At 44.8% G+C, this 72,089-nt stretch overlaps 1 protein-coding gene across 1 annotated transcript; it reads left to right on the plus strand.

Moving 5' to 3' along the window:
• Nucleotides 1-1,270: 1,270 nt before the first annotated feature.
• Nucleotides 1,271-28,765, plus strand: IBA57 (iron-sulfur cluster assembly factor IBA57). The gene is made up of 3 exons (XM_082257716.1): nucleotides 1,271-1,552; nucleotides 16,608-16,948; nucleotides 28,182-28,765. The coding sequence occupies exons 1-3, from the start codon at nucleotides 1,320-1,322 to the stop codon at nucleotides 28,571-28,573; spliced, it is 966 nt and encodes a 321-aa protein (XP_082113842.1). The 5' UTR covers nucleotides 1,271-1,319; the 3' UTR covers nucleotides 28,574-28,765.
• Nucleotides 28,766-72,089: the final 43,324 nt, after the last annotated feature.

Below are 72,089 nucleotides of genomic sequence, written 5' to 3' on the forward strand. Positions count from 1 at the left end.
TTCTCATCCGATCCGATCTGCTGGACGGATGGAAAATAGGGTTTCCATCCGTCCAGATTTGACGGATCGGATGTCAGAGGACATGTCTCCGCTGACATCCGATGCCCCATAGGGATGCATGGGGGGACCGCTCAGATCCGCCAAAAAAATGGACAGGTGGATCTGAACGGTCCGCCTGTGTGAAAGGGGCCTGAGAGGTTGTAAAGATGGTCAGCCTTGGATTGATTAGTAAGCTGAGTGTAATAACCTCTACTCAGGTATTTGATTTATATTGGGGTTGTGAGGAAATGGGGGAGAGTGGGGATAGCATAATCTGACTTTGGAGAATATAGATAGAATGTCATACCTGCCAATTGTCCCGTTTTTTCCGGGACAATACCGGCAAATAGGAGCCTGTCCCGGGTAATTTACATTGTCCCTGTTAATCAGGGAGAATGTAAATCATTAAAAAAAAAAAAAATGTATTTTGTTCCACACAGTGTCGCTCTCACCCCAGCTATGTGTTGTAGTTCTGGCAGCAGGTTGTCTCTCTCTCGGTGCCCACTCACTCTTCCCGCCTGTCGCAAATTTAACGTGTCACCGGAGGCAGGGTGTCAGCATGGTGCACTTTCCGAAATCCGCCAGCAGGGGGAGGCAGAGCACCTTCCGGCAAGCTGACACTTTAGAATTGCAGGGAATTGTGATGAGAATTTTAAACTTTAGGCAGAAGTAGTGCAGCTGAATGGGGGAATTTTTTCCAACTCTGCTACTTTGGCCTCAAGTTTTCAATTCCCTTTTCAAATTCCTGTAATTCTCTCTTTATTGAGTAGACCCTATAATCTGATAAGTAGGCGGAGATTAATTATGCAGAGTGGGCGGAGCTTTGGGGAAGTGGGTGTGGTAAGTAATTGATAGCTGTGCTGTAAAGTGTCCCTGGAAATTTTTTTCAAATGTTGGCAACTATGGAATGTGAGTGTAGAGAAGGGGGGGGGGGTTGGGGTATTTTTTACAAATAAATTGCATTTGAAAAACTGCTGCACGACATAAAAAATTGCAACAATCGTCCTTTTATTACCTGCTAAAAATATATACATTTGGTGGTTATAAGTAATTTTATAGTATAAAGTACTGATTTAAACTTGTAAGCAACAAATGCCAGACAAAGCCCGCTCAGTAATTGGATAACTTCGTTGCAAACTTTTGATCCTGCAGGAGTTGGACACATTGTAACTCTCAGCAGCATGCAGTACCGACTGTCTGCCGGCAGAGGGCGCGCAGCTGCTAAAAGGCCGCATCACGTGATAAGGACGTCCACGTGACTGACGGAGCTCCGTCGAGTCATGGCGCGGCCGCGGTTTCTCTCGGTCCTGAGTCGTCCCTGGCTCCGCCGGCTGAGCGGCAGCTGCTGCCCGCTGAGGGAGCACCGGGGGCTGCTGCGGCTCCGAGGCCCGAACACTCCGGCCTTCCTGCAGGGACTCGTCACCAACGACACGGAGCGCCTAAGGGAGGGCGCCGTGTACGCTCACCTGCTCAACGTGCAGGGGCGGAGCTTGTTTGATGTCATCCTGTACAGGTAACGTAAAGCGTAAGCGCGCAGAGCCGGGCAGCCATCTTTAATCCTGGCAATGCTATCAATTTGTATCAAACTTTGTTGGTGTTATTGTGGGAGGCTGTGGTGGTGACAGAATGAGTTCTGGTGATAAAATCTACACATTTACCTTCACTTGTCTCCATTTATATTGGGGGATGTAGAATGTATGACTGTAGGTTGTCAGATGTATAAACGTGTGTGGCGGTATCTGGCTGTGGCGGTGCTGCCTAGGCAATGGTAACATCATGATCTTTTCATCCAGATCCCAGGAAAGCTGAGGTACCTGGTAAGGTGCAGGGGTCAGGAGTGCGTGTGTACAGACTGCAGGGGCCAGGAGTGCGTGTATACAGAGTGCAGGGGCCAGGAGTGCGTGTATACAGAGTGCAGGGGTCAGGAGTGCGTGTATACAGAGTGCAGGGGCCAGGAGTGCGTGTATACAGAGTGCAGGGGCCAGGAGTGCGTGTATACAGAGTGCAGGGGTCAGGAGTGCGTGTGTACAGAGTGCAGGGGTCAGGAGTGTGTATGTACAGAGTGCAGGGGCCAGGAGTGTGTATGTACAGAGTGCAGGGGTCAGGAGTGTGTATGTACAGAGTGCAGGGGTCAGGAGTGTGTATGTACAGAGTGCAGGGGTCAGGAGTGTGTATGTACAGAGTGCAGGGGTCAGGAGTGTGTATGTACAGAGTGCAGGGGTCAGGAGTGTGTATGTACAGAGTGCAGGGGTCAGGAGTGTGTATGTACAGAGTGCAGGGGCCAGGAGTGTGTATGTACAGAGTGCAGGGGTCAGGAGTGTGTATGTACAGAGTGCAGGGGTCAGGAGTGTGTATATACAGAGTGCAGGGGTCAGGAGTGTGTATATACAGAGTGCAGGGGTCAGGTGTGTGTGTGTGTGTGTGTATGTGTATGTATGTGTGTGTGTGTGTGTATATATATATATATATATATATATATATATATATATACACACACACACACACACAGTGCAGGGGTCAGGAGTGTGTATGTACAGAGTGCAGGAGTCAGCAGTGTGTAATGTACAGAGTGCAGGAGTCAGCAGTGTGTAATGTACAGAGTGCAGGGGTCAGGAGTGTGTATGTGCAGAGTGCAGGGGTCAGGAGTGTGTGTATATACAGAGTGCAGGGGTCAGGAGTGTGTGTATATACAGAGTGCAGGGGTCAGGAGTGTGTGTATATACAGAGTGCAGGGGTCAGGAGTGTGTGTATATACAGAGTGCAGGGGTCAGGAGTGTGTGTATATACAGAGTGCAGGGGTCAGGAGTGTGTATGTACAGAGTGCAGGGGTCAGGAGTGTGTATGTACAGAGTGCAGGGGTCAGGAGTGTGTATGTACAGAGTGCAGGGGTCAGGAGTGTGTATGTACAGAGTGCAGGGGTCAGGAGTGCGTAATGTACAGAGTGCAGGGGTCAGGAGTGCGTAATGTACAGAGTGCAGGGGTCAGGAGTGCGTAATGTACAGAGTGCAGGGGTCAGGAGTGTGTATGTACAGAGTGTAGGGGTCAGGTGTGTGTATGTACAGAGTGCAGGAGTCAGCAGTGTGTAATGTACAGAGTGCAGGAGTCAGCAGTGTGTAATGTACAGAGTACAGGGGTCAGGAGTGTGTATGTGCAGAGTGCAGAGGTCAGGTGTGTGTCATGTGTAGAGTGCAGGGGGTCAGCAGTATGTAATACGTCACATCACCAGGCAAGAGATGCCTGAAGCCGTTTTAGAGGTTTTCTTTTTTTTCGAGCCTCTCATAGAGTTTTGCAGGCAGCGGGGTGGACGGTACTCCTGTGTCTTCCATGTAAACCCCGGAGTCTCGTTCCTCGGGGGCAAGCGCTCAGCGTGCATAAGGCCTATCAATGTACATGACCTCTATGGGCTTTAATCTGCTCACCTTTACCAACAAATTAGAAGTCCTCATGCAATGACATTGTAGAGATTGGGGAGATCTCTTATATGGAAGACAATCACCTTTCCTTGTCATACATAGAGATCGTGGTTGGAACACACAGAGAAGGAAGGCCCAGAAAAGGGCTGATGTGACATTTCTCCTCCATGGAGATATCGGGGTGTCAGAAGACGCCAGCCCAGGATTTATCAGCGATAAGCAGCGGTGCTCTGTGCTGGTTAGATAAAGTATGTGCACCCCACCCACCGCCTGCTGAAGTAAAGATGTCACCTCCAGCTCGGGTCTCCTATGTACGAGAGGAAGTCGAACCTTTTTTTTTGTCTTGGATGGAGTCGGGAATACTTGGAACCCCTCTATTTTTTGGGGTCTGTGTCCCAGTGGAAGACTTCTTCAGTGACAATCCCCTCACTTGTGGACGTCACCTCACTTTTCCACCCCAGGGATGATGGTCCCCAGGACAAGTAGAGTCCCAGGAGGGACGGAGTCAGCGATAGGAAACCCAACAAGAGATTTTACCCCCACATCATCCAAAACTATAGTAAAATAATTAAAAAAAATTATTATATAAAATGAAAAAAAAAAAAAAAGGACCTTTTAAACCGGTTGCTAGGCAACAACATTTTCCGTAGCTCCGGTCCTCCAAGACCATAGAGTCAAGTGAGGGCAAGCTTGCCCTCACTCGACATCCTGTCTGTGAGGATCTGGGACCGGATCGTTTTCCCCGCTGCCGGCGGGTCCGGTAAGCGGGGAAAAGGACCGGAACGTGGCGGGAGAGGGGGGGGGCCTCTTCCGCCATCCCGGAAGGGTGATCCCACGGCGAATCCGCCGCTGGGACCACCCTTATCGGAAAGCCAACCGTCCACCGTTTAAAAAAATACCAGGGTTATGGCAGCTATCTGCTGCCATAACACCGGTATTTAGGTTTAAACGGAGGACGTATATAAACCTTTTTTGACTTGGACATGGTGGCTGTATGAAGGGTGATGGGTACTCGGGTACTTTGTTGGGCAGGTGACAGGTACTCTGGTACTGATGAGCAAGTGGCAGGTACTCGGGTACTCCGATAGGCAGGTGACAGGTACTCGGGTACTCTGATGGGCAGGTGACAGGCAGGTGATAAGTACTGATGAGTAGTATTGATACTGATAGGTGATACTGTACCGATGGGTACTGATGATCAGTACTGATACGTGATAGGTACTGATGAGTAGTGATGGGTACTGATGAGCAGGCGGCAAGTACTCGGGTACTTCAGGCGTCAGGTACTCTGATGAGCAGGTGGAAGGTACTCGGGTACTCTGATGGGTAGGTGACAGGTACTCGGGTACTCTGATGGGTAGGTGACAGGTACTCAGGTACTCTGATGACGGGTACTCTGTTGACAGGTACTCAAAGTACCCGAGTACCTGTCATCAGAGTACCCGAGTACCTGTCATCAGAGTACCCGAGTACCTGTCATCAGAGTACCCGAGTACCCGTCATCAGAGTACCCGTCATCAGAGTACCCGAGTACCCGTCATCAGAGTACCCGAGTACCCGTCATCAGAGTACCCGAGTACCCGTCATCAGAGTACCCGACATCAGAGTACCCGAGTACCCGTCATCAGAGTACCTGTCATCAGAGTACCCGAGTACCTGTCATCAGAGTACCCGAGTACCTGTCATCAGAGTACCCGTCATCAGAGTACCCGAGTACCTGTCATCAGAGTACCCGAGTACCTGTCATCAGAGTACCCGAGTACCTGTCATCAGAGTACCCGAGTACCCGTCAGAGTACCTGTCATCAGAGTACCCGAGTACCTGTCATCAGAGTACCCGAGTACCTGTCATCAGAGTACCCGAGTACCTGTCATCAGAGTACCCGAGTACCTGTCATCAGAGTACCCGAGTACCTGTCATCAGAGTACCCGAGTACCCGTCAGAGTACCTGTCATCAGAGTACCCGAGTACCTGTCATCAGAGTACCCGAGTACCTGTCATCAGAGTACCCGAGTACCTGTCATCAGAGTACCCGAGTACCCGTCATCAGAGTACCTGTCATCAGAGTTCCCGAGTACCTGTCATCAGAGTTCCCGAGTACCTGTCATCAGAGTACCCGAGTACCCGTCATCAGAGTACCTGTCATCAGAGTACCCGAGTACCTGTCATCAGAGTACCCGAGTACCTGTCATCAGAGTACCCGAGTACCTGTCATCAGAGTACCCGAGTACCTGTCATCAGAGTACCCGAGTACCTGTCATCAGAGTACCCGAGTACCCGTCATCAGAGTACCTGTCATCAGAGTACCCAAGTACCTGTCATCAGAGTACCCGAGTACCTGTCATCAGAGTACCCGAGTACCTGTCATCAGAGTACCCGAGTACCCGTCATCAGAGTACCTGTCATCAGAGTACCCGAGTACCTGTCATCAGAGTACCCGAGTACCTGTCATCAGAGTACCCGAGTACCTGTCATCAGAGTACCCGAGTACCCGTCATCAGAGTACCTGTCATCAGAGTACCCGAGTACCTGTCACCAGCCCATCAGAGTACCCGAGTACCTGTCACCAGCCCATCAGAGTACCCAAGTACCTGTCACCAGCCCATCAGAGTACCCGAGTACCTGTCACCAGCCCATCAGAGTACCCGAGTACCTGTCATCTGAGTACCTGATGGGCTGGTGACAGGTACTCGGGTACTTTGATGGGCTAGTGACAGGTGCTCTTTATTGGGGGGGGGGCAAAAAGTGTGTTTGGGGTGCACTGTAGTTGGTAACTAGCTGTTACCACAATCTCCTCCTCACACAGGATCAGTGTGTGAGGAGGAGAACACGGTGACAGCTAGTTACCGTGTTCTCTGTTGACATTTGTGACCGGCTGTGATTGGACACAACCGGTCACGTGGTAAAGAGCCAATTTCATTGGCTCTTTACCTAGATCGGGGATCGACTCTGTCCGAGGGACGAGCCTCGTCCCCGATCGCTGCTCTGCACGCCCCCGGGGGCGCGCATTGCAGAGAGGACGAGCGGCTCGTGCTGGAGCCGCTCATGTGATCAGCTGTGATTGACACAGCCGATCACGTGGTAAACAGCCAATTTCTATTGGCTGTTTACCTTGATCAGGGATGGGCTATGTCCGAGGGACGAGCCTCACCCCCGATCGCCGCGCTGCGCGCCCCCGGGGGCGCGCAGTAGAGGGGAGATCCGGGCGACGTCATATGACGGCGGCCCGGATCCTCACAACCACTTTGCCGACGTCATTTTACATGACGCGGTATGGAAGTGGTTAAAGAATAAATATACTCTCCTTCCTTCCTCTTCCTCCCTCTGTGGCCGCGGCCCGCACCGTCACTTCCCGCTTGCATTGACTCCTTGGAGATGAGCGTCATCATTCCCAGGAATCAATGCGCCTGCACCGGCCCCGCTCATCACTTCCGGTGCAGGCGCGTCATTCCCTGCTAAACAGCTTCTGGGCATGCCCAGAAGCAGTGCAGGGATGACGCGCCTACACCGGAAGTGACGAGCGGTGCAGGGCATTCTGGGACTCCGACATCACAGAAGAGGACACTCCGGCTTCAGCTGCCCACACCTGAGATGGCAGCGCTGGACAAGACATTTTTAAGGCAAGTATTTCTTCCTACATTCTTTCCCTTTCCATGCTGGCCGGGGAAAGTGAGAGGGGGACCTGGAAATTATAATATATATGTGGATTCCGGGCCAGCAACAAGAAGGGGAGGAGAGTGGACACATGTCAGCTCAGCTTCCTCCTCCGCTATGCCGGTCCCACAGATGGAGCCTGGGATACATGGCGGGGGTGCCCGTTACTGGGCGGTGTGGAAGCAATGCGGCGCTGGCAGAGGAGGTGGCTTTCATGTGACAGCTAGCCACTAATAGTGCGTGTAAACCCCCCCCCGCTGTCAGGTCCATATGACATACAGATCTGGCAGTGAAAGGGTTAATGGGTGGCAGGGGGGACATCAGGGGTCCAAAAAACTCCTGATGTCTCAATAAAGAGAATCTATCATAGCAAAATAATATCACATATAGGGGTTTTTGTCTCCCTATGTAATAAAAAGTAAAGTTTAGTAGAAAAAAAGTGTACAAATTAAAGTTACACCCAAGCACCTAACCTCAAACCCCGCCCCCAAGCAACGGGTAAGTGACACATAACCACCCGGCCATCCACATGATGCGAAAGAAACCGTCATTCATCAGACCAGGCCACCTTCTTCCATTGCTCTGTGCTCCAGTTCTGATGCTCACATGCTCATTGTTGTAGGCGCTTTTGGTTGTGGACACGGGTCAGCATGGACGCCCTGACCGGTCTGCGGCTACATAGCCCCCATACACAGCCCCCATACACCACAAACTGCGATGAAAATTTTGCTGCTTTCAGCACATCAACCCTTTCTCAGCCGATGTCATGAGTACAGTGACAGCGCACTGGTCCCCAAAAAGTGTCAGCTAGTGTCCGATTTGTCCGCAAAATCGCAGTCCCGCTATAAGTTGCTAACCGCAATCATTACTAGAAAAAAAATTATATATACAGTGCCTTGCGAAAGTATTCGGCCCCCTTGAACTTTGCGACCTTTTGCCACATTTCAGACTTTAAACATAAAGATATAAAACTGTAATTTTTTGTGAAGAATCAACAAGAGGGACACAATCATGAAGTGGAATGAAATTTATTGGATATTTCAAACTTTTTTAACAAATAAAAAACTGAAAAATTGGGTGTGCAAAATTATTCAGCCCCCTTAAGTTAATACTTTGTAGCGCCACCTTTTGCTGCGATTACAGCTGTAAGTCGCTTGGGGTATGTCTCTATCAGTTTTGCACATCGAGAGACTGAAATTTGTGCCCATTCCTCCTTGCAAAACAGCTCGAGCTCAGTGAGGTTGGATGGAGAGCGTTTGTGAACAGCAGTTTTCAGTTCTTTCCACAGATTCTCGATTGGATTCAAGTCTGGACTTTGACTTGGCCATTCTAACACCTGGATATGTTTATTTGTGAACCATTCCATTGTAGATTTTGCTTTATGTTTTGGATCATTGTCTTGTTGGAAGACAAATCTCCGTCCCAGTCTCAGGTCTTTTGCAGACTCCATCAGGTTTTCTTCCAGAATGGTCCTGTATTTGGCTCCATCCATCTTCCCATCAATTTTAACCATCTTCCCTGTCCCTGCTGAAGAAAAGCAGGCCCAAACCATGATGCTGCCACCACCATGTTTGACAGTGGGGATGGTGTGTTCAGGGTGATGAGCTGTGTTGCTTTTACGCCAAACATAATGTTTTCCATTGTTGCCAAAAAGTTTGATTTTGGTTTCATCTGACCAGAGCCCCTTCTTCCACATGTTTGGTGTCTCCCAGGTGGCTTGTGGCAAACTTTAAACGACACTTTTTATGGATATCTGTAAGAAATGGCTTTCTTCTTGCCACTCTTCCATAAAGGCCAGATTTGTGCAGTATACGACTGATTGTTGTCCTATGGACAGAGTCTCCCACCTCAGCTGTAGATCTCTGCAGTTCATCCAGAGTGATCATGGGCCTCTTGGCTGCATCTCTGATCAGTCTTCTCCTTGTATGAGCTGAAAGTTTAGAGGGACGGCCAGGTCTTCGTAGATTTGCAGTGGTCTGATACTCCTTCCATTTCAATATTATCGCTTGCACAGTGCTCCTTGGGATGTTTAAAGCTTGGGAAATCTTTTTGTATCCAAATCCGGCTTTAAACTTCTCCACAACAGTATCTCGGACCTGCCTGGTGTGTTCCTTGTTCTTCATGATGCTCCCGGCGCTTTAAACGGACCTCTGAGACTATCACAGTGCAGGTGCATTTATACGGAGACTTGATTACACACAGGTGGATTCTATTTATCATCATTAGTCATTTAGGTCAACATTGGATCATTCAGAGATCCTCACTGAACTTCTGGAGAGAGTTTGCTGCACTGAAAGTAAAGGTGCTGAATAATTTTGCACGCCCAATTTTTCAGTTTTACCAGACCACAGGCTAACACTAACTGGGATCAGCTGGCACCCCAAGGCCCAGTAGTGGTAGCCAATACAGTTGGAATTGGTCAGCAACAATATCAGAAGCTCGATATGTTTCGCGATATTTCGCTTCTTCAGGAGCCCATTTAATATTCTATAGGGATAGAAAAAACAACCATAAGTACATTTTTTAACAGATTAACCACTTAAGCCCCAGAAGATTTTACCTCCTTCCTGACCAGGGCCTATTTTGCGATTCGGCACTGCGTGAATTTAATGGACAATTGCGCGGCCGTGCGACGCTGTACCTAAACGAATTTGACGTCCTTTTTATCCCACAAACAAAGCTTTCTTTTGGTGGTATTTGATCACCTGTGCGATTTTTTTTTTTTTTTTTTTTTTTTTTTTTTTTTTTTTTTTTTTTTTTTGATCATGCGCTATAAACAAAACAAAAAAAAAAAAAGCGTAAATTTAGCAAAAATAACTATTTTTCACTTTTTTTTATATGAAATTCCCCCCCAAAAAAATGTAAAAATCCAAATTTTTTAACATTTTAGGCCAATTTGTTTTATGCTACATATTTTTGGTAAAACAAAAAAGAAAAATCGCAAAAAGCGTATTTTGATTGGTTTGCGCAAAGGTTATTACATTTACTAACTAAGGGAAAGATTTTTGTCATTTTGTGACATTACTACAGTAATCAGTGCTATACATATGCACTGTTACTGTAAAAATGACACTGGCAGGGAAGGGGTTAACTTTATTGGAGATGCAGGGGTTAAATGTGTCCCTAGGGGCGTGCTTCTAACTGTAAAGGGGTGTGGCTTTTCATGTAACCACAGAGACATACGATCCTACATAGCAGGATCGTATGATCTCTGCAGTTACACCAGGGAGAATGACAGATGGCTTTGTTTACATCAGCCGCCTGCCTTTCTCCCTCTCCAGCGGAAGATCGCGAGTGACCGGCGGACATCGGTGCCACCGGTCACTCGCGCTGGAATGTCCGTGAGTGAGCGGGGGCAGGAGCGTGCCTCCGGCGGTGCGCGCTTTCCCCTAGAGGCTCGCAGGCGAGCGACGTAGTACTACGTCACTTTGCCTGTACGGGGCTGACTGCCGCAGTAAATAGTCGTGCGGCAGTCGGCAAGAGGTTAAAAGAACGCCTTATCACAAAAAATGGCCTAGTCATGAAGGGGGGGGGGGGGGAATGTTAATTGAAGTTTACACCAGCATGGGGTGGTACCTGGGTGAAGAAATAGATGGTATTATGTGCCACATCCTATTACCTAGTCCTAGACTGTATAGGTGCACTGCAAACAAACATGGACTTTTTAGGCACTCATATATAAAAAAAAAAAAACAGAAAAGTTTATTCAAAAACCTGACAAAATACATTTCATATAAAAACACAAAAAAACAACCTGGTGTGATTGAATAGCTTACCAGACCACAGGCTAACACTAACTGGGATCAGCTGGCACCCCAAGGCCCAGTAGTGGTAGCCAATACAATTGGAATTGGTCAGCATCAATATCAGAAGCTCGACATGTTTCGCAATATTTTGCTTCTTCAGGAGCCCATTTAATATTCTATAAGAATAGAAAAAACAACCATAAGTAAATTTTTTAACAGATTAACACAATTTTTGCTGATGGGTAAACCAAAAAAGAAAAATTCCAATTTTATATTGGCACATAGAATGCTTTCAAAAATGTATAAAAGAAAATATATGACCTGTGGGCCTTAGAGATCAAAATATTTCCATCCTTTTAAACTCAGGGGTATCATTTTTAAACACGTTGGGAACAAGTAGTGACCAAATGTAGTATGGAATTGAGTAATCTATTGGTTTCCCAGTACAAAATAGATATGCAATCTTTAGATCAAGAACGTATAGCATTACAAACCAAACATGAAACTATCAAAAATCATGTCCATTATGAGAAGAAATGGCAGGAAGTTAAGGACTATCTGCTGCCATAACCCCGGTATTTAGCGCCAAAGGACCGACGCAAATCGATGGCGGGCAGTCGGTAAGTGGTTAATTTGTAGGCTCAAATATCCATACGTATTATTTGGTTACTTTCATGTAGACATATGCCGGTTTTCGGTAATTCGATATATCGCGGTATTGCATAGCCACAGTATTGTTATTGTGGCATTTTTGAAATACCGAGTTCCTCTGCTCCTGGGTCTGACATGTGAATTGATACATTTCAGTGAGCTGGATGACTCATTCACTCACATAGCTAACGCCTTAGCCCCCGTTCACACTGGGGCGACCTGGTCGCCTCACAGGTCGCCGCAGGTCGCCTCCCATAGGGAAGCTGCGGACCCGTTCTGATAGGAGCGACACAAGTCGCTCCGACTCAGAAAAAGGGTCCGGAGCTTCTTTGGGGCGACCAGGAGGCGACCGCCATAGACTTCAATGTTACGAAGTCCGTGGCGGCCGCTCCAAGGTAGCGGCGCGCTGCTCGCACCGCGACCTCGGAGGTCGCGGTGCGAAGTAGCGTCGCCCCAGTGTGAATGGGGGCTAACTATAAACAAAAATGATTACATTGTATCTTTTCCTTCCCTCTGCCAGGGAGAAAGGAAGTTTAACCTCTTAAAGACTGGATCTTTTTCTGACACTTGTTGCTTGCAAGTTAAAATCAGTTTTTTTTTTTGCTAGAAAAGTACTTAGAACCCCCAAACATTTTATATATTTTTTTAGCAGAGACCCTACAGAAAAAAATGGCGATTGTTGTAATATTTTATGTCACACTGTATTTGCGCAGCAGTCTTTCAAACGCAATTAATAGACTTTAATGAATAAAAAAAAAAAAAAAAACGTAACAGTAAAGTTATCCCAATTTTTTTTTTTTTTGTTACACAGAGAATCGTGATCTTTATTCCAAGCTAAAAAATCGTGATTCTCATTTTGGCCAGAATCGTGCAGCTCTAATATATATATATATATATACACATATACACACACACGCATAGCAGCCCACATTACATTATTATATAGCCATCAAGCAGTGTCTGGCCTACCTGGTGATGACTGGTCCTGGCGCTCTGATCCGATGGCCTGGTCTTTAAAGGGGCAAATCCTTGCGATCCAGAAGTGGTTAAACCTGCAGGAGGACCGGTGTTTTTATCTATTAATGACTTTACTATTGCTTTAGGCCTGGTTCACATGTATGCGGGTTGGTGGTTCACATGTATGCGGGTTGGTGGTTCACATGTATGCGGGTTGGTGGTTCACATGTATGCGGGTTGGTGGTTCACATGTATGCGGGTTGGTGGTTCACATGTATGCGGGTTGGGGCACCACATTTGCACAGGCATAGCAGCCCATTGATGTGAATGGGCTTGAGCTGCTATGCCTGCATTTTCAGCTGAAAAAAGGTGCATAATTTAAAAAAATGCAGTGGCCATGAAATCCATCCTTCTTTTGCACCATGCGACTTACCTGCCGTTGCTGCACACGCAAACTGTTTTTAAATGCCGTGCCCACGTATACAAAAAATGCAGAAAGCTTGCCAGAGCAGGAACTGCAGGTTAGTCGCATGGTGCAAAAGCAGGATGGATTTCAAGGCCACTGAATTTAAAAAAAATGCTGCATGCACCTTTTTTCTGCGGAAAATGAGGGCATAGCAGCCCGTTCAAATCAATGGGCTGCTATGCCTGTGCAAATGTGGGCCGCCAACCCGCATACATGTGAACCGCCAACCCGCATACATGTGAACCACCAACCCGCATACATGTGAACCAGGCCTAAAGCAATAGTAAAGTCATTAATAGATAAAAACACCTGTCCTCCTGCAGGTTTAACCACTTCTTGACCACAAGGATTTGCACTCTTAATGACCAGGCCATCGGATCGGAGCCGAGCGCCAGGACCAGTTATCACCAGTTAGGCCAGACACTGCTTGATGACCTATTTTAGGCCTGGTTCACAGAGTCTGTACTGACTGACTATATAATAATGTGCATAAGTGAACCAAAGCCCCTAAATTCAGCAATGAAATTCAAGTGAGGTAGAAATTTAATAATTTAAATTTAATAATAGAATACCGTGATAATACCGTATACCGTGGCAAAACCTTAATCAATTAATCGCAGCATGAAAATCTGATACCGTCACAAGTCTACTTTCATGTAATATACGATAATTGATTTTTGCATGATGACTATTTTATGAGAGTTGTCTTTTTTATAGAACGTTAGTTGTATTATTCTTTTTCCTTTTTTTTTTTTTTTTTATATTTTTCATTATTAATATGGTCTCACTTATTGATTTTTGTTTACATAGCTGTGCTGGAGGTTCTATGATCCGTGAGGTACCGTACATGCTTAGCCTTGTCGGGCATATGTGTGGCCGGAAAGCCGCAGCCCTGTTGCCCAATTTCCCCTTTTGGATTGGGGATGAGGGTTGTGGCACGTGGAGGTAACCCCAGGGGGAGCTGATGCCCCCTTCTGAGTGAGCTGTTCCATCTCAGCCGGCTTTATGGGCGAGCGGTCATCGATTGTTCCTGCATGCGCACTGTGTGACTCGAGCATGCGCACATCAGACTGGCCGGGTCTCCTAAGTTGATTGTTTACAGTTAGACATACCTCCTATTATTTTAGTTTTTTTTCATACATATTGTACATACTACTTTTAGGTGATACAATATTATTATAATGCAAGTTGATCTGCTTGAGTTGTTCCACATGCGTTGGTGTCATTGCGAGGAGGTCCTTGTCATGCCTCTCTTTATGCCCCATTAGTGGAGGCATGTTGGGTATGTGTCTCTATAGATTATTTACCTTGCTTTGTTTTTAGGAGGTGGTGTGTCTCGCTTTCTCTACTTCTTGGTTACAGTTCCATCTTCTGCTATAGAAGGGACATTTTTTGTTATGGTGTTGGTACTGTGTGCGTCCCCACATTTGTCCTTGATTTCCACCCTTGGACCTGGAGTACAGTTTATCTATTTATTTTTTCTTTTTTGGTTTACCTATCAGCAAAAACTGTGTGAATCTGTTATAAAATGTACTTATGGTTGTTTTTTTCTATCCATCTATGATATTTAATGAGCACCTGAAGAAGCGAAATATCGCGAAACATGTCGAGCTTCTGATATTGACACTGACCAATTCCAATTGTATTGGCTACCACTACTGGGCCTTGGGGTGCCAGCTGATCCCAGTTAGTGTAAAACCCCGTACACACGTACCGATTGTTGGCCGTAAATTTTCGGCCAATGTCCGATTTTCGGCTTGTTAGTATGATGCTTCCGACAACCGACTGCGACTTTTCGGCCGAACAAAATCTGGTGTGCAGGCTATAAAATTTTTGTTGGCCGTCAACACAACGGCCGATTGTTCGTCAGTCAGTACAGATTTCGGCCGACAAAAATCAGATGAGCAAGACTGGGCATGCTCAGAGAAGAAAAAACACACGGAAAGTAAACCAACACATGACATCACTTCTGAAGTTGGTTGTTGTTGGCCGACAAAATTTGTGTGCAGTCTAGGCACATTCCAACCAACACAACAACACTGGACAAAAGATGGCCGATCGGTCGGCCAACAATCGGTGCGTGTGTACGAGGCTTTAGCCTGTGGTCCAGTCAGCTATTCAATCACACTAGGTTGTTTTTATATGATATGTATTTTGTCATGTTTTTTTGAATAAACCTTTTTTTATTTATTTTTTTTTTATTTTTATATATGCATGCCTAAAAAGTCCATGTTTATTAGCGCCTATATATGATAGAGGGGAAATCTTCTGGAGGGAAAGTGGTTAATAATAATTTTATTATTATTTTTATTGTTTAAATTATGGTGATTATTATTTTTCTAATACAGTAAAACCTTTGATTGTGAGCATAATTCATTCTGAAAAGTGTATTTACTTTTTATCATTATTTTTATAATATTTATGTTATTATTTTTCTTTTATTTTTATATATATATATATATATATATATATATATATATTTATTATAATAATTTCTTTTTTATAATGTTAATATTATAAATTATTAATTTTTTACAATATGTAGATGATGATGATGATGATGATGATTTTTTTTTTTTAATTTTTAATATATTTCTATTTTTATAATATGCATATTTATTATTACAGTATAATATATATATAGGCCTCGACAAAACCCAGGCACCAGGTCGCATTTGTGACTAGAATTAGCGACCTGGCGCCTGGGGTGCCCTGCAGAAGGTGTCCTGTCCCTTTTGCACGGACTTCCGCGCACGGACTTCCGGGCCGTCCGCAAATTGAGGCCCCGGGTTTTCGGGCTACTTGAGATGAGAGGCTTCCAATGGGGAACTGGCGCCCTCTTGTGGTGGCCGGGAGTAATGACTGTTGTAATTACGGTTTCTACTGCCTGATTGTACACAATGCATTACCATCTCCCTGTCCAGTTAGTTACCTTTGACAGGGAGTGTGGTTATTTATTATTTTAATTTATTTTTTAAATGTAAAAACTAAATAATATTTTTTTTCTTTTTAATTATTAAAAAAAATATATATTTTTTTTTCCAATTATTATTATTATTAAAAAAAAAAAAATAATATAAATATATATAATATATATATATCTTTTTTTTTTTTTTCCTCATCGCCATGCCACAGCCGAAGGCCCCTTTCACATGGGCTGTCTGATCAGGTCCGCCTGTCAGTTTTTCAGGCAGACCTGATCGGACCCTTCATTCTCCTCTATGGAGCAGTAATCTGCCGCCATCTGATCCTGTCCTCCAAAAACAGACGGATGGTGGTTCTATTTTCTATCCATCCCGTGGATCGGATCAGATGGCATCGGATGGAAAGAGACAGACAGTCTGTTTTCATCCAATTGCGCTAGAGGAGAGTGGGGTTCTAGTCATATTTATGTGTAAATTTAGTATCCGTTTTATTAAATAAAGCTTGGTTGTTAGTTTAAAAAAAAAAAAACTGGCTCCTAACTTTTTTAGCTGGCTCCTAGATTTCAGGAAAATTTGTCAAGCCCTGCAGTATATATTATTTTTATAATATTTATATTATTATTTTCTAAAATTTTATATTTTTTAAATAATTTTTTTGTTATTATTATTTATTATTATTATATTTTTTTTATAATATTTATACTATTATTACACTATATATTATGTATGTATTACTTACAATTGATTCCTCTTCCAGGCTCTCCTCGGAAGCAGTTGGACAGTCTGATATACTACTGGAGTGTGACACACAGGCGATGGGGCCCATCCAGAAACATCTGCAGGTCTTCAACTTCCGGAAGAAGGTGGAGGTGGTGCCCTGTCCAGAGTTGTCGGTGTGGGCGGTGCTTCCAGGTCAGAAACTGCAGGATCCTCCAGGGGAGAGGCCACTGAGCCCAGTGGTGGTGTGCAGCCCTGACCCCCGAGTGCCGGTTATGGGATGGAGAATTGTGGCGGGGACAGAGGAGAATATCACCAACCTGCTGCCTGAAGCTCAGCCGGGAAGCTACGAGGAGTACTGCAAGCACCGATATGAACATGGTAGGTATGGAGATGGAGAACTTGGTGATGGCCACAACCAAAGTTATACCCTCCGTCTTGTTTAGTAGACAGTACTGCTGCTGAACATGACCCATTCAAGTAAAAGGTGCTGCACCACAGCACTGCTGGTGTAAGGCAGTGTCCCAGGAGTAACAGGATAGGGTCCCACCACCAGGCATCACCTTTAAGAGTGGACCTATAGAATGTATATCACATACTCAGGATCTTTAGCTCATGGATCACTGATGGCATATAATGCACTCTGAATACACTCCAGAGTCATATGTTGCACAGGGCCCTTTTAGGGATCCTGTTACTCGTCATGCAAAGGTAACACTAAGAAAGATAAAAAGGATCGGCAATAATGCAAAATTGGTTACCCAATACTTTATTGAAAAAATAATATCACATGTACTAAGTGGAGTGCAAATAAGCATATCTAGAGTTAGCATATATTATGCCTCCGGTACAGTTTCACTCTGTATCGGGAGTGACATCACCCTGCTCCGCCCAAACGCGTTACGTCCTAGAATTATATTACTTATTCAGGGCTGACAAGTAAAGATCAAGAGACTGTAATCAGCGGCACCTCCACTGATTTCTCATTGTTGATGCTTACTTGTAGGCTCTGAGAAGCAACTGCGGCTAAAAGGGTTAATACAGTAGTTGCATGTACACAATGTGCAAACAGTGTTTTATTCAGAATCTAGGTAAAGTTGTGCACCCCGCCCCCTGTGCATGGGCCCTTATATTGTGTTCAGCACCTGGATCCAGATCCTGTCTTGTTATTGGAAGCTATACAGTGTAACACCCTCATGTAGGAGAAAAGGTGGAAGGGGGGGGGGGGGGGGTGCAGTAAGGCCGGGCAGGGCAGTAGAAACAGGGGAGTAAAGTAAGGGCCATAACTCTAATATCGGGTTTCATGCCGCCTGTTCATTCTGTATTTTTTTCTCTTGATCCTTTTGCTTCAGAAACACAATGTACAGTGGGGAAAAAAAATTATTTGATCCCCTGCAGATTTTGTAAGTTTTCCCACTTACAAAGAAATTAAGGGCCTATAATTTTTTTATCATAGGTGTATTTTAAAAGATAGAGACAGAATATCAACCAAAAATCCAGAAAAAAAAAAACACATAACAATGCAGTAAATTAAGTTGCAGTTCAGTAAGTAAAATAAGTATTTGATCCCCCAAGCAATACATGACTTAGTAGTTGGTGGAGGAATCCTTGTTGGCAAGCATAAAGATAAGACATTTCTTGTGGTTGGTGGCCAGGTTTGCACACATCTCAGGAGGGATTTTGGTCCACTCTTCTTTACAGATCTTCTCTAAATCCTTAGGGTTTCTTGGCTGTTGCTTGACAACTCGAAGTTTCAGGCGCAATGAGAAGTTGGTATGTGGCGCTACCCCACAGACGTCCCCTTGCAACAGGGGTGCTAGCTGTGTGTGCAAAGTTATGGGTGTGCTTGCTTCCACGAGGTCCTGGATGTCCGGACTATCTGTGGCTGCTGCGTCTGCGAGTCCCCTTCTGAAAATCCACTGGGTCTGGCAGACTTCTCTGCTGCCAGTTCCAGCGATGTCTCCTACTTCCGCTCACTTTACCCGGAACTTCCTGTGACATCACTTCCTGTCTTGATGTCACAGGAAGTTCCGGGTTAAAGGTGACTTGAGAGGAAGTAGGAGACATCGCTGGAACTGGCAGCAGAGGAGTCTGCCAGACCCAGTGGATTTTCAGAAGGGGAGCCGCAGCAGCCACAGATAGTCTGGACATCCAGGACCCCGTGGAAGCAAGCACACCCATAACTTTGCACACACAGCTAGTACCCCTGTTGCAAGGGGAGGTCTGTAAAGGTAGCGCCACATACCAACTTCTCATTGCACCTGTTTGCCGTGCCCCGGGTCTCTGGGGGTGGGTTGGTGGCTCCTGCACCTGGGCTCCCCATGGCGATGGTCATGTCTGGTTATTACAACTCGAAGTTTCAGCTCCCTCCATAAATTTTCTATAGGATTAAGGTCTGGTGACTGACTAGGCCACTCCATGACCTTAATGTAGTTCTTCTTGAGCTACTCTTTTGTTGCCTTGGCCGTGTGTTTTGGGTCATTGTCATGCTGGAAGACCCATCTTCAGTGTTCTGGCTGAGGGAAGAAGATTCGTATCCAAGATTTTACAATACATGGCCCCGTCCATTGCCCCTCAATGCAGAAAAGTTGGCCTGAACCTTTATCAGAGAAACAGCCCCAAAGCTCCATGTTTCCACCTTCGTGCTTAACTGTAGGGATGGTGTTCTTAGGGTCATAGTCAGCATTTTTCTTCCTCCAAACACAGCGAGTTGAGTTAATGCCAAAGAGCTCAATTTTGGTCTCATCTGACCACAGCACTTTCTCCAAATCTGAACGGGATGCACCAGACCTCCTGCTGCGAGCCGCTCAGCAATCCAGTGTGAACCCAGCCGTAGATGTTCATCGGCATGACTGTACATGTATATGACTTCTTGAGAAGGAGAGGAACTTGCTGTGTTTGAAGGAAAAAAAAAAATGCTGACTATGACCTATGAACACCATCCCTACAGTCAAGCATGGAGGTGGAAACATAATGCTCTGCTAAAGGTACAGGCTGACTTTACTGCACTGAGGAGCCAATAGACGGGGCCATGTATTGTAAAATCTTGGATGAGAACCTTCTTCCCTCAGACAGAACACTGAAGATGGGTCATGGATGGGTCTTCCAGCATGACAATGACCCAAAACATACCGCCAAAGCAACAAAGGAGTGGCTCATGAAGAAGCACATTAAGGGTCACGGAGTGGCTTAGCCAGTCTCCAGACCTTAATCCTATATAAAATTTATGGAGGAAGTTGCCAAGCGACAGCCAGGAAACCTTAAAGAATTCGAGAAGATCTAATAAAGAGGGGACCAAAATCCCTCCTGAGGCAAACCTGGTCACCAACTAAAAGAAATGTCTGACCTCTGTGATTGCCAACAAGGGTTTCTCCACCAACTACTAAGTCATGTTTTGCTTGAGGATCAAATACTTATTTTACTCACTGAACTGCAACTCCATTTATAATATTTGAAAAGCTCATATAAAGAAAACAAAAAACTTTTTTGTTTTCTTTATATGAGCTTTTCAGCTATATACCGTAATTGTATACTGATTTCAGCGCTGCACTTTTTGGTTTTTATTGTATTTTTTGAATCACTGTTAGTTGATTTTGTGCCAGCTGCTCACTATTGTTCTCAATCATTTGGTTTTCTGTCACATCTAGCGCGGAAATTTCTCTTCTATTTATATTACATTTATAATATTTGTATCATGTGTTTTTTCTCTGGATTTTTGGTTGATATTCTGTCTCTATCATATAAAATACATCTATGATAAAAATTATAGACCCTTCATTTCTTTGTAAGTGGGCAAACTTACAAAATCTGCAGGGGATCAAATAATAATTTTCTCCACTCTGTAATGCTATAAAGAAAAGCGAATAAAAAAAAAAAAAGTTTTTAGCTGGGTCTCCCACGTACTCTTAGATAGGATTAAAATTGTGTATGCAGCCTGGCATGACCTCTATAGTGGCCAATCCCACTGAAAACCGATGTCCTTTTTTGGGTGGAGACCAGCTGGATGAGTCAACTTTCTTTTCTTAAATAAGAATCTTGTAGCAAATTCTTTTTGCAAAAGTTCTTGTTTATGCCCCCCCCCCCCCCAACAATCCTTCACCCCCGCTCATTGCACGTGTCACTCTCCCCACCGGATTTCCATTGTATTTGTTTATTGGACGTTATATGGCCGCCAGCTGGTTTTGTAGAGCTTCGTGGCCGGTAGAGTTTATCTTAGGGATTCCCAAGATATTTATAAAGCTGCTGGATGAATGCCCCCCACTCCACCCTGAATCCCCCATCGACTTTAAACTGAGATCAGTTTTGGCTGTACAGTAGCTGCTTTCTAAAAACATAGGATAGATAGATAGAGAGATAGATAGACTGTGAGTCCTAACCTGGAATAAGCATGCAGCCATTGAAGTCAGAAATATATACTATCTTCCCACACCTCTCAAAAGGGTGAATGGGCCTCTTACCAAAAGCTGGGAATTCTTAAGCATATGATAATTCTCTTATTGATATTTCTTCCTCCCGTCACTCCTGATCCCCTCTTGGGTAAATATGCTGAGAATCTCCTGTGGTCTCACACTCCATTCGGTCCCAAAATACTCGCTCTGAGTCCGATGCTGGTCCTGTTGAGGGGATTGGGCCTGCTGCTGAGCAGCCCTTGATGCTTGAGGAGAAGCTTGAACAACTTGGCCCTGCTTTGGGGCAACTGAAGGAGTCACAGAATCCGAGGACTCGGGGTAGGACCAGCCTCCTCTGCATAGTGCAAACACTATGCAGAGGAGGCTGGTCCTACCCAGAGTCCTCAGATTCTGTGACTCCTTCAGTGCAAACACTATGCTGAGGAGGTTGGTCCTACCCCGAGTCCTCGGATTCTGTGACTCCTTCAGTGCAAACACTATGCTGAGGAGGTTGGTCCTACCCCGAGTCCTCGGATTCTGTGACTCCTTCAGTGCAAACACTATGCAGAGGAGGCTGGTCCTACCCCGAGTCCTCGGATTCTGTCACTCCTTCAGTGCAAACACTATGCTGAGGAGGCTGGTCCTACCCCGAGTCCTCGGATTCTGTGACTCCTTCAGTGCAAACACTTTGCAGAGGAGGCTGGTCCTACCCCGAGTCCTCGGATTCTGTGACTCCTTCAGTGCAAACACTTTGCAGAGGAGGCTGGTCCTACCCCGAGTCCTCGGATTCTGTGACTCCTTCAGTGCAAACACTATGCAGAGGAGGCTGGTCCTAATCCAAGTCCTCGGATTCTGTGACTCCTTCAGTGCAAACACTATGCAGAGGAGGCTGGTCCTACCCCGAGTCCTCGGATTCTGTCACTCCTTCAGTGCAAACACTATGCAGAGGAGGCTGGTCCTACCCCGAGTCCTCGGATTCTGTGACTCCTTCAGTGCAAACACTTTGCAGAGGAGGCTGGTCCTACCCCGAGTCCTCGGATTCTGTGACTCCTTCAGTGCAAACACTTTGCAGAGGAGGCTGGTCCTACCCCGAGTCCTCGGATTCTGTCACTCCTTCAGTGCAAACACTATGCAGAGGAGGCTGGTCCTACCCCGAGTCCTCGGATTCTGTGACTCCTTCAGTGCAAACACTTTGCAGAGGAGGCTGGTCCTACCCCGAGTCCTCGGATTCTGTGACTCCTTCAGTGCAAACACTATGCAGAGGAGGCTGGTCCTACCCCGAGTCCTCGGATTCTGTAACTCCTTCAGTGCAAACACTATGCTGAGGAGGCTGGTCCTACCCCGAGTCCTCGGATTCTGTGACTCCTTCAGTGAAATCAGGGGAATCTGCACAATATATTGTGTGGAACACATATTAATGAATTAATTTTTTTCACTTTGGATTATTTGATAGATAATTTAGTACATTGTCATCTTATTTTATTTTGTCACTAAGTTATTTCACTTGAGAATGACACTTTAGAATTTAGCGCACCAGACTTATTTTCAGGATTTATTTATTCCAGTACATTTGGATCTTTGGTTGCAGCTTATTTATTTATCAGCGCACCTTTACACATTTATGCATTGAAGTCAGACCTTGATTGATGTAGACTCTGAAAGTCATGCAGGACAGAATTTAAAGCGGAGTTCCGGCCACAGAAAAAAAATTTCAATGAATATACCCCCGGGACAGTCAGGGCTAGTACATTCCACAATGGATAGCCTCTGATCTGTCCCGGTTCGCACTTACCTTTTAGAAGAAATACTCACTTTTAAAATTTCTTCTCCAGCGTTGCCATCTCTGTTGTGGGCAGCTGAAGCCGGCGCGATCCTCTTCTGCGTCCTCTTCCATGTCTTCTTCTCCCAGAATGCGCCTGCATCGGCCCCTCTCGTCACTTCCGGTGCAGCGACGCACCGGAAGTGACGAGCGGGGCCGGTGCTGTCGCATTGATTCCTGGGAGCGATGGCGTTCAACTCCCAGGAATCAATGCAAAGTGGAAGTGACGGCGTGGGCCGCGCGGCCGAGGAAGGAAGTGGAAAAAAGGTGAGTATTTTCTTTCTGCAATTACAAGGTAAAAAAAAATAAAAATCGTAACTTCCCATTTTCTTTCTCAGGTGACAACTAGGAAGCGGATGGCCCAAAATCGACTATGTCGATTTTGTGGCCGGAACTCCGCTTTAAGTCTCAGGGAGATGCAATGCAGCCCCACCTATTTCTGTCAGCACTAGTTTCCTTTAAAATGTGCTTTGTGGAATTGTGTGCAACTAACTTCAGCCTTCCCTTCAGTCTTGCACCGTTATATCCAGGGATCGACCGATTATTGGCAATGCCGATATATCTGGGGCCGATCTGCACTTTCCCCGATATATCGGAATCGGCCCCTGAGGTTGCCGATATTTGGGGAAAGTGCTGTACCGGAGTGATGGCTGCAGCTAGAGGCATCACCCCAGTACCGGCGTCCAAAGCTGACCGTCGGCTGTCATGTAATGACAACCGATGCGGCTGAGAAGCCGCTCGGCTGTCATTAAAAGGAGCAGGAGGGGACGTCCCCCCCCCCCCCCCTCCCACCACCTTCCGCAGCTCGCCCGGGTCTCCCGTCCCAGCAGGAGACCCGGGCATCCTACCTGCACGGCCGCCAAAGAGAAGACCTGATCAAAGCTGCATTCGGCTCTGATCGGGTCTCCTTGTATAAAACCCGGAAGTGATCTCATAACATCACTTCCGGGTGCCCCGTGCCAAATTCAAAAAAATGACAGCATTCAAAACAGCCAAACTTGGCATTTTGAATGCTTTAACCACTTAAGCCCCAGCCCTATTTCGGACACTTTTTGTTCACGCGTTAAAACCAGTATTTTTTCCTAGAAAACTACTTAAAACCCCCAAACATTATATATATTTTTTTAGCAAAGACTCTGGAGAATAAAATGTCGGTCATTGCAATATTTTTTATCATGCGGTATTTGCGCAGCGGTCTTTAAAGCGCCATTTTTTTGGAAAAATTTTGAAAAATCACATTTCACTAATTTTAAAAAATACTAAACAGTAAAGTTAGCCCATTTTTTTTGTATATTGTGAAAGAACATGTCACGCCGAGTAAATAGATACCCAACATGTTACGGTTTAAAATTGCGCCCCCCCCCCGTGGGATCGTGACAAACTACGGTCAATAGAGATCTCAATCTGCGACGCTTTAAATTTATTTAACGGTTACCAGTTTAGAGTTAGAGTGTAGCTCTTTTTTTTTAATTATTGCTCACGCTCTGGCGATCGCGGCGATACCTCACATGTGTGGTTTGAACAGCAATTTCATTCGCGGCTCAACTTGCGTATACGTTTTGTTTTGTGCGCGAGCTAACGGTGACGGGGGCGGCTAAATTTTTTATTTTTTTTTCCCCCCTTTATTTTATTTATTTATTTAACTTTATTAAAGTTTTTTAAAAAAAAAAAAATCTGATCACTTTTATTGCTGTAACAAGCAATGTAAACATCCCTTGTGACACCAATATGCAGTGACAGGTACTCTTTATGGAGGGATCGGGGGTCTAAAAGACCCCAAACCCCTCCACTGCACTTCCCTGTATGCAAAACGCCGAAAACTGCATTTTTGCATACAGCCGTTTTTCAAATTTGCCGCCTTTTGCAGCACAGTAACCCGGACGTGACGTCATGGACGCCGCCTCCGGGTTACGTCATCGGAGACGCGATCGAAGCTGTTTCCGGCATTCATCGGGACTCCATCCAGCCGGCGGACGTGCCGGCTGGGTGCTCGGGGCTCCCGGTGGGATGGGAGCCCCAAGCAAAGCCACGGAAGGCGGCGGGAGGGGGGGGGACGTCCCTTCCCGCCCCCCCCCCCCCCCGGGTACGGGAAGCCGCATCGGTCGGTACCGACGGAAAGCCAACCGTCGGCTCTAAACCACGGTACCGGGATGATGCCTCTAGCTAGAGGCATCATCCCGGTACACTACCGCAAAGTTTACTGACGTAGATCTACGTTGGTATGCGGTAAGTGGTTAAGTGCAGAGGAGGGGTTTGGGGTCTTTTAGACCCCCAGATCCCTCCACAAGAGTACCTGTAAAAAAAAATAAAAAGTTTTTAAATGTCAGAAAATATCGGCAGATATCAGCCGATACCGATATGCGATGACCAGAATATCGGTATCAGCAATAAAAAAACAATATCGGTCGATCACTAGTTATATCGGCTCCTCTCCTGGACTGAAACAGCTTCCTCTGTGCTTCTCACAATGTGCATTAGAAGCTGCAGCAAGTCAGATAGAGCCCCACCTCATTCCCTGGCTGCAGGATGTCCAGCATCATCTAGCCCATGGGTTCCCAACGCACATTCGGCACGGCCACTTTTTTTTTTTATTTCCTATTTATTTTCTCCCACGTTTGTCACTCTTTCACTTTTGTGTGTGTTTTTCTTACAGATGAAAGGTGTGAGTCCTCGGCTTGCCCTGATGTCTAGGTGGAGGATGTGTGGCCCTCTGGTTCCTTCCTCCCCTGCCTCTGGGGGGGGGGGGTCTCTTCAGGAGAGCCCTTCAACCAAGTATTCGGAGTCAGCTTCACCTGGCCTAGAAGAACGGGGTCTGCCAGGCCTTCTGGCTAGGCAGATCATGTAAACCCTTTGTCCCTGTCAGGAGCCTCGCGCCCCGGGGGATCAGGGTAGAGGTCCAACCCCTTCGGGGGATGGACTAAAAGCACACCCTTAGGTGCACTTTTTAGTGTGTGGTCACATGCATGATTTTTGTACACTTACGGGTTTGTTTTTGTTCTAGGTTTTTGCACCACCACAGACTTAAAAAATAAAAAATGGGTGCTCAACCTGTGGCCCTCCAGCTGTTGCAGAACTACAAGTCCCATCATGCCTCTGCCATTGGGAGTCATGCTTGTAACTGTCAGCCTTGCAGTGCCGAACGGGACTTGTAGTGCCACAACAGCTGGAGGGCCATATGTTGAGCACCTATGATTTAGCCCAGTTATGGTGAACCTTGGCACCCCAGATGTTTTGGAACTATATTTCCCATGATGTTCATGCACTCTGCAGTGTAGTTGATCATCATGGGAATTGTAGTTCCAAAACATCTGGGGTGCCAAGGTTCGCCATCACTGATCTACCCCTTTCCTCCCCAGCCTGGCTGTCACTTGCCCAACATTTTAATTCAGGTCTTTCAATTCTGGTAGGCTCAGCATCACACTTGGATGTTACCTGGGGTGGTCTGTCTGCCTAGAAACACCCACTATTCCAGACTGACACCTACCCGCCCATCAAGACATTTGTATAACCCCTCTGCTTGCATCAGGACTGAGAGCTCTTGAGAGGAGTACTGAGTCAGGGTGCTGTGATGTTTTCAGGAAGCAATGTACATCCCCCCTGTGCGGTGGGTAATCTGACACTAACTGACACTGGGTGGGAACAAACTGCCACTAACCTCACCAGTGACCCTAATACAGTGATCAGTGATAATATCATACACTGTCACTCTACTAATGACACTGGCTGGGAAGGGGTTAACATCTGGGGTAATCAAGGGGTGTAATGTGTGCCTAACTATACTCTATTGTCTAAAGTATTGGGACGCCGGCCTTTACACGCACATGAACTTTAATGGCATCCCAGTCTTAGTCCGTAGGGTTCAATATTGAGTTGGCTCCGCCCTTTGCAGCTTTAACAGCTTCAACTCTTCTGGGAAGGCTGTCCACAAGGTTTAGGAGTGTGTCTATGGGAATGTTTGACCATTCTTCCAGAAGAGCATTTGTGAGATCAGGCACTGATGTTGGGGGAGAAGGCCTGGTTCACAGTCTCCGCTCTAATTCACTTCATCCCAAAGGTGTTCTATTGGGTTGAGGTCAGGACTCTGTGCAGGCAAGTCAAGTTCCTCCACCCCAAACTCGCTCATTCATTTTTTTATGGTCCTTGCTTTGTGCACTGGTGCGCAGTTATGTTGGAACAGAAAGGGGCCATCCCCAAACTGTTCATACAAAGTTGGGTGCATGAAATTGTCCAAAATGTCTTGGTATGCTGACACCTTAAGAGTTCCCTTCACTGGAACTAAGGGGCCAAGCCCAACCCATAAAAAACAACCCCACACCATAATCCCCCCTCCACCAAATGATTTGGACCAGTGCACAAAGCAAGGTCCATAAAGACATGGATGAGCGAGTTTGGGGTGGAGGAACTTGACTGGCCTGCACAGAGCCCTGACCTCAACCTGATAGAACACCTTTGGGATAAATTATAGCGGAGACTGCGAGCCAGGTCTTCTCGTGCCTGACCTCACAAATGTGATTCTGGAAGGATCGCCAAACTTTCTCATAGACCCACTGCTAAACCTTGTGGACAGCCTTCCCAGAAGAGCTGAAGCTGTTATAGCTGCAAAGGCTGGCCCAACTCAATATTGAACCCTATGGACTAAGACTGGGATGCCATTAAATTGAATGTGCGTGTAAAGGCCGGCATCCCAATACTTGCATGTGTAATGTATATTATGTGCTGCTTTTTACTAAAGAGCTCTTGGTTTCTTATGGTCCAAGAACAGGATAAGGTGTGAAAGTTGTGAAGCCCCCCCGTGTTCTCTAGTCACATAATCCTGTCCATGGTTTCAGGAAGTCTGCATAGGTGTTAATTCTTTGATTTACATGGTTAAAGGTGTGAATTATTGTTGTGATTGTCAAGGTTAGAGATGTTAAAACAACATTATAAGTGGAAGACCGATGTGTTCAAAGTCTTCCTTTCCTGAAGATGGGTGAAAGAGGTCGTCTACGTCAAAATGGTACAACCATCCCTGAACTGGAGTGAGGGCCTTCAACACCATTTGTCTTCCACATTACAGAACAAGTCCAGTAGAATGTGACTAACTACAGCCATTGTTTTCATACACCAGTATGGGCATTCCTTCTTTTTTCTGTGTTGGTCTAGAACTCTAGACGATGCATTGGTGGTGGTGGTCAGCAAGCTAGGCTTAGATAACACACCAATCTGGCTGTTGGAAGTCCTACCATCTTCAGAAACAAAGGGTCAACCTTGATAGTGGATTGCATCTTAAAATCCCAAACCGCTCCATTTCAAACTATGAAAAAATTGTTTTAAACCAACATTTTCGTTCTCCTTCGAGCTTCTTGGGAGAACTTCCATACTTGTATAAATGTAAGTAAAATAATCAGCCTTGTGCTTCTTTTTCTAGGTGTTCCAGAGGGGGTGAAGGACCTTCCTCCAGGGGTGGCTCTTCCGCTGGAATCGAACTTGGTTTACATGAATGGAATCAGTTTTTCCAAAGGATGTTACTTGGGCCAAGAGCTAACCGCCCGGACTCACCACACCGGAGTAATCCGCAAGCGGCTGGTGCCCGTGTGCCTCTCGTCCCCATTACCGGCTGAGTGTGAGGAATCGGAGATAGTCACGCTCTCAGGGAAAGCAGCCGGGAAATACAGAGCCGGAATTGGCGACTTAGGTCTTGCTCTGTTAAGGCTGGAACACCTTGGAGTAGAACTTCAGATAAAACTAGGAGGCCGGGAGCCAGTCAATGTGAACGCCTCCATGCCAGATTGGTGGCCAAAGCCTGGAAATACTACATGAACAGGCTACATCGATGAATGTTAAGAGACATCACTGTGACCGAATGAGTGTTGAATAGTATTGTATTTTTTATAGACTACAGGACATGGTTGTGCCTTCTTTCCCATTATCTATTACATTTATTGCGCTTTTATGTGGTCATATGTGGGAATTGCATTATTTAATTTCTTTAGTCTAAGTTATACAAGCTTAATAAATAAAGTAGCACAAAACGCATTCAGAATGGGCCAACCAATGCATCAACCAGTTCATGCGTCAATGAGTCAACCAATCGCATACACCATTCTTTCTGAACTAGGGTTCCTCCTGAGATTACTAGAGCAAGAAGCAGCAAATATCATACACCAGCCTTTCTCAACTAGGGTTTCCCCTGAGATTACTAGAGCAAGGAGCAGCCAATCAAATACAGTCTCTCTCAACTAAGGTTTCTCCTGAGCTTACTACAGCAATGAACAAGTGATCTCCTACACCAGTCTTTCTGAACTAGGGTTCCTCCTGAGGCCACTAGAGCAAGGAGCAACCGATCACATATACCAGTCTTTTTCAACTAGGGTTCCTCCTGAGATTACTGGAGCAACCAATCTCATACACCAGACTTTCTCAACTAAGGTTTCTCCTGAGGTTACTAGAACAAGGAGCAACCAATCCCAAACACCAGTCTTTCTGAACAAGGGTTCCTCCTGGGGTTACTAGTGCAAAAAGCAACCAATATCATACACCAGTCTTTCTGAACTAGGGTTCCTCCTGTAGATACTAGAGGAAGAAGCAAAAAATATCACACACCAGTCTTTGTCAACTAGAGTTCCTCCTGAGGTTACTAGAGCAAGGATCAACCAATCTCCTACACCAGCCTTTGTCAACTAGGGTTCCTCCGGAGGTTACTAGAGCAAGGAGCAACCAATCTCGTACATCAGTTTTTCCCAACTTGGGTTCCTCCTGAGGTTACTAGAGCAAGGAGCAACCAATCTCGTACATCAGTTTTTCTCAACTAGGGTTCCTCCTGAGGTTACTAGAGCAAAGAGTAACCAATCTCATATTCCAGTTTTTCCCAACTTGGGTTCCTCCTGAGGTTACTGGAGCAAGGAGCATCCGATCTCATACACCAGTCTTTCTCAACAAGAATTCCTCCTGGGGTTACTAGTGCAAGAAGCAACCAATATCATACACCAGTCTTTTTGAACTAGGGTTCCTCCTGTACAAAAAAATTGAACCGAGGTTCAGAGGATGGGACTTTATATGAGGCTCTACCTAATGGGGGCTAGATACCTCCATCCCTATTCATGTTGAATATGAGGGGAATATCGTAACAAATCAATAAACAAAATACATCAGGCAGTGGGCTTGTATGAAGATAATAACATAGAAGCATAGTAATATAGCAGTAATTATTATACATCAGTACATTGGAGCCCACTACCTACAAAAAGGTACTAAACTGGGGGGACGGTTAAAAAAGGGGGGAATTGGGACTTTAACCACTTTAGAACTGCTCACAGTAATACTACTGCGGCAGAGTGGTTCGTTATCGTCCAGCGACGTAGTATTAACGTCGTTGGACACTCCCCCTTCTGGGCGGCGCTTGCGCGCCGCCGGAGGCTCGCTCCCGCTGTTTTCATTCACAGCGGGAGTCGGGCCAGGGGAGGAGCAGCGGCGATCGCCGCTGCTCTTACCCGATCGTCGGGGATCGAGTCTGGAGATCCGCCCGCTGTGTGTAAACACAGCGGGCGGATCTCCATAGTGACAGGGAGTGACAGATCGGACTGTTCAGCATAGCTGGACATCCGATCTGTCCATGACTCACTCAGTCACCTCCCCCCCTACACGTCAGTAAGCACCAGGCATACATTAACCCCTCCCTCTCCAATAAAATTAACCCCTTCCCTGCCAGTGTCATTTTTACAGTAACAGTGCATATGTATAGCACTGATTACTGTAGTAATGTCACTGGTACCCCCAAAAGTGTCAAAAATGTCAGTCAAGGGTCCGATCTGTCCGCCGCAATGTCGCAGTCCCGCAAAAAAAATCGCAGATCGCCGCCATTACGCGTTAAAAAAAAAACACCAAAAATGACAGAAATCTTTCCCTTTGTTAGTAAACGCAATAACTTTTGCGCAAACCAATCAAAATACGCTTATTGCGATTTTTTTTACCAAACATAGGTAGCAGAAAACAAATTGGCCAAAATTTTTTAAAAAAATTGGTTTTTACATCTTTTTTGGGGGGAATTTCATATAAAAAAATGTTAAAAATATTGTTATTTTTTCAAAATAAACGCTCTTTTTTTGTTTATAGCGCAAAAAACTGAATTTTTGTAAAATCTTACCTGTAAAATTCCTTTCTCTGAGTCCTCCGACAGTCGCCGCCTCTTCATATTCGTCACATATGGGTATTAGACTTTGCTCCGAAGGAGTAGCTAGGCAACAGAATATGTTAACATTAAAGCTTTTAACATATCCCACCCTCAAGGGGTGGTCCCCTCAGTCAATACCCTCCTACTTCCTGCAACCATATCTCAGTTTTAGTGGAATAGCAGTAGAGTATACAACCAAACCCCAAAAGAGGGGCGGGGGCGGCGACTGTCGGAGGACTCAGAGAAAGGAATTTTACAGGTAAGATTTTACAAAAATTCCGTTTTCTCTTACGTCCTCCGACAGTCGCCGCCTCTTCATATTCGTCACATATGGGGACGTCCCAAAGCAGTGCAAACATGAGGGGTGGGAAACGCATCCGCGCCGAAAGGCAACGCAGTCTCCGCATCAAAGAAAGGAACCTTACCAAAGGAAGGAACCCAGCTGGGCAACAGGAAAAAACAGGTGCTCAACAGGAGCAACAACCCAGGAAAAGACAAATAACCAAGGGATAAAAAACTTATCCCAACAGCCAGTGGTCCCCAACAAGGGACCCTAGGGAACCGCCGCACTAAGAACCTTGCGGCCAAAGGAAGCATCCGCCGATGCCTGAACATCTATCCTGACAAGCTAGACATTAAAACTGAGATATGGTTGCAGGAAGTAGGAGGGTATTGACTGAGGGGACCACCCCTTGAGGGTGGGATATGTTAAAAGCTTTAATGTTAACATATTCTGTTGCCTAGCTACTCCTTCGGAGCAAAGTCTAATACCCATATGTGACGAATATGAAGAGGCGGCGACTGTCGGAGGACGTAAGAGAAAGTAAAAATCGCACAGGTGATCAAATACCACCAAAAGAAAGCTCTGTTTGTGGGAAAAAAAGGACGTAAATTTCGTTTGGGTACGGCGTCGCACGACCGCGCAATTGTCAGTTAAAGTCGCACAGCGCCGAATCGCAAAAAGTGGCCTGGACGGAAGACAGCAAAATCCTCCGGTGGTAAAGTGGTTAAATGAAGTGTGAGGACATGCGGTTGGTAATAATTTGTTTAGAGAACATTGGTAAAAAACATTGGGTTCCTCCTGTAGTTACTAGAGCAAGAAGCAACAAATATACATCAGTCTTTCTCAACTAGGGTTTCCCCTGAGATTACTAGAGAAAGGAGCAACCAATCAAATACACCAGCCTTTCTCAACTTGGTTTCCTTCAGAGGTTACTAGAGCAAGAAGCAACCAATCTCATACACCAGTCTTTCCCAACTAGGATTCCTCCAGAAGTTATTAGAGCAAGGAGCAACCAATCTCATAATCCAGTCTTTCTCAACTAGGGTTCCTCATGATATTTCTAGAGCAAGGAGCAATAGTGAAATGATCTCCCACCTACCCTGACCAGCAATATAATTTCCTGTTTGTGTAATTAGCTTACTGATTTTCCCAGCAGTCTGCACTAAGATACAAGACCGATTTTGGGCATCCCCTGCAACAAAAATGTTATTTTTATTGTGATACTCAAAGGGAGATCACATCTAAAGCGATACAGACCCTGACACTTTCCTCATTAGAGCCCTGCAAGTGCAGTAGCTGATTGATAATGATAAAATCACTCCCATTCTCATTCACATTGCACATGGACACAGACAAATAAACAGCTATTTCTTCAGAACAACAAAAGGTAGAAATCTGCAACAAATTTTGTTAAAATTTCTGCCATGTACATAGGTCACTCAGAGCCTTGCCAAGTGGCCTTACCAGCAGCTTATGTTTTTTTTTTGTCTTTTGCCCCTCCCTGGCTTGCTTGGACAGCTGGAAGAGAAAAGGCCTGAGAACTGTCTCTGTTTCATGTGATGGCTTTGGATGCTGAGCGGCCACTCACCAAGCATCAGCACGATGGTGTAAGAGAAAGGCAATTTGCAGAAAATGAAATTGTATCTAAACACAAAAATATAATATATTGCAGTTTATCAGCCCTTAGATATGGTGGCTGCTTTAGTTTTCAGACTTGACACTGAAATTATGGCATAATCAACAGGTATTTTTCTGCACTTGCAGAAAATGTTCTTAGCCTAAAAAAAAAGAAAGAATGCAGCCACTTCTAAGGACTGCTACGCTGCGATAAATAGCAGTCCACTCTCTCTCTCGCAGGCTCAGGCTTCTGCAAGGGTGAAAGAGAGCAGACTGCACATGTATGGGTTGGGAATAAAGCCAGTGCTCATTTGTGAGTTTCCAGGGGCGCACATCCAGTGCCTGCTTTGTGCTGCCATCTGCAGGATGGAGAGGGGAGAACAATAATATGAGCTTGAATAGAGCACAGCATTTTAATGCATTAAGGACACCTTTGAGAAACGTAAAGTAAATAAAGGTAAACTAGCCTAAGACCCCTGAAACTCGTTGGTATTTGGTACATCAGAATAGAAACCTATTTATCAGTTAGGATTAGGGTGACCATGTGTCCCGGATTGCCCGGGACAGTCCTGCATCTTGCAGGTGTGTCCCGAGTTCCGGGCACCTTTTTTCCAGGAAAATACAATGAAACTGACACAGCCCCCCCTTGGGCCGTTCTGATGCCCCCAAAAAAGGCCGCTGATATACTTACTGACTACTTGTCCTGGCCGGCCAAGACCAGTTTTACCTTGCTTTACCGCTGGCTCTACACTGCCCAAACTGGTTACTAGGACCCTTTGGCGTTTCGCAACTAGTGATGTCACTACAGAGCGAGGTTGAGGCCCCAGCATTCAGAGCGGAGGAGGATTTACCTTCCTCCTCCTCTGCGCCTAGTGCTTTAGCTCCACCCACCTCCTCAATCTTCTCCGGCGGCATGCTCAGAGGAAAGGGAACTGCCAGGATTTGAGAGTAACTCTCAATGCTCAGAGGTGAGGCCGGGCGCCCAGGATGGATGGAGCACCATAAGGCACTGGCGGCAGAGAGGGCCACACATGAGCTGGCAGCAGAGGACAGATGACACCCTCAGAGGGATGGGAGGAGGTCACACCCTTAGATCTCAGGGTTCATGCTGGGACTCGTAGTCCTTCACTTTTGAGGGATGTGACCATGCCAAAAGTGAAGGACTACAGGTCCCAGCATGAACTCCTCAGAGCTGAAGATGTAACACCCCCTGCCCCCCTAACTAGTGAAGAACTACAGGTCCCAGCATGACCGTAAAATCTTTGAGGTCACACCCTTAGATCTCAGGGGTTCATGCTGGCACTTGTAGTCCTTCAATTTGGGGGGGGGGTCACATCCTTAGATCTCAGGGGTTCATGCTGGGACTTGTAGTCCTTTAATTGTTGGGGGGGGGTCACATCCTTAGACCTCAGGGAATCATGTTTGGACTTGTAGTCCTTCAATTTTGGGGGGGGGGGTCACATCCTTAGATCTTAGGGGTTCATTCTGGGACTTTTAGTCCATTACTTTGGGGGGTACATCTTTAGATATCAGGGGTTCATGCTGGGACTTGTAGTCCATCACTTTTGGGAGGGGAGTCCCATCCCCAAACCTCAGGGGTTCTTGCTGGGACTTGTAGTCTATCACTTTTTTGGGCGGGTCACATCGGTAAATCTCAGGGGTTCATGCTGGGACTTGTAGTTCATCACTTCTAAAGAGGAGTCACATCGTTAGATCCCAGGGGTTCAAGCTAGGACTTGTAGTCCATCACCTTTGCGGGGGGGAGTCACATCCTAAGATATCAGGGGTTCATGCTGGGACTTGTAATCCATCACTTTTGGGGGGGGGGGGTCACATTCCTAAATCTCAGGGGTTCATGCTGGGACTTGTAGTCCATCACTTTTGGGGAATGTGACCCTCCCAAAAGTTAATGTGTCAAATTTTTGTAAATATTTTATTCTATCTTTTCATGTGACAACACTGAAGAAATGACACTTTGCTACAATGTAAAGTAGTGAGTGTACAGCTTGTATAACAGTGTAAATTTGCTGTCCCCTCAAAATAACTCAACACACAGCCATTAATGTCTAAACCGCTGGCAACAAAAGTGAGTACACCCCTAAGTGAAAATGTTCACATTGGGCAAAATTAGCCATTTTCCCTCCCCGGTGTCATGTGACTCGTTAGTGTTACAAGGTCTCAGGTGTGAATGGGGAGCAGGTGTGTTAAATTTGGTGTTATCGCTCTCACTCTCTCATACTCTCAAGACCCTGAAACATAGCTGCAGCACGGTGGCCAAGACCATACAATGGTTTAACAGGACAGGTTCCACTCAGAACAGGCCTCGCCATGGTTGACCAAAGAAGTTGAGTGCACGTGCTCAGCGTCATATCCAGAGGTTGTCTTTGGGAAATAGACGTATGAGTGCTGCCAGCATTGCTGCAGAGGTTGAAGGGGTGGGGGGTCAGCCTGTCAGTGCTCAGACCATACGCCGCACACTGCATCAAATTGGTCTGCATGGCTGTCATCCCAGAAGGAAGCCTCTTCTAAAGATGATGCACAAGAAAGCCTGCAAACAGTTTGCTGAAGACAAGCAGACTAAGGACATGGATTACTGGAACCATCTCCTGTGGTCTGATGAGACCAAGATAAACTTATTTGATTTAGATGGTGTCAAGCGTGTGTGGCGGCAACCAGGTGAGGAGTACAAAGACAAGTGTGTCTTCCTACAGTCAAGCATGGTGATGGCAGCGAAATGGCCTGGGGCTGCATGAGTGCTGCCAGCACTGGGGAGCTAAAGTTCATTGAGGGAACCATGAATGCCAACATGTACTGTGACATACTGAAGCAGAGCATGATCCCCTCCCTTCAGAGACTGGGCTGCAGGGCAGTATTCCAACATGATAAGGACCCCAAACACCTCCAAGATGACCACTGCCTTGCTAAAGAAGCTGAGGGTAAAGGTGATGGACTGGCCAAGCATTTCTCCAGACCTAAACCCTATTGAGCATCTGAGGGGCATCCTCAAATTGAAGGTGGAAGAGCGCAAGGTCTCTAACATCCACCAGCTCTGTGATGTCATCATGGAGGAGTGGAAGAGGACTCCAGTGGTAACCTGTGAAGCTCTGGTGAACTCCATGCTCAAGAGAGTTAAGGCAGTGCTGGAAAATAATGGTGGCCACACAAAATATTGACAATTTGGGCCCAATTTGGACATTTTCATTTAGGGGTGTACTCACTTTTGTTGACTGCGGTAGTCAGCCCCGGCCAGGCAAAATGGGAATGTCCCTCGCCTGTCACTTGCTTGTGAGCCAATAGCGCCCGCCCTGGCTCGTTCCCTGGGAAGTACGTGCGTGTGACCGGCGGACCCGATGTCCGCTGGTCACTCGCCGATCGTCCGCCGTGAAGGGAGAAAGTCAGGCGGCTAATGTAAACAAGCCGCCTGTCATTCTCCCCTGTGTAGGAATAGTGATCATACGGTTCCACTATGTAGGACCGTTGATCACTGTTCCTACACCAGTAGCCATGTCCAATCACAGTTAGAAGCACACCCCTAGGGACACACTTAACCCCCCCTTCCCCAATACAGTTAACCCCTTCCCTGCCAGTGTCATTTTGCAGTAACAGTGCATATATATTGGGCTGTCTCCCTCTCACCTGTTCCCCATCCACCCATTAGCGGCCATGTGCCTCCAGTGTGAGGACACTAAATTAAGAGTGTAGGACTGCAGATTTAAACAGGGTGCCGTGAAGTGGCTCTGCAGCTTTCACATGCGTTTGCAAATGTGTGTCAACTAAACCCCTGTTCTTTGTACCAAGAGACAGGTTTTATTTGGTTGGTGACAGACTGGAGGGTGAGTACATCAGACTGGGGGCTGGCTGACTTTCATGCACCTCTTACAATCCTTCAACCTCATTTTGTTTCTCGTTATAGGGATGGAGACGCCGGGCAACACCAGCTTGGGTCTCATCTAAAGTCCCACCTAGTCCAATATGTTTAAAGCAACCAGGGATGGAGACGCCTTGCTTACAGCTTGGTGCCTCATCTAAAGTCCCACCGTGCGATTTTCGTGAGTTTTTGGTGGATGCAGTTTTGATTTGACCCTAGTGTTTTCCGTATACAGGGATGGAGACCAATAGCATGACCTGCTTGTCTCATATAAAGTCCCAAAGGAAATTAGGGATTTCAAAGGCAGTGTGCTTTACAGGCCATGCCCCATACATAAAATCCCTTCCTATCCATATACTGCATCCACCAAGGGGATGGAGGTGTAATGCTTTTCAGCTGGTCTTTTCCAGTTTGCACCATGGTTATATTATAACCTAATTATTTGAGCTTTTGAGACAACAGCCAGTCGTGCATGGGGATGGGTTGGGGGAGGTTGGGCTGTCTCCCTCTCACCTGTTCCCCATCCACCCATTAGCGGCCATGTGCCTCCAGTGTGAGGACACTAAATTAAGAGTGTAGGACTGCAGATTTAACAGGGTGCCGTGACGTGGCTCTGCAGCTTTCACATGCGTTTGCAAATGTGTGTCAACTAGACCCCTGTTCTTTGTACCAAGAGACAGGTCTTATTTGGTTGGTGACAGACTGGAGGGTGAGTACATCAGACTGGGGGCTGGCTGACTTTCATGCACCTCTTATAATCCTTCAACCTCATTTTGTTTCACAGTGCATATATATAGCACTGATTACTGCAGTAATGTCACTGGTAACCCCAAAAGTGTCAAAAATGTCAGTCAAGGGTCCGATCTGTCCGCCCCAATGTCGCAGTACCGCAAAAAAAAAAAAAAAAAACGCAGATCGCCGCCATTATGCGTTAAAAAAAAACACCAAAAATGACAGAAATCTTTCCCTTAGTTAGTAAACGCAATAACTTTTGCGCAAACCAATCAAAATACGCTTTTTGCGATTTTTTTTTACCAAACATATGTAGCATAAGACAAATTGGCCTAAAATGTTAAAAAATTTAGATTTTTACATTTTTTTGGGGAATTTCATATAAAAAAATTTGAAAAATATTGTTATTTTTGCAAAATTGATGCTCTTTTTTTGTTTATAGCGTAAAAGGTAAAAATCGCACAGGTGATCAAATACCACCAAAAGAAAGCTCTGTTTGTGGGAAAAAAAGGACGTCAAATTCTTTTAGGTACAGCGTCGCATGACTGCGCAATTGTCCGTTAAAGTCACGCAGTGCCGAATCGCAAAATTGGCCCTGGTCAGGAAGGGGGTAAAATCTTCCGGAGCTTAAGTGGTTAATGGCTGTGTGTTGAGTTATTTTGAGGGGACAGCAAATTTACACTGTTATACAAGCTGTACACTCACTACTTTAGGCCCTTTTCACACATGGAGTCCGTTCCGATCCGCCTGTCAGTTTTTCAGGCGGATCTGAACGGATGCCCCATGCATCCCTATGGGGCATCGGATGTCAGCGGAGACCTGTCCACTGACATCCGATCCGATCTGTCAAAACCAGACGGATGGAAACCCTATTTTCCATCCGTCTAGCGGATCGGATGAGGACAGATGGTCCGTTCCCAACCGATCCCCCCATAGAGATTAATGGGGGCCTGACAGCTGTGTCTCCGCACACAGCGCCTAGACACAGCTGTCATCCACCTGCTCAGCGGAGGATCGGCGGATCGATCCCTTGCTGAGAAAAAGGAGCCCGCCGTGTGTGAAAGAGCCCTTACATTGTAGCAAAGTGTAATTTCTTCAGTGTTGTCACATGAAAAGTTAGAATTAAATGTTTACAAAAATTTGAGGGGTGTACATACTTTTGTAAGATGCTATATATATATATATATATATATACACACACACACACACACACACACACACACACACACATATATATATTATATATATATATATATATATATACACACACACAGTGCCTTGAAAAAGTATTCATACCCCTTGAAATGTTCCACATGTCATGTTACAACCAAAAACGTTAATGTATTTTATTGGGATTTTATGTGATAGACCGACACAAAGTGGCACATAGTTGTGAAGTTGAAGGAAAATGATAAATGGTTTTCACAATTTTTACAAGTAAAAATCTGAAAAGTGTGGCTGCATTTGTATTCAGCTCCCTTTACTCTGATACCCCTAACTAAAATCTGGTGGAACCAATTGCCTTCAGAAGTCACCTAATTAGTAAATAGAGTCCACCTGTGTGTAATTTAATCTCAGTATAAATACAGCTGTTCTGTGAAGCCCTCAGAGGTTTGTTAGAGAATCTTAGTGAACAAACAGCATCATGAAAGCCAAGGAACACACCGGACAGGTCAGAGATAAAGTTGTGGAGAAGTTTAAAGCAGGGTTAGATTATAAAAAATATCCCAATGTTTGAGCATCTCACGGAGCGCTGTTCAATCCATCATCGGAAAATGGAAAGAGTATGGCACAACTGCAACCCTACCAAGACATGGCCGTCCACCTAAACTGACCGGCCGGGCAAGGAGAGCATTCATCAGAGAAGCAGCCAAGAGGCCCATGGTAACTCTGGAGGAGCTGCAGAGATCCACAGCTCAGGAGGGAGAATCTGTCCACAGGACAACTATTAGTCGTGCGCTCAACAAATCTGCCCTTTATGGAAGAGTGAGAGGAAGAAAGCCATTGGTGAAAGAAAACCATAAGAAGTCCTGTTTGCAAGAAGCCATGTGGGGGACACAGCAAACATGTGGAAGAAGGAGCTCTGCTCAGATGAGACCAAAGCTGAACTTTTTGTCCTAAAAGTAAAATGCTAAGTGTGGCGGAAAACTAACACTGCACATCCCCCTGAACAAACTAATCCCTACCGTGAAACATGGTGGTGGCATCATGTTGTGGAGATGCTTTTCTTCAGCAGGGACAGGGAAGCTGGTCAGAGTTGATGGGAAGATGGATGGAGCCAAATACAGGGCAATCTTAGAAGAAAACGGCAAAAGACTTGAGACTGGGGCGGAGGTTCACCTTCCAGCAGGACAACGACCCAAAATATCCAGCCAGAGCTACAATGGAATGGTTTACATCAAAGCATATTCATGTGTTAGAATGGCCCAGTCCCAGTCCAGACCTAAATCTAATTGAGAATCTGTGGCAAGACTTATAAATTGCTGCTCACAGACTCTCTCCATCCAATCTGACAGAGCTTGAGATATTTTACAAAGAAGAATGGGCAAAAATGTCCTCTCTAGATGTGCAAAGCTGGTAGAGACATCCCCAAAGAGACTTGCAGCTGTAATTGCAGGGAAAGGCGGTTCTACAAAGTATTGACTCCGGGGGGGGGGGGGGGGGGGGTGAATACAAATGCAGCCACACTTTTCACAGATTTATTTGTAAAAAAAATTGAAAACCATTTATCATTTTCCTTTCACCTCACAATTCTGTGCCACTTTGTGTCGGTCTATCACATAAAATCCCAATAAAATACATTTATGTTTTTAGTTGTAACATGACGAAATGTGGAAAACTTCAATTTACAAGGCACTGTAAATCCTACCCAGTTTCAGATGCCATTGTAACCGCATAATCTGTGATCCTAACGTTATGCTTGATCGGTATAGATAGATAGACATATAGATAGATAGACAGACAGACAGACAGACAGACACACAAAATGTTTGGGGGTTCTTATTAATTTTTTAGTATAAAAAAAAATATATATATATTTTTTTGTTCCAAACAATTGATTTTTACATGTAAACAAAAAGTGTCAGAATGGGTCAGATGTTGGTCTGGATCTGCAATCGATGCACATCCACAACGCTGGAGTGCGGCTCCCTCGGCTCTGCAGGCATCACACCTAACCAGGAGCAGCAAATAATGACATGGGATTTCCTGGGTAGGACTGGGCCAGGGGGCGGGGGGGCAATTGCCCCCTGAGCCGCTCTGATGCCCCATAAAAAGTCTGCACTGCTTCTGCCACAGACACGCCTAAAGGATTCCTGGTAAAGAGAAGTAAAAAGTCCCCACTGCTGACCTACTGAGTGTGGGATGAAGACAAGGACAGAGCGCAGGCCTCTCCCCAGCATGGATGGTGTAAGCTGTGTCTGAGCAGAGGCCGGTTCCATGTCCCACTGGAGACTCTCCTCCCCCAGGCAGCCCTGACCAAGCTGTCCCAGCTCCCCCCAACTGCCCCCTGCTGGCCAGGTGGGGAACCCGGATTTGGTCAGTGAGTAGAGATAACCTGGAGCGGAGCTTTAGCCTGGAATGGGGGTCAGGAGGAGGCAAGGAAGAGGGAGAGAGGAGGGGGGGGGGCGGAGTCACTGCACCATGGGTCTCTGGTTTGTACTTGCCCCCTGGGTCAAAAGTTGCCAGTCTGCCCCTGGGGATGTCCAATGCTGCAATGATATTACAGGCTACTCCGACTATCACCATACACAGCTCCATCATCTCTCACATAATTATCGGTTTTCCTTGGTGAATCATGGGAAATTTTATCAGCACAATTACACAAATTCACCACTTCAACCCCTTAATGACCAGGCCATTTATTGCGATTCTGCACTGCATTACTATTAACGGACAATTGCCGTGCAGCGCTGTCCCCAAATAAAATTGATGTCCTTTTTTCCCCACAAATAGAGATTTTCTTTTGGTGGTATTTGATCACCTCTGGAGGTTTTTTTTTTTTTTTTTTTTTTTTTTTTTGCACTATAAACAAAAAAAGACCGACAATTCTGAAAAAAAAAAAACTATATTCTTTACTTTCTGCTATAAAACGCATCCAATGGAAAATTTAAAAAAATCGAATTTCAGTTGGTAAAAAAAAGATCCCAATAAGTGTATATTGATTGGTTTGCATGTCTACAAACTATGGGATAGATTTATGGACTTTTTATTCTTTTTATTAGTAATGGCGGTGATCAGCGATTTTTTGCGGGAATGCGACATTGCGGCGGACAAATCTGCCACAAATTACACTTTTCGGGGACCAATGACACCAATACAGTGATCAGTGCTTAAAATATGCACTGTTACTGTGTAAATGACACTGGCAGGGAAGGGGTTAACACCAGGGGAAATAAAAAGGTTAAGTGTGCTCCTAGGGAGTGCTTTCTAACTGTAAGGGGGATGGCTGACTGCAGGAAAAGAGAGATCTGTGTTCCTGATTAGTAGGAACACAAGATCTCTCTCTTCCTGTCCAGTGCCATCTTAAGAGCATTAAAGGGCCCCGGGCAATGCAGTGCCAATCACACAGGAGAATAAAAATTCAAATTATGGATAAGGCGATATTTATTGTTACAGCAGTGCCAGGCTAATTAGAGCTTCCAAGTTCGGCAGCTGGGTCCGGTGACCAAATACACTATCCTGTGTGTGCCTGTTCCCGTGGAGGCGGGCAGGCATTCTTGCAGTTGTGGGCTCCCCCTCCATGACCCAAGTGGCCTGACAGCAGCGCCACCTGCTATGTTCGGTGACAGAATGAATGCACACGGGAATAGGGACCAATGCTTGGCTGGGGTTGGGTCACTGGGCAAGTGGGGCCCCTGGGAAACTGCCTAGCGTGCCCATTTGGTAAGATGGCCCTGTTCCTGTCTGACAGTTAACATAGACAGGCCACCTTTCTGTCATTTTCCTGAATGATCACAAGTGGCCGGTGGCCATCGCAGCCGCTGAACCTGCTTATTGGCTCCCACTGTGTCCAATCGCAGCGGGAGCGCGGCTGCAGCTGAGCGCCCCCACCCCCAGAACTTTCTAAAAAAAATCACGTACAGGTATGTGATTTTGCACTTAAGGACCACCCTGCTGCAGTAAACATAGGTAGGGCCATCCATAAGTGGTTAACAACTGCAGGTTACACCTTAAGGCCTTTGACACCGTTCCCCACAAACGTTTACTGTACAAACTAAGGAAGGTAGGTATGGACCATAAGGTGAGTACCTGGATAGAGAACTGGCTCCAGGGGAGAGTACAGAGGGTGGTGATTAATGGGGAGTACTCTGATTGGGCGGGTGTGGAAAGTGGGGTCCCCCAGGGTTCTGTCCTGGGACCAATCCTGTTTAATTTATTCATAAATGATCTAGAGGAGGGGATATCTAGTACAATCTCAGTATTTGCAGATGATACTAAATTAGGCATGCCAATGTCTTCTATGCAGGATGTGGAAACCTTACAAGCAGACCTGAACAAAATAACGGGGTGGGCAGCTACATGGCAGATGAGGTTTAATGTTGAAAAATGTAAAGTAATGCACTTGGGGGCCAGAAACCAGAAAGCAAGCTACTCACTGAGGGGGGAACCTCTGGGTGAGTCTAGGATGGAAAAGGACCTGGGGGTACTGGTAGACAACAGGCTTGGCAGTGGCATGCAATGCCAAGCCGCCGCAAGCAAAGCCAACAGAATACTGGCATGTATAAAAAAGGGGATTCACTCCAGAAATAAAGAGATTATTCTCCCTCTCTACAAGACTCTGGTCCGGCCACATCTGGAGTATTCTGTCCAGTTCTGGGCACCGGTCCTCAGGAAGGATGTGCTGGAGCTGAGAGAGTACAGAGAAGGGCAACAAAAATAATTAGGGGAATGGAGGACATCAGCTATGAGGAAAGACTACAAGCACTGAACCTATTCTCTCTGGAGAAGAGACGATTGAGAGGGGATATGATATCAATGTACAAATACTGTACTGGTGACCCTAGCATACGGAACAAACTATTCAGAGAAAGGAGATACAATAAGACACGGGGCCACTCACTAAAACTAGAGGAAAGGCGGTTTAACCTTAAAGTACTTAAGGGGTTCTTCACTGTAAGAGCGGTAAGGATGTGGAATTCTCTTCCACAAGCAGTGGTGTCAGCGGGGAGCTTCGATAGTTTCAAAAAACTATTAGATGGGCACCTTAGAGACCACAACATACAGGGGTATACAATGTACAACATACAGGGGTATACAATGTACAACATACAGGGGTATACAATGTACAACATACAGGGGTATACAATGTACAACATACAGGGGTATACAATGTACAACATACAGGGGTATACAATGTACGGTTAACAGCAAACACACACATACATCATAGGTTGAATTGGATGGACTGATGTCTTTTTTCAACCTCGCAAACTATGTAACTATGTAACTATGTAAGGCAGCTCTAAAAATTACAGAATCTGGTGCAGCTGTACATGGTAACCAATCAGCTTCTAACTTTAGGTTCTTCATATAAGCTTTGACAATAAAACCTGGAAGCTGATTGGTTTCTATGCAGAGCTGCACCAGATTCTAGACTCTCCAGTTTTAGTAAATAGCCCCCAATGACTGAACAGCTGAATAATAAGGTGAAGAGTTCCTTGTCTGGTCACACAGGAAGAAGCTGGAGGTGGAATCGGGTTTTTCCTCTGTACTGTGTGTATGGATGCAGAGAATGGAGACGGGAAGACATTAAAGCAGCAAAACTCATCGACTCCGCTGAATATTTCAAAGTGAACATCAGCGCTAACTAGACAAAGCCCTCATATAGAATATGAATGATTTACCTATAAAGACCTAAACCTGAGCTCTCTCCTCTTGGTTGTCGTACCATGGGAGACCTATACAAAGAGGGACTGCTTTACTCATTCCAAGACCTTCAGTCCAAATACAGTATACCATCTCAGGACTTTTCCAAATACGCCACGCACTGGGTAGTTTGCAATGGTCAGAAACCAACCAAGTTGGGGAAATTCTACGCTTCTATGACAACTCTAGTTCCTCTCAAAAAGAAACCTCACATCTCTACAAGGTCCTGTCCCTTCCCCCAAAAGTTTAGAAACTTCCTAAAATGTGTAAATGGGAACAAAGTTGCAATTTTTCGGCTCACCCCACAATATGGCACCAAGCAGCCCGTACCACACTACGATACTCCAAGAGTCTTACCCATTGGGAATCAGTCCAAAAACTCTTACATGGTTGGTACTACACTCCGGAAAAACTATCCATACTTTTCCCATCTTCTCCCCCCACCTTCTGGAGGAATTGTGGTCATCTAGGAAACTCTTGCACATATGGTGGACTTGCCCGGTAATTTCCATGTTTTGGAGGGACACTTGTCAAAAGCTCAGATCTATCACGGGATTGTTTTTTGACCTCACTCCACAGTTGGCTTTGCTGGGGATTGGAAAGAACTGGCACCAACAATTTCATTCAAACCTCATCCACATCCTTATAGCCGCCAGGCTTTCCCTTGCTAGACAATGGAAATCAGTAGCACCCCCAACTATCCCCCAACTCATAATAGCCCTAAACCAACACTTCCAATTGGAATATATGTTTGAAAAAGGCCCACCTCACCATGCCTACATTCCTCAGGAATTGGGGGCCTTGGTTGGCTAATCCAAGCAGCACCCCGATTGTCTAGAAATAATTTTAACCACTTGCTTACCGCCGCACGACTATATACGGCGGCGGTCAGCCCCTCCTGGGCAAAGTGACGTATGGGTACATCACTCGCCCACGAGCCTGTTACAGTAACAGTGCATATTTATAGCACTGATTACTATAGTAATGTCACTGGTACCCCCAAAAGTGTCAAAAAAGTCAGTCAGGGGTCCGATCTGTCCGCTGCAATGTCGCAGTCCCGCAAAAGAAAAAAAATAATCGCAGATCGCCGCCATTACTAGTTAAAAAAAAAAAAATACAAATGACATAAATATTTCCCGTAGTTAGTAAACGCAATAACTTTTGCGCAAACCAATCAAAATACGCTTATTGCAATTTTTTTGACCAAAAATATGTAGCAGAAAACAAATTGGCCTAAAATGTTAAAAAATTTTGATTTTTACATTTTTTTTTTGAAAATTTCATATAAAAAAATGTGAAAAATATTGTTATTTCTTTAAAATTGTCGCTCTTTTTTTGTTTATAGCGCAAAAAGTAAAAAATCGCACAGGTGATCAAATACCACCAAAAGAAAGCTCTGTTTGTGGGGAAAAAGGGACGTCAATTCCATTTGGGTACGGCGTTGCACGACCGCGCAATTGTTCGTTAAAGTCAGGCAGTGCCGAATCGCAAAATAGGGCCTGGTCTTTGAGCAGCCAAATCCTCCGGGGCTTAAGTGGTTAAAGCCTTGACTCTTGGGTCACAGTGAGAACTGCACAACGGTTAATGTTTGGACCCTGGCGGGGACAACTGTGTGAGATGGGCATAACCAATTTTATCCTCTCCATGGATGTGTAATTTCTACTATGACCCTCATATTAGCTGGTATTTACTTTGTGGATATAATGTGCACCTACCAAACTCATTGTCATTGTTATTTTTTTCACTTATAATCTGCAGTACATGATGTATTCTTGTTTTCTACATCAATATACCCATAGAAAAGATACCTTTCTATTCCTACATTTCCTACCTGGAATTTTGCAACATCTTTAGCTGCTTGGCTACCGCCCGCCGTAGATATACTGTGGCAGGCAGCCACTCCCAGGCGAATCGCTGTACATGTACGGCGCTCGCTCTGGAAAGTCTAGGGTGCGAAGCCGCGCCGCCGGCGGCAAGCTCCCACCCCCCACTCTTCAGCAGGGGAAGCCAGCGCATGTATCAGGCGTCTCCGATTGCCGCCTGACACCAGCGATCTCTCCCCGCTTAGAGAGATGATCACAGAGACCATGTGATCCTGCTATATAGGATCGCATGTCTCTGTGATCATTTCACAAGCCCAACCCCCCACAGATAGAATCACTCCCCTAGGCTTACATTTAACCCCTTGATCACCAACAGGGTTAACCCCTTCCCTGCCAGTGTCATTAGTACAGTAACAGTGCATATTTTTTTAGCACTGATTACTGTAGTAATGTCACTGGTCCCCCCAAAAGTGTCAAAAATGTCAGTGAGGGGTCCGATCTGTCCGCCGCAATGTCGCAGTCCCGCAAAAGATTGCAGATTGCCGCCATTATTAGTAAAAAATAAAAAAAAAAAACAATAAAAATGATATAAATCTTTCCCGTAGTTAGTAGACGCGATAACTTTTGCGCAAACCAATCAAAATACGCTTATTGCGATTTTTTTTTACCAAAAATATGCTAATAAACAGAAAACAAATTGGCCTAAACTGTTAAAAAATTTTGATTTTTTTTTTTTTTCTTGGGAATGTTATATATCAGAATGTGAAAAATAATGTTTTTTTTTTTCCCAAAATTGTCGCTCTTTTTTTGTTTATAGCGCAAAAACGTAAAATTGCACAGGTGATCAAATACCACCAAATGGGAAAAAAAGGGCATACATTTCGTTTGGGTACAGCGTCGCACGACCGCGCAATTGTCCATTAACTACCTCAATACTGGGCACTTAAACCCCCTTCCTTCCCAGACCAATTTTCAGCTTTTAGCGATGTTGCATTTTGAATGACAATTGCGCGGTCATGCAACACTGTACCTAAACCAAATTTGTGTCATTTTTCCCCCACAAATAGAGCTTTCTTTTGGTGATATTTGATCACCGCCAGGTTTTTACTTTTTTGGTGCACAAATAAAAAAATACCGAAAAGTTTGAAAAAAAAAAAAAAAGTTTTTTGTTTAGGTTATAAAATTTTGTAAATAGATACGTTTTTTCCTGCACTGATGAGCACTTATGATGCCACACTGACAGGCACTGATGCGGAGACACTTATGGGGTGGCACTGATATGTGGCACTGATAGATAGCACTGATATGCAGCATTGGTGGGCACTGATAGGCAGCGCTGATGGGCACTGATAGGCAGCACTGATGGGCACTGATTGGCGGCACTGATGGGCACTGATAGGTGGCACTGATGGGTGGCACTGATAGGCAGCACTGGTGGGCAATAATGGGTACTGGTGGGCGGCACTGATAGATGGCAATAACGGGCACTGGTGGGCAGCACTGATAGATGGCATTGGTGGGCAGCACTGATAGGGAGGGCACCACTGGCAGGCTCTCTGAGCCCTGTTTGCCATCCCTGGTGGGCATCCCTGGTGGTCATGGCTGGGCATCCCTGGTGGCTCTAGTGGCACCCCCCCCCCCCCCCAGGGCTGCACTGGTAATCAATGTTCTGATTACCAGCACAGACCCCCTGTGATCAGTGAGTAATTAGAAATACTCACTGATCCCCCCGGTTGCAGCACCGATCCTCTCTTCTCCTCACTGGCAGGATCTGTCAGGAGGAGAAGAGATCGAAGCCGTTACAACGGCTGTGCTTACATTACATGACAGCTGTGATTGGACACAGCCGTCATGTGATCAGGAGGGCCAATCACAGGGCCCTCCTGCCGCACATCGAGATCGCGCCGCTGCGCGTGCCCGCGGCGGCGCAATCTCGCTCCTTCTAAAGGATGTTCCGGAACGTCCGATCAGAAGGACGAGACTCGCACCCGGCCGTATATGTACAATGGCCGGGTGGGAAGTGGTTAAATAACGCAGTGCCGAATCACAAAATAGGACATGGTCATTAAGGGGGTAAAATCTTCTGGGGCTTAAGTGGTTAAAAAAAGTTCAAGTTTGAAAAAAAAAAAAAAAAAAAACTATACCTGAGTACTATTGTGTGCAAATCCCATCCTGCTGGGTGCTCATCTTCTATAATTAGGTAACCAATGGGGGAGAGTTATGAAAACTGGAGCACACAGAATCTGGTACAGCTTCTAACTTCAGTGTTGACAATGAAACCTGGAAGCTGATTGGTTTCTATACAGAAATTTTTCACACCAAATTTTTCACACTTCAGATTTAGTAAACCCCCCCCCCCCGTATATATTAATATGTAGTGAAAAGAAGCTTGCATTGCACATAAATAATGAATGGATGATGCTACTAACACTGTGGCACTGCAGCACATGCAGTCATTTTCAGCCGATGTTTAACCACTTAAGCCCCGGAGGATTTGGCTGCTGAAAGACCAGGGGGTATTTTGCAATTGGGCACTGCGTGACTTTAACGGACAATTGCGCGGCCGTGCGACGCTGTACCTAAACTAATTTGCCGTCCTTTTTTCCCCACAAACAGAGCTTTCTTTTGGTGGTATTTGATCACCTGTGCGATTTTTTGATCACGCGCTATAAACAAAAAAAGAGCGTCAATTTTGCAAAAATAACAATATTTTTCACATTTTTTTATATGAAATTCCCCAAAAAAAAATCTAAAAATCAAAATTTTTTAACATTTTCGGCCAATTTGTTTTATGCTACCTATGTTTGGTAAAAAAAAAATTGCAAAAAGTGTATTTTGATTGGTTTGCGCAAAAGTTATCGCGTTTACTAACAAAGGGAAAGATTTTTGTCATTTTTGTTGTTTTTTTTTTTAACGCATAATGGCGGCGATCTGCGATTTTTTTGCGGTACTGCGACATTGCAGCGGACAGATCGGACCCTTGACTGACATTTTTGACACTTTTGGGGTTACCAGTGACATTACTGCAGTAATCAGTGCTATACATATGCACTGTTACTGTAAAATTACACTGGCAGGGAAGGGGTTAACTTTATTTGAGAGGGAGGGGCTGTGTGTGTCCCTAGGGGCGTGATTCTAACTGTGATTGGCTGTGGCTTGAGCTGTAGGAACAATGATCAACGGTCCTACATAGTAGAACCATATGATCACTATTCCTACACAGGGGAGAATGACAGGCGGCTTGTTTACATTAGCCGAATGGAAAAACAAAAATTGTGGGGGTGGTCCAGAATGGAGCCCTCCCACAGAAAACCAACTAAGGATACTCAAGCAATGAAGTAGTGCAAAAAAGTAAATTTTATTGAGGCACTTGTGCCTGTGAAAGTAAAAATAGGACAAAATGCAGGGCAATGGAGAGACACACTGTGATGACACTGTTTAAAAACATAAAATAAAAAGTGGCACTAAACACATAGGAAAATAGGACTGGAGCATGTCAAATATTACATGAGAATATACCGATATATTAGCTGAAATTGCTGATACATCCAAGGGTGATATAAGGCCTTAAAACCAGCTAATGGGTAATGACTCAAATTGACCTGACATACCGCACGGTATATGTCGACCAATGAAGTCGGCACAATTGCCGGGTGGTATGTAATAACCTCTATGGATACATCCAATAACACAACCTAAGGACGTGCTCCTATGAAATGTTAACCCGCTGTCGCCTCAATAACTCACAGTATTCCTGTATGGGTATGTGCATAACACAGGAAGAGCTGTGGATCGTACAGTCCTCTCAGAGGAGAGATGTAAGGGGGCTGTGGGCTCCAAATGAAAAGGGACAGAGGATAGATCAAAGGAAGTTGGTAAATGGATATGATGGTCAGCTGCTTGAGTCCCGTGAAGCCTCGGATCCGCTACTACGTGTGCCAGTAAGGGGAGGATGTCCTCATATGGCAAGCTTGAGTGCAGGAAGCAGGGGAAATGTTCCACAAGTATTTGAGTAAGTACAGCTTTACCTGCAGACGTTAGGTGGGTATGCGGTCCGACTGGGCTCTAAGCAGGATCCATGGAGGAATGAAGCTCCGTCCCAGTCCCGTTGTGCTGTGCAGTCCGGTCCACTGGCTTCTTCCGTGCGGCGTTCAACCCAAGTGTCGGCTACCACAGCATGAAGGATTCAGTAGCTTCCTGGTGTGAGTGGGAAACGTCACTTCCGGTTAGTACGATCCGCCGGGTGCCTGGTAAGGGGAACAGCCGCTGACAGTGGCCATAAGGATGACAAGCAATGTGGATGATGCTGCACAGGGGGACACAATGTGCGGGGTGCCACAGCACCAAGGCTGACGCGTTTCACCGACAGGCAGTCGGTTTCTTCAGAGCTAGTGGTGTTGTCCAGGGTGCCCGCCTTTATGTTGCACATAATTGGCTGCAGTGAATTAACCATGTCATCACCGTTGCGGCGCTTAACCCATTCAGGGGATACCTGTAGATAGCAACCCCCCAATGGATCAAAAGCATCCGTATCTTTGGCTAAGGTGAATGTACCAATCATAAAGGGTGGCACCGCAGGAAATGTCAGCATTCATTTTAATAAACAAACAAGATAAAAATACTGCATAATGCATGTACAATTATACTGTAAACACAAAATAAAAGATAAAAGTTAAAGGTCTGTGTTATTGCCATCACCGTGGGAACTCATATAAAAAGGGGGGAGATTATCCATATCATATAGAATCCGAATAGTACCTAAGTTAGACAGGCTGGAAAAAATCACAGTATTGATGACCTATGATTAGGGAGGTCTGTGTACTGAGCTATCTTGGAATACCAAGGAGTGTAAGTTACACAACAGATATGGGTACTATATATCTACATGTGAAAAAGAGGAAGTATCGAGAATTTGGCTGGGTATAAACAGAACCGTACCCCTCCCATCAGGGCACCCGGGGGGTGCGCCCAGGGGGCCTGATTCATGCATTGAGAAAAGGCTGGAGGTTGAATTCAACATTTAAGCCGTGGGGTACCCGGGACCCCATCGTGTATATCCACATCTTTTCTTTTTGAAGGAGGACATTATCAAAGTCCCCCCTTCTAGCTGGCAATTTTAATGCATAGATCCCCCTAACTTTCAGGCACTCCGGGTCAGCCCCGTGATGCTCTAAGAAATGGAGGGGCACGGTTCTGTTATCTACCTTTTTCCTGATGTCGGAGATATGTTCCAAAATCCGCACCTTGAGCTGGCGTTTCGTCTTGCCGATGTACGATTTTTTACAGGGGCAGATAAGTTCGTAGATAACGCGCTCTGTTTGGCAGTTTATGAAACTGTTAATGGTAAACTCCCTCTGTCCATCACAGCTTGAAAAAGTTTTACATTTTAGGACCGATTTGCAGATTGTACATCTTCCGCATGGGAACATGCCTTTTAGTCTAGGCAGTGAGGTAAGCCAATTGTCTTCCCCTCGTGAGCGTGTGAACTCTGAATGACAGAGGTTGTCCCTAAGGCTCGGTGCCCGTTTAGCTGTAAGTAGGGGACGTGGTCCGACGATGCGTTCAATTGGGGGAGAAATTGTAAGGACTTGCCAATGTCTGTTCAACACTGTCCTAACCTGCTCCCATTGCGTGCCGAAAGGTGTGATAATGCGGGGATGGGTAGTCTCTTTAGAAGTTTTTTTAGAGGTTGAATTGTCACCATTGCCAAGGAGGGTTGTCCTGGGTCTCAAGGCCACTTTTTTGCGGGCTCGTTTGATAGTCTGATGTGTATAGCCCCTTTCACGGAATCTCTTATGGAGCTGTCTAGCTTCGACTTGGTAGTCCTCTGGGTCAGAGCAATTCCTTTTATGACGGAGAAATTGACCCACTGGAATGCTCTGGACCAGGGGTCTAGGGTGGTGGCTGCTTGCCGCCAGGAGTGTAGTAGCTGCTGTCTCCTTACGGTATGTAGTTGTTTTCAACCTACCACTCTCATTAGAAATGAGCAGATCTAAGAAAGGAAGGTGATTGGAAGTGGCATTAAATGTAAGTTTGATGTTGCGATTGTTGTCGTTGAGCTCATGCATGAATTCCTCCAGTTCATATTGGGTACCGCCCCAGAGGAGCAGGACATCGTCGATGTACCTCAGCCACATACGTGAGTGGCTGAGGTACATCGGGGATGGATAGACCACCTGCTCCTCCCAGAGTCCCAGGTGGAGACACGCGTAGGCCGGAGCCCACGGTGCCCCCATCGATGTGCCTCTAATTTGTTGATAGTAGTTATGTAAAAATTGAAAATAATTATGTTGGAGTAAGAATTCGAGGAGCTCAACGACAAATTCATTATGCGCCCCCAGGTGTGGATGATGCTGATCAAGGAAATAGGTGACTGCCTGTAGGCCCCACTCATGTGGGATGGAAGTATATAAACTCTCCACGTCGATCCCAACTAAAGTGATGTTATGCATAGTGGGGGTTTGTGATAGTTTTAGGAGGACATCTCTAGTGTCCTGTACAAAGGAAGGCAGGCTAGTCACCATCTCCTTGATCAGTACATCAATAAATTGGCCCACCTTTTCAAGTGGTCCCCCTATCGCTGAAACAATGGGTCTTCCTGGGGGGTTTTCAGGGATTTGTGCAGTTTAGGGATGATATAAAAAGTTGGGATGTTGTAACTCTTTACAGTCAGATGGTCTGCCTCTCTCTTGGAAATCAAGTCTGTCTCTTTGGCAAAGAGGATCTTCTGGTTAAGGGCAGCGACAAGGGAGGGAAAGGGATTCCCCTGGAGCTTTGAATATGTGTTGGTGTCACTAAGTTGCCTAAACACCTCACGGGTGTACATTTCTTCGCTCATGAGGACCACATTGCCTCCCTTGTCACTGCCCTTGATAACCACACCTGTGGCTTCTTTCAATTCCTTGAGGGCTATCCTCTCCGCCTTAGAGAGGTTATCCTGCCCCTCCCTAGTCCATTTTATTTTGGTAAGGTCCTGCTGGACTAAATCCAAGAATATTTTTATATTTTTGTGCTTGGAAAGGGATGGCATCTTTTTGGACTTGATCCGGAGGTTGGCATCCCTACGTATGGGCTCATCGGGTATATCATCTGTCTCCATTTCGTTGCCCTCCAAGAGAAGGGAAGCCAGGATTTCCAATATCTCAGCGTCCTCCTCTGATGGAGGGGCACTTTGGTCCGGAGAGCCATCTTCCCTGTTGTGCCACATCTTAAAAAGTACCTTTCTTAGGAACAAGCAGATGTCTTTGTAGACGTCAAACTCGGTCATGGAGGAGGTGGGTGCAAAAGAGAGTCCCTTACTGAGTAGATTAATATGTCTCTCCTGTAGATTAAATGTGGAGAGATTCACCACTCTGAGGTCACTAGATGTAGCCTCTAGCGGTGTTTCCTCAGGGTGTTGGACCTGGTTTCCCTTTGGGGGCCTGGGTTGTTTTGAGTGTCCCCGCCTTTGCTCTTGGGGTTTCCCCTGCCTCTCTGCGACCCCCCCACCGGTTCCGTATGTTGGGGGTATATTTCCCCCACAGTTGGATCTGATCCCGGGACTAAAAAAGTGACCGATTTTTCAGTGCTGTCGGATTCGCTACCAGATGACTGTCCCCTATGTCGGCTTGATTTTCTATTTTTGTTATATCTACTTCTGGATCTGCTACGGTTCCTGGTGATTGTGGGATTAAATAGATCCTCACTTTCACAATCAACCAAATTCTGTCTAAACTTATTCTGTTTAGTCACTTTTAGATTTTTTTGCGTTTTCTCGACTTCTTTCTTAAGATTCTCGTTTAATCTCTGAAATTCCTCTTTTTCCTTAAAGGGTTCAAGGGCCGCTGTGGTGGCTTCAATTTCTATCTGTAATTCACCCAACTTTCTGTGGGAGGGCTCCATTCTGGACCACCCCCACAATTTTTGTTTTTCCATTTTGTATCCCTACCCAACGGCTACTCAATGCCTTTTTCTAGCCCATAAGTTGTGCCAATATACACAATACTGTGTGGCTAGGTATATCATCTGCTCCGGCATTTCTGAGGCCCATTACGGATTACCACCAACCCCGTTTACCTCTGTATCGTATTTTGGATTTACTTATGATCCCTTGGTATCCTGGGCCCATTTGCTATATGTGCATTATCACTATAGCTCTAATTTTTTGAACTCTTTCTATAACCGACATAATTCTTGAGGTAATTGAGCGACAACACTGCTTGACCACTATATACTGCATAATTATTTTTATTGTTGGTGGATTGCCACCCGTGTGAACCATTAACTAGGTGGAGGAAAAGATAGAGATCTGTGCTACTGATATGGCATATTGTATTGATCTAGATATTGAGCAAGAGATCGAGGTGGCGTTTACCAATCAAGGTGATACCACAACCTCACCCACAGAACCCCTTTTCAACCTCTTTAAACAGCATAAGAAATTGGTGTTGAAATCGCTTAATCGGAAGTGGGATATAGCATCGCTTCAGTCCCATATAGCACATCGTATTATTCAGAGGGGTTTGAGAGAAAGATTACTCCCAGCTCAGCACCTCCACACCCCCAGATTTCTGGAGGTGTGGAAAAAGGATTGTGTTGAACGAGGGTTACATGTGATGCACCTAATTGTGGACGAAGAGAAAACACAGTTGGGTGAATTACAGATAGAAATTGAAGCCACCACAGCGGCCCTTGAACCCTTTAAGGAAAAAGAGGAATTTCAGAGATTAAACGAGAATCTTAAGAAAGAAGTCGAGAAAACGCAAAAAAATCTAAAAGTGACTAAACAGAATAAGTTTAGACAGAATTTGGTTGATTGTGAAAGTGAGGATCTATTTAATCCCACAATCACCAGGAACCGTAGCAGATCCAGAAGTAGATATAACAAAAATAGAAAATGAAGCCGACATAGGGGACAGTCATCTGGTAGCGAATCCGACAGCACTGAAAAATCGGTCACTTTTTTAGTCCCGGGATCAGATCCAACTGTGGGGGAAATATACCCCAAACATACGGAACCGGTGGGGGGGTCGCAGAGAGGCAGGGGAAACCCCAAGAGCAAAGGCGGGGACACTCAAAACAACCCAGGCCCCCAAAGGGAAACCAGGTCCAACACCCTGAGGAAACACCGCTAGAGGCTACATCTAGTGACCTCAGAGTGGTGAATCTCTCCACATTTAATCTACAGGAGAGACATATTAATCTACTCAGTAAGGGACTCTCTTTTGCACCCACCTCCTCCATGACCGAGTTTGACGTCTACAAAGACATCTGCTTGTTCCTAAGAAAGGTACTTTTTAGGATGTGGCACAACAGGGAAGATGGCTCTCCGGACCAAAGTGCCCCTCCATCAGAGGAGGACGCTGAGATATTGGAAATCCTGGCTTCCCTTCTCTTGGAGGGCAACGAAATGGAGACAGATGATATACCCGATGAGCCCATACGTAGGGATGCCAACCTCCGGATCAAGTCCAAAAAGATGCCATCCCTTTCCAAGCACAAAAATATAAAAATATTCTTGGATTTAGTCCAGCAGGACCTTACCAAAATAAAATGGACTAGGGAGGGGCAGGATAACCTCTCTAAGGCGGAGAGGATAGCCCTCAAGGAATTGAAAGAAGCCACAGGTGTGGTTATCAAGGGCAGTGACAAGGGAGGCAATGTGGTCCTCATGAGCGAAGAAATGTACACCCGTGAGGTGTTTAGGCAACTTAGTGACACCAACACATATTCAAAGCTCCAGGGGAATCCCTTTCCCTCCCTTGTCGCTGCCCTTAACCAGAAGATCCTCTTTGCCAAAGAGACAGACTTGATTTCCAAGAGAGAGGCAGACCATCTGACTGTAAAGAGTTACAACATCCCAACTTTTTATATCATCCCTAAACTGCACAAATCCCTGAAAACCCCCCAGGAAGACCCATCGTTTCAGCGATAGGGGGACCACTTGAAAAGGTGGGCCAATTTATTGATGTACTGATCAAGGAGATGGTGACTAGCCTGCCTTCCTTTGTACAGGACACTAGAGATGTCCTCCTAAAACTATCACAAACCCCCACTATGCATAACATCACTTTAGTTGGGATCGACGTGGAGAGTTTATATACTTCCATCCCACATGAGTGGGGCCTACAGGCAGTCACCTATTTCCTTGATCAGCATCATCCACACCTGGGGGCGCATAATGAATTTGTCGTTGAGCTCCTCGAATTCTTACTCCAACATAATTATTTTCAATTTTTACATAACTACTATCAACAAATTAGAGGCACATCGATGGGGGCACCGTGGGCTCCGGCCTACGCGTGTCTCCACCTGGGACTCTGGGAGGAGCAGGTGGTCTATCCATCCCCGATGTACCTCAGCCACTCACGTATGTGGCTGAGGTACATCGACGATGTCCTGCTCCTCTGGGGCGGTACCCAATATGAACTGGAGGAATTCATGCATGAGCTCAACGACAACAATCGCAACATCAAACTTACATTTAATGCCACTTCCAATCACCTTCCTTTCTTAGATCTGCTCATTTCTAATGAGAGTGGTAGGTTGAAAACAACTACATACCGTTAGGAGACAGCAGCTAATACACTCCTGGCGGCAAGCAGCCACCACCCTAGACCCCTGGTCCAGAGCATTCCAGTGGGTCAATTTCTCCGTCATAAAAGGAATTGCTCTGACCCAGAGGACTACCAAGTCGAAGCTAGACAGCTCCATAAGAGATTCCGTGAAAGGGGCTATACACATCAGACTATCAAACGAGCCCGCAAAAAAGTGGCCTTGAGACCCAGGACAACCCTCCTTGGCAATGGTGACAATTCAACCTCTAAAAAAACTTCTAAAGAGACTACCCATCCCCGCATTATCACACCTTTCGGCACGCAATGGGAGCAGGTTAGGACAGTGTTGAACAGACATTGGCAAGTCCTTACAATTTCTCCCCCAATTGAACGCATCGTCGGACCACGTCCCCTACTTACAGCTAAACGGGCACCGAGCCTTAGGGACAACCTCTGTCATTCAGAGTTCACACGCTCACGAGGGGAAGACAATTGGCTTACCTCACTGCCTAGACTAAAAGGCATGTTCCCATGCGGAAGATGTACAATCTGCAAATCGGTCCTAAAATGTAAAACTTTTTCAAGCTGTGATGGACAGAGGGAGTTTACCATTAACAGTTTCATAAACTGCCAAACAGAGCGCGTTATCTACGAACTTATCTGCCCCTGTAAAAAATCGTACATCGGCAAGACGAAACGCCAGCTCAAGGTGCGGATTTTGGAACATATCTCCGACATCAGGAAAAAGGTAGATAACAGAACCGTGCCCCTCCATTTCTTAGAGCATCACGGGGCTGACCCGGAGTGCCTGAAAGTTAGGGGGATCTATGCATTAAAATTGCCAGCTAGAAGGGGGGACTTTGATAATGTCCTCCTTCAAAAAGAAAAGATGTGGATATACATGATGGGGTCCCAGGTACCCCACGGCTTAAATGTTGAATTCAACCTCCAGCCTTTTCTCAATGCATGAATCAGGCCCCCTGGGCGCACCCACCGGGTGCCCTGATGGGAGGGGTACGGTTCTGTTTATACCCAGCCAAATTCTCGATACTTCCTCTTTTTCACATGTAGATATATAGTACCCATATCTGTTGTGTAACTTACACTCCTTGGTATTCCAAGATAGCTCAGTACACAGACCTCCCTAATCATAGGTCATCAATACTGTGATTTTTTCCAGCCTGTCTAACTTAGGTACTATTCGGATTCTATATGATATGGATAATCTCCCCCCTTTTTATATGAGTTCCCACGGTGATGGCAATCACACAGACCTTTAACTTTTATCTTTTATTTTGTGTTTACAGTATAATTGTACATGCATTATGCAGTATTTTTATCTTGTTTGTTTATTAAAATGAATGCTGACATTTCCTGCGGTGCCACCCTTTATGATTGGTACATTCACCTTAGCCAAAGATACGGATGCTTTTGATCCATTGGGGGGTTGCTATCTACAGGTATCTCCTGAATGGGTTAAGCGCCGCAACGGTGATGACATGGTTAATTCACTGCAGCCAATTATGTGCAACATAAAGGCGGGCACCCTGGACAACACCACTAGCTCTGAAGAAACCGACTGCCTGTCGGTGAAACGCGTCAGCCTTGGTGCTGTGGCACCCCGCACATTGTGTCCCCCTGTGCAGCATCATCCACATTGCTTGTCATCCTTATGGCCACTGTCAGCGGCTGTTCCCCTTACCAGGCACCCGGCGGATCGTACTAACCGGAAGTGACGTTTCCCACTCACACCAGGAAGCTACTGAATCCTTCATGCCGTGGTAGCCGACACTTGGGTTGAACGCCGCACGGAAGAAGCCAGTGGATCGGACTGCACAGCACAACGGGACTGGGACGGTGCTTCATTCCTCCATGGATCCTGCTTAGAGCCCAGTCGGACCGCATACCCACCTAACATCTGCAGGTAAAGCTGTACTTACTCAAATACTTGTGGAACATTTCCCCTGCTTCCTGCACTCAAGCTTGCCATATGAGGACATCCTCCCCTTACTGGCACACGTAGTAGCGGATCCAAGGCTTCACGGGACTCAAGCAGCTGACCATCATATCCATTTACCAACTTCCTTTGATCTATCCTCTGTCCCTTTTCATTTGGAGCCCACAGCCCCCTTACATCTCTCCTCTGAGAGGACTGTACGATCCACAGCTCTTCCTGTGTTATGCACATACCCATACAGGAATACTGTGAGTTATTGAGGCGACAGCGGGTTAACATTTCATAGGAGCACGTCCTTAGGTTGTGTTATTGGATGTATCCATAGAGGTTATTACATACCACCCGGCAATTGTGCCGACTTCATTGGTCGACATATACCGTGCGGTATGTCAGGTCAATTTGAGTCATTACCCATTAGCTGGTTTTAAGGCCTTATATCACCCTTGGATGTATCAGCAATTTCAGCTAATATATCGGTATATTCTCATGTAATATTTGACATGCTCCAGTCCTATTTTCCTATGTGTTTAGTGCCACTTTTTATTTTATGTTTTTAAACAGTGTCATCACAGTGTGTCTCTCCATTGCCCTGCATTTTGTCCTATTTTTACTTTCACAGGCACAAGTGCCTCAATAAAATTTACTTTTTTGCACTACTTCATTGCTTGAGTATCCTTAGTTGGTTTTCTGTGGGAGGGCTCCATTCTGGACCACCCCCACAATTTTTGTTTTTCCATTTTGTATCCCTACCCAACGGCTACTCAATGCCTTTTTCTAGCCCATAAGTTGTGCCAATATACACAATACTGTGTGGCTAGGTATATCATCTGCTCCGGCATTTCTGAGGCCCATTACGGATTACCACCAACCCCGTTTACCCTTGTTTACATTAGCCGCCTGACTTTCTCCCTCTCCACCGACGATCGCTGAGTGACCGGGGGACATCGGGTCCGCCGGTCACACGAGCTGGGGGGTCCGTGACCGCGCGGGAGCGCGCCGCCGGCGGCGCACGCTCGCTCCCCAGAGCCTCACAGGCTAGTGACGGAGGGGCTGACCGCCGCTGTATATGTACTTGCGGCGGTCGGCAAGTGGTTAAAGCAGATCTTCAGCTTCCCACCCCCTCTTTTAATTTTGTACCCCGGCTTACCTTGTGGCGGGTTCTCCACAGTTCAGATACTCCCCCACCCAGCGGATCCAGCGTTGTCCTGCTGAGATCCTATTCTCAGGAGCCGCAGTAGATGGGTCAATGCATGAGCTGTCCAGGGCCATTATCAATCTTGGTTTTATAATAAAAGCAGCCACAGCTTTAAATAAAAACATTGAAAGTTATACTGTACATTGTTGTAGCAATGACTTCTGAAGGATCTACTTGAGAAATTGCCCCCCCCCCCCGAGCCTTCCTACAGGTGGTCTGCCCAGTAACTGCACCCCGACACCCACCGACAGGGGAGGACCCGGTCAGGGGGCAGGGGGGAAATTGCCTCCCAGGCCGCTCTGATACACCCTAAAAAGGCTGCACTGCTTCTGCCACAGACATGCCTAAAGGATTCCTGGTGAAGAGAAGGAAAAAGTCCCCACTGCTGACTTACTGAGTGCGGGATGAAGGCAAGGAGAGAGCACAGACCTCCCCCCAGCATGGATGGTGTAAACTGTGTCTAAGTAAAGGCCAGTTCCATGCCCCACTGGAGACTCTCCTCTCCCAGGCAGTCCCAACCAAACTGTCCCAGCTCCCCCCAACTGCCCCCTGTTGACCTGCTCGGGAACCCAGATTTGGCCGGTGAGTAGAGAGTACCTGGACCGGAGCTTCAGCCTGTAATGGGGGTCAGGAGGAGGCTGGGAAGAGGAGAGTGGGGGGGGCGCTAATCACTGCACCATGGGCCTCTGGTTTGTACTTGCCCCCTTGGCCGAAAGTTGCCAGTCTGCTCCTGCCCACCGACCCCCCGATAGTGGCAGACCAACAGACTTCAGTATCCAAATTCCTTTCCTTGCAATTTATTGGCTCAGTTGTCTTAGGAAAAGAGGGCGAGGGGTACAGGATCCCCAAAACGGAGTTCGTTCACATGGAGGAGCAGTCAGGGGCCGGTGCTGCTCACATCTCTACTCTCCTCCCCTCATTGATTTTACCAATAAAAATTAATTATATGCTGGGTTACGCTATGTGCCTTACCTACTATTTTCCATGATGTATTACAGTATGACACAAAAGTAAGTACACCCCTCACATTTCTGTAAATATTTTATTCTATCTTTTCATGTGACAACACTGAAGAAATGACACTTTGCTACAATGTAAAGTAGTGAGTGTACAGCTTGTATAACAGTGTAAATTTGCTGTCCCCTCATAATAACTCAACACACAGCCATTAATGTCTAAACCGCTGGCAACAAAAGTAAGTACACCCTTAACCACTTTAAGACCGGAAGGATTTGCCCCCTTAATGACCAGGCCCTATTTTGCGATTTGGCACTGCGTAACTTTAACGGAAAATTGCGCGATCGTGCGGGGCTGTACCCAAACAAAATGTACGTGCTTTTTTTCCCCACAAATAGAAATTTATTTTGGTGGTATTTGATCACCTGTGCGATTTTTATTTTTTTGCATTATAAAAAAAAAGAGAGCGACAATTTTGAAAAAAAAAAAAAAAAAGAACAATATTTTTCACTTTCTGCTATATAAAACATTCCCCCCAAAAAACTAAAAAATCAATATTTAACATTTTAGGCCAATTTGTTTCTGCTACATATTTTTGATAAAAAAATCGCAATAAGCGTATTTTGATTGGTTTGCGCAAAAGTTATCGCGTCTACAAACTACAGGAAAGATTTATGTCATTTTTATTTTTTTACTAGTAATGGCGGCGATCTGCGTTTTTTTACGGGACTGCGACACTGCCGTGCACAGATCGGACCCCTAACTGACATTTTTGACACTTTTGGGGGTACCAGTGACATTACTACAGTAATCAGTGCCATGCACTGTTACTGTATTAACCACTTCCTGCCCTATAGACAAATGACGGCGGGAATGTGGTTGAGTTATCCTGACCGGACGTCATATGACGGCGGCAGGATAACACAGCTCTGGGCGCCCCCCGGGGGCGCGCAGAGCAGCGATCGGTGATGCGAGGTGTCAGTCTGACACCCTGCATCTCCGATCTCGGTAAAGAGCCTCTGACGGAGGCTCTTTACCATGTGGCCAGCCGTGTCCAATCACGGCTGGTCACATAGTAAATAGGAACAGCCGTTGATCGGCTTTCCTTAGTTCGTGCCTGACAGGCACGAGTAAAGGAGCGCCGATCGGCAGGGGGGGGGGGGGTCGGCACTGGTAATCAGATCATTGATTACCAGTGCAGACCCTCGGGGGGGGGAGATGCCACTAGATCCACCAGGGATGCCCACTATGACCCCAGGGATGCCCACTATGGCCACCAGGGATGGCAATCAGGGCTCAGGGAGCCCCCCATTGCCCTCCCCATCAGTGCTGCCCACCAGTGACTTCCCTATCAGTGCTGCCCACAAGTGCCCATCATTGCCATCCTTTAGTGTCGCCCACCAGTGCCCATTATTGCCCACCGGTGCCACCTATCAGTGCCCATTAGTGCCCATCAGTGCCGCCCGTCAGTGCCCACCAGTGCCGCCTATCAGTGCCCGTCAGTGCCCGTCAGTGCCACCTATCAGTGCCCATCAGTGCCACCTATCAGTGCCCATTAATGCCGCCTGTCAGTGCCCAGCAGTGCCGCCTATCAGTGCCCACCAATGCTGCATATCAGTGCTACCTATCAGTACCACATATCAGTGCCGCCTATCAGTGCCACCCCATCAGTGCCACCCCATCAGTGCCTCCTCATCAGTGCCTGTCAGTGCAGTCTCATCAGTGCAGGAAAAAACGTATTTATTTACAAAATTGTATAACATAAACAAAAAAACTTTTTTTTTTTTTCAAACTTTTTCGGTCTTTTTTTATTTGTTTAGCAAAAAGGAAAAAACCCAGAGGTGATCAAATACCACCAAAAGAAAGCTCTATTTGTGGGGGGAAAATGACATGAATTTGGTGTAGGTACAGTGTTGCATGACCGCACAATTGTCATTCAAAATGCAACAGCGCTAAAAGGGGAAAATTGGCCTGGGCGGGAAGGGAGGGAAATGCCCTGTATTAAAGTGGTTAATGACACTGGCAGGGAAGGGGTTAACAGTATAGGTGACCAAGGGGTTAAAGGTGAGCCTAGGGGAGTGATTCTACCTGTAGGGGGGGTGTGGCTTCTGAGATGAACACAGAGACCTGTGTTCCTATATAGAAGGATCATAGGATCTCTATGATCATTCCACGGAGAAGAACGGTCGGCTGTGTTTATAACAGCCGTCCGTTCTTCTCTCTCTGCGGGGAGCGATCGCGGGGGTCAGGCAGCAATCGGAGCAACCTGACACACGCATCGGCTTCCCCGCTGACGATCGGGGGTGGGAGCGCCCCGCCGGTGGCACGCGCTCGCCCCCTATCACCTTCCAGACGAGCGACGTAGACCTATGTCGTTTTGCCTGTACGAGCCAGCCTGCCGCAGTAAATATAACGTAAGCGGTCGGGAACTGGTTAATGTCTAAACCACTGGCAACAAAAGTGAGTACACCCCTAAGTGAAAATGTCCAAATTGAGCCCAAAGTGTCAATATTTTGTGTGGCCACCATTATTTTCCAGCACTGCCTTAACCCTCTTGGGCATGGAGTTCACCAGAACTTCACAGGTTGTCACTGGAGTCCTCTTCCCCTCCTCCATGATGACATCACAGAGCTGGTGGATGTTAGAGACCTTGCGCTCCTCCACCGTCCGTTTTATGATGCCCCACAGATGCTCAATAGGGTTTAGGTCTGGACACATGCTTGGCCAGTCCATCACTTTTACCCTCAGCTTCTTTAGCAAGGCAGTGGTCATCTTGGAGGTGTTTGGGGTCATTTCACAGAGCTGGGGGATGTTACATACGTTTGGACATAAACTGCATACTTACACATAAAAACGTTGATTGCGATACCTATCTTACATATCCCTGCGCACACCGGAGTGAGTGCAATATTTTTTAGAACCACCCCTCCTCCATAACCCTAAACTGATGACCTATAGGTGGCAGTTAAAACGTCACCTATGGAAAATATAGGGTACTGAAGCTTGTCGCTATTTCACCTCATCTTTAATATTTTACCAAAATATTGGGTAAATTATTGTGTTTGTGTTCCCTAAAATTAACTTTACTGTATTTTATACTGGAAATTTGGTGTCTTCTAGACTTTTGTGGTAATATCGTGTGACATAAAAGCTCGAAGTATCTAAAAAAAAAAATGCTGCGCAAAATTATATGATTTCAGAGCAATAAAAAAAAATATATATAAATAAAGAAACAAACTTCCAATATATGTATACATAAAAATATAAATTCAAATGAATATGCTAAACGGGTACGTCAAACCGCTATATAAATATATAATGTATAGTATTATATAAAGTGCCCAATGTGAATCTAATTACTATCCACTGGTATTAGTTTGATCAGTATCATAATATAGGTTATTTATATAAACAATTCTTTTTAACCATTGGGCACTTTATATAATACTATACATTATATATTTATATAGCGGTTTGACGTACCCGTTTAGCATATTCATTTGAATTTATATTTGTATGTATACATATATTGGAAGTTTGTTTATTTATTTATATATTTTTTGTATTGCTCTGATATCATATAATTTTGCGCAGCATTTTTTTTTTTATTATACTGTATATCATTTACACTGTGTGAGATAATGGAGTGCTTGCAGCAACTATATCATCCTTTGGTTGCTCGTGGGATTTATTAATTTTATAAAAGCTTGAACTACCACTATTCTATTCACTAGAGTATCTGCTTCCAGAAAATATATCATGTTTTTGGGAGTGTTATGTAATCTTTATGCCTACATTTTTTTTTTAAGAATGTCTGCAAAAGTGGCAAAAGAGATCGCCTCGAAGTGTCCATTTAGCAGCAATCGGTGTTCGCGCTGTCCTGGCATTCTAATTTCTAATTCCTAAATAATGATTTATAGCGGAAAGTAACATTAATAGTTTTTTCTTCTTCTCCCTTTTTTTTTTAAATAAATAATTCCCCCCTCCCCCAGTGATGAATAAATATCAAAAATATAAAAATATAATAAAATAATAATATATATATATATATAAAATGTTTAAAAAATTATAAGTACACTTTTTTATGGTAATGTGTTAGCTTTGTACATTGAGCCTCACACACACCAGAATTTGGCTCCATGCACACAGGGCATCATAAAAACGTGCTCCAAAGCTGTTTACATAACGCCGGGAAACAGCAGATGTAAAAACGTGCTTTCAGTAGCTTTTTCTACTAGCGTTATTGCACGTTTGGCCACAGTAGCTGTTAGCAGCATTTTTTTCTGCCTCCATTCAAAATCAATGGTTCCCTATGGGAGCCTATTGATTTGAATGGAAGTCACACCGCAGGTCGGATCAGGGTGTTAAAGGGGGCTTCCAGATTCCGATGAGCCCCCTGCCCGCAGACCCCCACAACCACCGGCCAGGGTTGTGGGGATGAGGCCCTTGTCCTCATCAACATGGGGGCAAGGTGCTTTGAGGTGCGGGGTGCAGAGCCCCCCCTGCCCCAAAGCACCCACACCCCCCCCATGTTGAGGGCGTGTGGCCTGGTATGATCCAGGGGGGGTGGGGCCGCTCGCTCGTCCCCTCCCCTTTCCTGGCATGCCGGACTGCATGCTCGGATAAGGGTCTGGATTTTGGGGGGGACCCCACGCCGTTTTTTCGGCGCGGGGCTACCCTCAAATTCCATACCAGATCCGAAGGGCCTGGTTTGGAACCTGGGGGGGAACCCCACGCCGTTTTTTTCCCCATTTTGGCGTGGAGTTCCCCCTCAAGATTCTCACAGTGCAGGTCGCACCGCAAGTTGGATCACCCTGATCCGACCTGCGGTGTGACTTCCATTCAAATCAATAGGCTCCCATAGGGAACCATTGATTTTGAATGGAAGAAAAAAAACGTATAACGTGGCTTAACGCACGTTAAGCAACGTTATGGAGCCTTATGGAGCCTTTAGCAGCGTCAGACGTTTTTTGCAGCTTGACGCTGGAGCTCCTGAACCCACAGTTCCTGGGTTTTTTTTGGAGCTGTAAAACGCCTATGCCACTTGGAGCTCCTAAAAGCTCTATGTGTGCATGAGGCCATAGAATAACATGGATGGGCGTTCTGCAGCTGCAAAAAAAAACGTCTGACGCTGCTAACAGCAGCTGTAAAAATGTCCAGTGTGCATGAGGCCTTAAGATTGTTTTGTTTTGCTTTTTTTTCTTTCTTTCTGGCATTCTAATTTCTAATGATTTATAGTGGAAAGTAACATAAATAATTTTTTTCTTCTCCCTTTTTTTTAATAAATAACCCCCCCCCCCCCCCAGTAATTAATAAATATCAAAAATATATATATACAAAAAAAAAAGTTTGAAAAATGATAAGTACGCATCTTTATGGTAATGTGTTAGCTTTGTACATTGAGCCTCACACACACCAGAATAAAGATTGTTTTGTTTTTCTTTCTTTTTCTTTCTTTCTTTCTTTCTTTCTTTCTTTCTGGCATTCTAATTTCTAAATAATGATTTATAGCAGAAGGTAACATAAATCGTTTTTTCTTCTTCTCACTTTTTTTTTTAAATAAATAATCCCCCCCTCCCCCAGTGATTAATAAATATCAAAAATATATTAAAATAATATATTATTATTATAATAATAATAATAATAATAATAATAATATATATATATATATATATATATAAATGTTTAAAAAATTACAAGTACGCATCTTTATGGTAATGTGTTAGCTTTGTACATTGAGCCTCGCACACACCAGAATAAAGATTGTTTTGTTTTTCTTTTTTTTTTCTTTCTTTCTTTCTGGCATTCTAATTTCTAATTCTAATTCTGATTTCTAAATAATGATTTATAGTGGAAAGTAACATACATAGTTTTTTTTTCTTCTCCCTTTTTTTATAATAAATTATTCCCCCCCCCCCCCAGTGATTAATAAATATCAAAAATATAAAAAAAAAAAAAAGTTTAAAAAATGATAAGTACGCATCTTTATGGTAATGTGTTAGCTTTGTACATTGAGCCTCACACACACCAGAATAAAGATTGTTTTGTTTTGCTTTTTTTTTTTCTTTCTTTCTTTCTTTCTGGCATTCTAATTTCTAATTCTAATTTCTAAATAATGATTTATAGCGGAAAGTAACATAAATAGTTTTTTTCCTCTTCTCCCTTTTTTTTTAAATAAAATAACCCCCCCCCCCTCCCCCAGTGATTAATAAATATCAAAAATATATTAAAATAATAATATATTATTATTAATATATATATATATATATATATATATATATATATATATACACAGGGAGTGCAGAATTATTAGGCAAATGAGTATTTTGACCACATCATCCTCTTTATGCATGTTGTCTTACTCCAAGCTGTATAGGCTCGAAAGCCTACTACCAATTAAGCATATTAGGTGATGTGCATCTCTGTAATGAGAAGGGGTGTGGTCTAATGACATCAACACCCTATATCAGGTGTGCATAATTATTAGGCAAATGAAAAAACAAATTTAAATCCGCGCTACACAATAGTAATAAATTATTCAGTGAAAAAAACTGTGAAAGTGTGCAGCTGCTGCAAACACTAAGAAAATTCTTAGAATAAATGAATAAAAGCAAATTTATGCAGCGCTAGCAACAAATTTGTGACAAAAATTAATTAAGATGAAACTAATCATATAAATTCAATATATATATCAATAAAATATATCAATCACATTAAAGTGCATAAATATTCTATAATGATAAAATATAGTGCATGATTAAACTCAAAATTACTAAATATAATTTCCAAGTGAAAGATTTAAAGTGCATAAATAAATATAATTTGCATTAATAAATATAATTTCCAGGTGAAAGATTTAAAGTGCATAAATGGTGAAATACAGTCCTTATTGATGATCCAAAAAGGTGCCAAAGTGCCAAGTGAATAAGGTGCTTGTGAGGTGAAGGTGCCCTCTTGGTTCCCCACTCACCGGAATTAGATTGTATAAAAGCCCTTGGTTTTATTGCACATTTGCCCAGGATCTGATGTGGGATTCCTCCGATGTGGCCTCCGTGTTGAAATCGTCCCCGATATCACCATTAAAAGAAAAGAGGGCCATACATCGTGAAGTCTGTTTTTAATCCCAATACACACAGACCAGGGAAGATTTATCCCGGTGAGTGGGGAACCAAGAGGGCACTTTCACCTCACAAGCACCTTATTCACTTGGCACTTTGGCACCTTTTTGGATCATCAATAAGGACTGTATTTCACCATTTATGCACTTTAAATCTTTCACCTGGAAATTATATTTATTAATGCAAATTATATTTATTTAAGCACTTTAAATCTTTCACTTGGAAATTATATTTAGTAATTTTGAGTTTAATCATGCACTATATTTTATCATTATAGAATATTTATGCACTTTAATGTGATTGATATATTTTATTAATATATATTGAATTTATATGATTAGTTTCATCTTAATTAATTTTTGTCACAAATTTGTTGCTAGCGCTGCATAAATTTGCTTTTATTCATAATTATTAGGCAACTTCCTTTCCTTGGGAAAAATGGGTGAAAAGAAGGACTTGACAGGCTCAGAAAAGTAAAAAATAGTGAGATATCTTGCAGAGGGATGCAGCACTCTTAAAATTGCAAAGCTTCTGAAGCGTGATCATCGAACAATCAAGCATTTCATTCAAAATAGTCAACAGGGTCGCAAGAAGCGTGTGGAAATACCAAGGCGCAAAATAACAGCCCATGAACTGAGAAAAGTCAAGCGTGCAGCTGCCAAGATGCCACTTGCCACCAGTTTGGCCATATTTCAGAGCTGCAACATCACTGGAGTGCCCAAAAGCACAAGGTGTGCAATACTCAGAGACATGGCCAAGGTAAGAAAGGCTGAAAGACGACCACCACTGAACAAGACACACAAGCTGAAACGTCAAGACTGGGCCAAGAAATATCTCAAGACTGATTTTTCAAAGGTTTTATGGACTGATGAAATGAGAGTGAGTCTTGATGGGCCAGATGGATGGGCCCGTGGCTGTATTGGTAAAGGGCAGAGAGCTCCAGTCCGACTCAGACGCCAGCAAGGTGGAGGTGGAGTACTGGTTTGGGCTGGTATCATCAAAGATGAGCTTGTGGGGCCTTTTCGGGTTGAGGATGGAGTCAAGCTCAACTCCCAGTCCTACTGCCAGTTTCTGGAAGACACCTTCTTCAAGCAGTGGTACAGGGAGAAGTCTGCATCCTTCAAGAAAAACATGATTTTCATGCAGGACAATGCTCCATCACACGCGTCCAAGTACTCCACAGCGTGGCTGGCAAGAAAGGGTATAAAAGAAGAAAAGCTAATGACATGGCCTCCTTGTTCACCTGATCTGAACCCCATTGAGAACCTGTGGTCCATCATCAAATGTGAGATTTACAAGGAGGGAAAACAGTACACCTCTCTGAACAGTGTCTGGGAGGCTGTGGTTGCTGCTGCACGCAATGTTGATGGTGAACAGATCAAAACACTGACAGAATCCATGGATGGCAGGCTTTTGAGTGTCCTTGCAAAGAAAGGTGGCTATATTGGTCACTGATTTGTTTTTGTTTTGTTTTTGAATGTCAGAAATGTATATTTGTGAATGTTGAGATGTTATATTGGTTTCACTGGTAAAAATAAATAATTGAAATGGGTATACTGTATATTTGATTTTTGTTAAGTTGCCTAATAATTATGCACAGTAATAGTCACCTGCACACACAGATGTCCCCCTAAAATAGCTAAAACTAAAAACAAACTAAAAACTACTTCCAAAAATAGTCAGCTTTGATATTAATGAGTTTTTTGGGTTCATTGAGAACATGGTTGTTGTTCAATAATAAAATTAATCCTCAAAAATACTAATTTGCCTAATAATTCTGCACTCCCTCTGTGTATATATATATATATATATATATATATATATATATATATATATATAAATAAAAAAATAAAAAAAAAATGATAAGTACGCATCTTTATGGTAATGTGTTAGCTTTGTACATTGAGCCTCACACACACCAGAATAAAGATTGTTTTGTTTTGCTTTTTTTTCTTTCTTTCTGGCATTCTAATTTCTAAATGATGATTTATATTGGAAAGTAACATAAATAATTTTTTTTCTTCTCCCTTTTTTTTAATAAATAACCCCCCCCCAGTAATTAATAAATATCAAAAATATATATATATATATAAAAAAAAAAGTTTGAAAAATTATAAGTACGCATCTTTATGGTAATGTGTTAGCTTTGTACATTGAGCCTCACACACACCAGAATAAAGATTGTTTTGTTTTGCTTTTTTTTTTTCTTCAAAAACTGACAGTTATTTTCAGGCTGGCAGATTTGAGTTTTGTCAGTTACAAGAGATAAACAACCTCACACACAAAGTCATGTGACCTCATTTGCATACAGTGATAGCCCCTCCCCTTTTTTTCCTCAGCAAAAGCTTGAAATATCACTATTTTATTCACTAAAGTATTTGCTTTCAGAAAATATATACACTGTCCTGGCATTTTCATTTACAATGATTTATAGAGGAAAGTAACAAATCGTTTTTTTTTTCTTCTCCCTTTTTTTATTAATAAATATCCCTTCCCCCAGTGATTAATAAATATTAAAAAAAAAAGAAAAATGTTTCCAAAAATGATAAGTATGCATCTTTATGGTAATGTGTTAGCTTTGTACATTGAGCCTCACACACACCAGAATAAAGATTGTATTGGTTTTGCTTTTTTTTTTTTCTTCAAAAACTGACAGTTATTTTTAGGCTGGCAGATTTGAGTTTTGTCAGTTACAAGAGATAAACAACCTCACACACAAGGTCATGTGACCTCATTTGCATACACAGTGATAGCCCCTCCCCCTTTTTCCTCATATATATAAAGGACACACACACCAACTGCCACTCACTTGCTGAGTTGACTTTGACAAAGCAGGAAGCGATTTCTCTATCTGTGCAGTGTTTCTTATTCTATGAGAACAATGACACGATTTCAGAGACAGAAACGTTACATGAAGAATCTTCTGAACTCCAACGAAGAAGATGATTACGTTTTATTTTCAAACGTGGGCACATTTACAGCGAAGTGCCTGACAAAAGCACCGCCCACAGCTATCGCCCCTAATAGGGGTTGGGCCAGGGCAGTTTGGAAGACGGTCAGTGCTGCCATAGGCTGCATAGGCTGTCCCCTTATATGCCACGACATTGCAATCATAAATCCAGGTGACGTTAATGGTAAGTATTACAATAAATTCATATAATGCAAGGCACTGTAAGCTACAAATGTGTGTATATATATATATATTTGGGCAATATAAATTTGGGTCACATCCATATACACATAGCCAAACACACATTTACCAAGAAATATGTAGCAGAAAACGGCCTAAAATGTTAAAACATTTTTACATTTTTTTTTCCAGGGAATGTTATATATCAGAATGTGAAAAATTATTATTTCTTTTTCAAAATTGTCGCAGAATTTAAATTGGCCTAAACTGATAAAAAAAAATGATTTTTTAAATGTTTTGATTGGGAATGTTTTATAGCAGAAAATAAAATATATTGGGGGGTTTTTTTTCAAAATTGTTGCTCTTTTTTTGTTTATAGCGTAAAAAAATTTAGATTTTTAATTTTTTTTTTCTGGGAATGTTATATATCAGAATGTGAAAATTTTTTTTTTTTTTCAAAATTGTCGCAGAATTTAAATTGGCCTAAACTGATAAAAAAAAAATAGATTTTTTAAATGTTTTGATTGGGAATTGAAAAGTGTAAACATCATATATATGCATATTTCTGCTTAAACATTATCAATATTATAATTCTTTCTTTGATATATAATATATATCTCATTATATGTAATGCAGACTCAACTGTGGACTGGCCCCCCGGTTTAACCCAATTACAACCCCCGGCACGGAAAGCCCCGCCCCTGGCGGGGCAATGTTCGGGGCAAAAACCAGCTGCCGCTCTTTCAGCCGAGAGGCCTGTCGGCTCCAACATCAGCCCACGGCATCCGGATTGCCCCTCTCTCTCCGTGTCGGCGGCGTCCTTTGTTGCCAGGTAACGGATACACTTCATCGTCACTGACCGCACAGCAGCCTAGGCGCATGCGCGGTACATACAAGCGAAGCACTTCCGCCCTGACAGATAGGACCACGCGGCGCCGTAGTGCGCATGCGCGACCTATATTTAAGGCGCCGGGGATCCCATAGTGTGCCATTCATCTCCAAGCTCTTGGAGTGAAAGCACCACCCGGAGGACGGCGGAACCCTTTACATCTTTGGACACAACTCCCTCTACTGGAGACAGGTA

This window comes from Pelophylax lessonae, assembly GCF_965119305.1.
Source record: "Pelophylax lessonae genome assembly, chromosome: 5".
In the NCBI taxonomy this organism is placed as follows: domain Eukaryota; kingdom Metazoa; phylum Chordata; class Amphibia; order Anura; family Ranidae; genus Pelophylax; species Pelophylax lessonae.

Bases quoted from the DNA above. Each gene is read 5' to 3' on its own strand.
- IBA57 (XM_082257716.1), top strand. From the start codon at position 1,320: ATGGCGCGGCCGCGGTTTCTCTCGGTCCTGAGTCGTCCCTGGCTCCGC. The intron at 1,553-16,607 runs GTAACGTAAAGC...TTCCTCTTCCAG, and splicing joins TTTGATGTCATCCTGTACAG to GCTCTCCTCGGAAGCAGTTG. The intron at 16,949-28,181 runs GTAGGTATGGAG...TTCTTTTTCTAG, and splicing joins CAAGCACCGATATGAACATG to GTGTTCCAGAGGGGGTGAAG.